Genomic DNA, 62,976 nt, shown 5'->3' with positions numbered 1-62,976 from the left:
CATGTAGTATATTTTGTGTTAATAGATTGAGGGGGAATCCATCTGTCACATTTGAAAGAGAATTTCTAAGCAGAATCTCCTAAATGCTGACAGTAGAAACAACTTCTGTTGTACAAAGGTGATGCAACTACCACAACATGTTCAATTTTGGCATGTAATACTTCACAATTCAGAAAAAATCTAGAAACCAAAGACTTCCTCATCCATGCCCACTCTTCATTCTTTTACCTAAAAAACTTCTGGTATGGTACATTAAAAATGTTATAATGAAAGTTTGTAACAAACTAAATAGTACAATTGGAGGGGCACAATGAGGTAATGAGTTAATTTTCCATATAAGGCTGTTTGGAAAGTTAAAATGTAACATCCCTTGGACATTTATGTGTTTTTCACCAAGGTACTGTGTCCTGGATGGGGTATCCTGAAACAGACTGATGCCAAACATGTAGTTTTGGTTTAGCTGGAGTTGCTATTGTTTGTGCACTAACATTATGCACTAACATTATAAACCTAGAAGTGCTAATGACTCTGCTAGTTACTTTAAATGAGGCAAATTTTGATTTGGAATTTGGAAGGCGTGAGATGGAGACAAATTATTTTTAGCTTAAAAAAAGGATGCTAAAACAAGCAGCTCAGCTGAGAGAAGGGCAAAGCCAAACACAGAAAATACTACTGAATCTTTATTCTGATTCTCACTTCACAATTTGCATCCTTTTTGCCTTCCAAGACGAGAATTTTGTTCAAAAATTAACAGATTCATGTTTGCACAACAGACCTACTATTGTGGTTGCCTGTACGTAAGCTTTTGCACAAATGCCTAACTAAAAAAAACACCCAACCAAGAAAACCAACCTGAACCATACAACCTGACCAAATAAACCAAACCCAAAAACCTCTAAACTGCAACAACCCCCAAAAAACCAAATAACCTCCCCTCCCCCACAAACCAAATCAACCAATCCCATTCAAACCCTAAGGAATTTTAACTGCCTTATCAGGATGATCAGTCTCTCTCTTTTAGAAGCTTTTTATCTACAAGAAAAGGGGGTGAAAAGGGAAGTTTAAGAAGAAAACAAAAAATATATTTTCAGTCTGAGCCTTCAATGATCCTTTATTTTGCATTAAACCTTTTCTTTTTAATTTGTATTCATATTTGCAGATTTTTGTCTAGCTAAGCACATGGATGTTACCTGTAAGCTTGCTTACATTTCATATCCTGTTTCCTCTACAGTTCATGATTCAAATGTCTTAAAACCACTCTGTGATGTTCATACTGGCACTCAAAAGTCATCAGCCTAATAGGAAGCTTAGTTTCTATTTAAAAGGATGTGGATTAAAACTAGCCACTGCACATCTACATTCATTGAAATAAATTTCCCTCTCTCACAGAGATAATATGCATCTTTAAAAACTTCAATTATTCCAATACTAACATTTCAGATTTCTCCATTTCTTCCACTTTCTATTGTAAGAGTAATTAAATCAACAGATAACTGATTTATATTTAAGGCTATGTGGTAACAGCCCTCATCTGAGGGATATGCAGCTATAACCATCAGCTGGTGGACAAGGGTACATCAGTTTTGAAATGTCATAATGTGAAAAGTAGTAGGAAAAAAAACCCCACTGTAGTCCTGTAGGGAATGAAAATTTCAGTCTCAAGCAGATTCCTCTAAAAATTCCACTGCTTTTTAACAGAGGTAAATTGTAGTTCTTAAAGCATTATCTGTCAAAATTTTTACCTGCCCCTGAATTCTAGTACCTCAGTTGTATGGCACTCTTATTTTCCCTTTTTTTGTGTGCTGCATTCTTTAAGTGTCACAGAGTAAAAAACCAGCACTGTCCAGGTTACCAGGTGTACCAATCAAATCGGGGGGGAATTCTTACCTTTCATATATAGTAATTTAAAGTTTCACCTAAAGGACTTGACAGGAAAAGAAACAGCAATGACATTTCAATATGGCAGCACTGCTTTAACTGGTAGTGTTTCTCCCCTCTTTAAAATCGTACCAGATTTAAAGCAGTTATAACTATTTCAAAGAGCAATTGGTTGTGAACAACTAAAAAGCTGTCACTATTACAAACAAGTTAATCACTCACAATTATTTTTTCCTAAATAAACCACACAACCTTTGACAATAAAGCACTCTTTGGTGGACAATAGTTACATTGTGTACTCAATACTGCAGCTTCATAAAAAACTTCATACAAAGTAAGAAAGAACAGCCAATCAACACAGGAGAGTACCAATACTGTTAGAAAAAACATCTTTTGTGGTTGATTCTCAGACTCAAGTGAAGACTTAAGCCCAGTCTGAATGCAGAACACAGATTTATATACTTAAAAGCTCCCACCATCTGGTGGTCAGCAGCTAAGTGATTGCCATCACAATTCATACACATGCATCATACATACTGGCAAGCCCTCTTTATAATAGAGAGCTTAAAATATTTACACCTGAGTCTGAATGTATGTAGATTTTGTTGGTTTTGAGAAAGTGTTAGGACGGTAGAAAAAGGTCTACCAAACATGTTGACAGTTCATTTTATTCTACAGGCAAGAAAGAGGTTGTTCTATTTCATTTTTTGCTGAAAAATACAGCCAAAGTGATCTTCCTTGAATTGCATCAAGTCCCTTCTATATCCCCTTCACTCCTGAATATCCTCTTCAAGACTGGTGGCTTATTCAAAATTCAACGCAATACTGTTCTAGTCTTTGTGACGGATTGGCTGTTGAAATAAAACATATTTGAGGGAAAAAGTTAAAGATTACTCAGTATGTATTTCAAGCAAGCATTTCTGGCAAGGTAAAATGAGCAAACAGTACTTCAAAGAAAGAAACAAAAAGTAAAATCATTTAATAACACAGTAATACTGATTGTCAAGAATGCATAGACTAGTCTGATCACAGATAATACGAAGAAAATTTTGTTCCATATAGAAATGCAAAAGGGAATTCAAAATCCCATAATTTCATTAAGTGCATTTGTGTAAAGCATTCCTTTTCTTCTTCTCCCTCTGAGGTATCAGACCATAGGAAAAGTAGGAAGAATAGGACAGAAACACATTTTTTTAAAGCTAGGTTTAGATTATATATAGAAAAGTTCTGAAATGATGCAGGTAGTTTATAAGTATTTGAACAAGAAGGCTGCTTTGTAATATCTGGCAAAGAAAAGACATATGAGATTTTTAAAGTGTATTCCTCTTTGTTAGCTTTTGTGATATTCCTCTATACTCCCCATTATAATTTTTGTAATAACTTTACCTGCATTCCTTTAAGCACCTCTACCCATCAAAATGCCTTTACCACTCAAGATTTAATTTCTAAAATCTAAACTACTTACTATAAATTTAATTTTAATTCTGTTCTGTGTGGCAACATGGAAAAGACCATTTAACTTGTGTCTTACGACTACGCTGGTTTGGATGTGTTCACCTTGTTAAAATACAGACAAGAACTTCTTGCTAACTGGCAAATTTACAAGGAAGATGTCTTAACTGGAGAAGTAAGGGCATCCACAGAGAAAGTGTGTGTTACAGGCTAGCAATGTCATTTCCTGCAGTTCAAAAACAGTATTATTTCAATCACAAGTTATATGTTATGTCCATCAGTACTTTCTTTTGTAGAAGGCAGCTGATGTCTAAAGATGTTCCACAAAGGAAATGCAGTGAGTGTTATAGATGGAATTGAAATTCCCTGCGCTTTCTTTAAAAAGCCAGAATAGTGTTTTAGCTGTAAATAGCTGTTTTGGCCGAAAAATCATTCTGGAGACAATCCATGGTAATGTCTCTAACAGTCTGAAGATGAAGTGGCAAATGAATTCCCTAGCTCTGCAGATTATACTGCATTAGGATGGGTCACAAGCGTGTTTCACATACAGAAAGAATTGACTAAAGTGACATAAAGCAGAAAATGAGATTGATGTAAAAATGGTGCAAGATTTTTCCAATGGAATGTATCAGAAAGAAAATGAAAGAAAAAGGATACACAGTAATGTCAGAAGTTCAGTGAAGTAAATTAAGTCTTGACAAAGACAGATGTTGGTTAGGGCAGGATGTCAATATTGTAGAAATAATTATTCTTCACCCTGCAATCCACTTGATCTGGGTTAAGTTCAGTGAATCTGAGCACTATGAGGTAATGCAAACTGCTCGTACTTCAAGAAATTAAATGAAAAAGCATGCTTAAAAAATGCTATAGGAAAAATAAAAAGACACCTACAAGACTAACAACAAAGTACAGCATTCTAGATCCATTAAAATTATTTGATCATACCAAAACACCCTTCAGAGGGACCAGCACACAGTTAGCCCTCTCATATTATAAGACAATTAAGAACTACATAACTGTGACAGAAAAAGGACAAATTTGATTATTGAATGGAAAGGTAAATGTAACTGAACTTGTCAGACCTCCAAAGTCAGAAGAAAGAAATGGTATATGGTGAAGTATTTGGGGTAGAAGTTTTAGAAAATCCATTAAAATATGAAGGAAGTAATTTGTGAAGTTTGAGATCCACCTGGTCCTTGGCCTTCAGAATCGTAAATCTGGCAACACATCTAAAGGACTTCTTAAGAAATTAATGAAATCTTCTGTGAACTCTATTTTAGGGATGCTGTTTTCTCCTAAGGAAAGGTATTCACATCTCACACAAAACAAAGGTCAGCTTGGAGAAATGATTTCCAGGAAGTGAAAATCTCTCTTCAGATTACACACATGCATGAATGCAGCTACAAAATGCTGCCAGCAGGTTAGGTTAAAACAAGGAGAAGCATGAAGAATTAAAACAGCAGGCAGAATCCCAGCAATTCTATTTGACCAAAACTGATGTGGTGAAAATCAGGCAAAATGGAGGAAAATCCCAACCAACCAAAATAAAAACCTGGAATAATACTATTGATTTTTAGTAAAATACCTATTTCAGAAAAAAGATATTATTTTTTAATATGTTGTTCAATAAATCAAAACAAAGTCACAACTAACAATTCTCTGAATAGAATTTACTGCAGTCTACTGACTATTTCCACTGATTAACAGAGCAAATTTTTCATAACTTCATTACCTTCAAGGAAACAGAATGAAGAAAGAGAAAGATGAACTCTGTGAGGAAAAAGCTGCAAAACAACTTAAATTTTCAGTGATATTTATAAATCTAGCCACATAACATAGGAAGTAGTTATGTGCCATTTTTTACTCTTTCTAGTCAAAATCACCAGCACCTCACAGACCCATTTGAAAATTTTTCACTAAGAGTTTAAGACAAATTCCAGTAAATTGCAAACAATGGAAATTGTCTGGATATTGTTTTAAACTATGCTCTCAGGCTCATCTTTAAATGACCTGGAGAGTTGCCACAGAGGGGTGTGATCACATGCGTAGACAAAGATACATAGCAGTAGTCTGGCCATATGCTTCTGGGCCAAAAGGCACTTTCAGTCTTGCATAAACCCATTAGAATTGAGAATTTCATTAAGCTTTATCAAACAGGTTTAGTTCAGATTATCAGCCATGCTCTCAGTAAAAAAAAAAAAAAAATCTCATATCAGTATACACTTCACCTTTTTATACACTTTACCTTTCCACAACCACTGCATTTCAGTTGTCTATTGAATTTTTCATAGTTTTGACTTCATGCATTTACTAGTATTTGACTTAATGCAGTGAGGAATGTTTCCATCTCTTACTCCAGGCAGAAGGGTTTCATCATGTTACCAGAATCCCTCATCTTCAGTAATTCTCACTCACATTAGGAATTCCTACATAAAATTCTCAGACTTGGAAGACTGAGCAACATAAATAAACTACCTAAGATGTAAGGTTCCAGATATTTTCAGTACATGACACAAACCATGTAATTGTTTCTCACTTTCCACTGCCAGGAGAAGGAGCCGAACTATGGCAAAGCTCCTGCCAGCAGTGGATACAACAGCTCAATGTATTTGCCTAGAAAACGGTAACAGGATCTGTAATGAGGGTAACTCTCACCTTTTTAAACTGTTTTTTCTTGCAGCAGACCTGGTAGTTCTTTTAGTAATGACTGTATTGTCAGAAATGCTAGGTTCAGAGGTTTTATTTTTCTGAACACTGGACTTCAGAGTTACTCTGTAAAGAGTAGGAAAAAAGAAAGATTATATAATTGGAAAGTTTCTAAAACCACTGAAAGTAGGGTGTTACAGTTGCAATAGGGCTAACAAGTATCAGCTGGCTTCTCACAAATCCTTCCACAAAGCAAGCTCATCTGCCTGAAACATCCTTCTCTTTCCTAATATCCCTATTATAATTAGGGTAATGTGAGTTATTTTTATTAGGAGCATACCAATTTGATTTGCTAGTTGGTTTTCTTGGGCTTTTTTTGCTTGGAAAGAATCGATCAAATTAATAGTTTTGAATTTTGCATTAGGTATTTGGAAGACAAAAATACCCAAACCAGCATTTTAAATTACGCCACAAATTACAAAAAAAACCAAAAACCAAAAAATCAGCGTTAAAATCTGAAGTATGCAATAAAAACAAACATTATTTTCCAGACTGACATAGAATATACAGAATAAATTCAGAATAAACCCCAAGTAATTCAGTTTGTGAAGATCTAAGCCTAATCTCCTTCAATTAACCATGTGATATCTCCTTCAAAAAAGAAAATCATTGCAAATATTAGCATTTTGCTCTTAGAGGGAATTCATGCATTTGAAATATTCAAAACTCAGCTTTATATGCTGGTTGTGCTCAAATTCTTCTTTAAAATCATCTAATGCAATATATTTACTACTTCTTAATCAGGCAGATAAATCCTAGTGCTGTTTACATAAAAAAAAAAAACAACCACCAAACCAGATTGTGAAATGCAAACAACTATTTTTATCCACCAGACAACTGGTTCACAAGAAAATGAAGTCTTTTCCTATCTGCTTGTAGTGAAATGATGATACTATGCAGACAGAATGTGACAACTGGTCAATGAAGTCCATGGATATCTATCTATATGCTTCATTTTATACATCTCTTTTCTATTCTATCTGTGCAAGGTTCCAGCTATGAAAGTATGCACCATTTTAGAGATTCTGACCTAAGAGTAACTTAGCTACTACTCTTTATTCTCCTGCTATTATCAGACCCTTAATTTTCAGTGGCTTCATTCAGTCCAGTCCTATGAGCAGATTACATTAGACTGGAAATCAAAACCTTCATTAAAGGTAAGTTACAAATTCTAAATTCTGGTCGCTTAGTACTCTGAAGAAACTGCTTTCACAGAATCCTATATATGAATACTGAATGCTAACTTTTGGATCAAAAGTGAAGAGGAATGAATATATGGGGAGAAAATAGACATTTATATATTCATGTAACATACTCACCAGAAACAAAAATGGAAAAAACCTCCAATGTTTTCATTGTTTTATATTGGCTTGATTTCAGAATTAGAACATGCATTTGAGATAACACAATTTCATCTAAAATATATTCTTTATGAAGTAAAACTGATCAGCAACATTATTTTTACTATACACTTCTTGATTAGCAAACAAATGACTGAATTTCAAGTCAAGTATTCAAGTATTTCAAGTATTTTTTGTACTAGAAAAAAAATCTCTCTTAATAGTTCAGCTTTGCAAATTATTGTCACTCAATTTGCAAATGTTCAAAAAAAACTGCCAGTTGCCCTGAGGTAAGATTCAAGTTTTCTATGACAAGTACTACCAAAATGCAATGCAAATTCTATTGTAAACACAGGACATTCAAAGCTGAAGGAATTGCTTTCACAGGAGGCAGAAAAAGCCACCCCCAGATACCTTCAACATCATATCATACTTCTTTAAATAGAACAAATTCTTTTAATGAAAATGTCTCCCTTGCATGCCCAAGGTGAAAACATTTAAAACCTGAAATCTTATGCTATAGTTTCTATTATGATTGTAAAATAATTTTAACAAGTTCTAATATTAAAATTCTTTCTTCAGTGCCGCAGTAATCATACAGAATGAATAAATTCAGTCTACCACACTTTCAACCAAGCACAAAAATTACAGCAGTGGTGAAATAAGACTTGCATTATACCTTTCATCTGGTCTGATAGAAACTCCTAGAAATGAATGGAAAAGCACAAAGTCTGCTTAACCTCATACCATTTAGTCACTGAAACAGAAACAAATCACAGCACATACTGGTTAAGTAGTGCTCATGCAGCCAGAAATATGGAAAAATCATGTTTTCTCCTTAAATACATACATTTGGTCTTTTTCTGCATAAAATGCATGCAATATACATATAAAAGAAAGCAGAAGCTATTGGAATGTGATCTTTGTAATCTTTCTCTCATAAACACACATTTTTTATAGATACCAGAAGTTAAGAAAATTGGTCAGTGTGCATGGCTTAAACCCATGTACTTATCTAACATGAACTGAAACATGAGCCAACAGTGTGCCCTTGTGGCCAAGAAGGCCACTACTGTTCTGGGGACCATCAGGAAGAGCATTGCCAGCAGGTAAGGGGAGGTGATCCTTCCCCTTTATTCAGCCCAGGTGAGGCACACCCGGAGTGCTGTGTCCAGCTCTGAGCTCCTCAGCATGTGAGAGACACAGATCTGCAGGAGAGAGTCCAGTGGAAGGATATGAAGATGATGAGGGGACTGGACATCCCCGTTATGAGGAAAGTCTGAGGGAGCTGGGTCTATTCAGGCTCCAGAAGAAATGACAGAGGGGACCTCTTCAATGTCTGTCAGTTCTGAAGGGGGTGTCAAGAGCCAGGCTCTGCTCAGTGGTGCCAAACAATAGAACAAGAGGCACTGGGCACAAACTGATGCACAGGAAGTATGTATGTACCTGAATGTAAGGAACTTCTGAACTTAACACCTGTACTTCTTTACCGTGCAGGTGACCAGGTGCTGGAACAGATTGTCCTGAGAGGTTGTGGAGTCTCCCTCACTGGAGATTCAAGAACTGTCTGGACACAGTCCTGTGCCATGTGCTCTGGGATGACTCTGCATGAGCAGGGAGCTTGGACTGGATGACCCACTGTGGCCTATTTCAACATTATCCATTCTGTGATTCTGTGAAGCACTGTGAATTATCAAGATAGCGCTTTGCAAAAACACTTAAATATTCATCTTTTCAACATATCATAAGGTAGCCTTTACTTCCAAGAGCATTTCATCTTATCCATTCAAAACAAAGAAAGAAAATAAATGAAGCTATAAAAAGAAATGTGACTTAAAATAAAAATAACTACCATGAAGCCAAAATGACCATTAAAACATCCTTGTAAGTTTGCTGCATTTACCACAGGGCATTACCATATTTACCTCAGAGCCAGCTGTGAGCAGGTAGAATCTTTAACTTCATCTGCTCTTCAGTTGATACGTCATTTTTACACTTCAGATACATGCAACTTTACTGGCCTACTCTACAGGAAAGAATAACTGAAATCACTGTGAACAAAACACTTGCTAAATTATCACACAGACATTTTCAAATCAGAGTAGAATTCTTGACTTTCAAGGCTGATAGCACCTCAAGGAAAACAGACAAGATACCATTTACACCGCTGGCTGACATGTTGTTACAAATAAACACCCAGAACTGCCTTTGAGCCTGACAACTGTCAGCTGAGAAACAGCAACAGTGCTATCACAGCTTTTATTAGAATGTTACTGCATGGATGTTAAGGGTGAGAGAAGAAACTAAAGTATGGAATTTTGGTTTAACACAATTTGACTAACAGCCTTCACTTGACAGCAGGTTCAATAGATAGGTTTTATAACAGATGTGAGATGAAGCCATGGTAGAGGAAATCCTGCCAAAATGTCAGCATGAAAAAAATATCCAAAACTATATTAGAGAAGTGTAAGATCTCAGCACACCTACCTTACTGCTTTGTAGCTGTTGACATAAAATATTATGTCATACAACCTTCAGAAACACCAGCAAACACATCTGATGTACACATAGGTTTTCTAACTCAATGGAATATGATAAAAATGAAAAAAAACACAACCAAACACAGTAACAAAAAGCCCTACAAAAACCAGAAAAGCAAAAAACCACAACCCACCCCCCCCAACCAAACCAAACCAAACCCCAACACCAGCAACAAAACCACCAAAAAACAACAAACCAAAACCAAACCAAACCAACAAACAAACAAACCAACCAAAAACCCAAAAAACAAACCACCTAAAACCTCAGGCTACAGGATGTTGTAACAGTCACACTATTAAACATACATACTAAGAATTGTTCATCTCCAGTTCATTTGCAATGGAAACATCACTTGGTAGCTCTGATCCTAAATACATACCACAAATAGCAGACTAGTTTATTCATTCACTTTCTTATTCAAGCTATTACCTTGACCTTTAAACAAATAAAAAGTTGTTTAAATGAAACACTGTTTGTGTCAGTAGCAGCAACTTTTAAATAACTCATAACTTTTTTTCAGTATTTAACCCAGTGCAGGGTGGAACACAGGCACACCACCAGAACACAAAAACCCAAACTCCACAACCTAAGACAAAATCAACAAAACTTGAATTGCAAACAGCACAATACAAATTGGACAGAAATCAAGCCACGCAACAAGCTTTTTTTAAAATATGTGATTGCAATATCCTAAGCACAGATAAAGAAAAGAGAGGTTACAGAGATGCATGTCTTTGTCTGCAAAAGGCATTTTAGTCTTGCCAACAAATCTGGGCAACCTGTCTTACAAGGTCTGTCAAGTGCAGTATTGCTTTCTCCTTCATCACCTCATGATTTTTAAGAAAATAGACCTGAGACCTCTACCACTCTTCCAAGTCATTGACAGGCAACAAGTGACTCATAACTCCTCAGCATATAAGGCTCCAGCCAACACAACTTCCAGGCCAGCCCAGATTGATCCATGATCCTTGCTGATAATTTGATCTCTTAAAACACAAGAGATTTTAGCCACAGAATGGAAAGTTAGGCAAGCTTTTAAGAAAAGCCTGAATGTTTTCCCTCCCTATACTTAAACCAACATTGTATGATTGTAATCTTGAAAATCAAGCAGCAGCACCAGTAATTGGAAATTCACAGCAAATGGGAATAACCAAATTACTTGCATCATACCACAGTCTTTTTTTCTCTAGCAAGGAAAAAGTGATTCTAGTTTTCTGACAGAACACACACACAGTAAGAGAAAGAAAGGATGACAGTTGACTGAAATTGACCTTACAGCACAGTACAGCAAAACAAAGCACAGATTATTTCACCTCTTTAACCTGTGCTGTAAGTTTAGCTTTTTAGTATGTGCTCAGAAACCTGAGGTCTAACTCAGAGACCACTGAGAAAAGAAATAGTGCTTCATACAGTGTAAAACTTAGAAAACATACATCTCATGTTATTTAGAATAATGCTTCTCAAGTATCTTATTTTACAAAGTTAGGGAAAAAAATTAAGCCAAAGTGATCTTCTTTATCATTTTTTTCTCAAAAAGAACAGATTAAATTGACCTCAGTGAAGGTTAACTGAATAACTAACCTGTCCAAAGTCTCCCAGTTCTCATTCTATAGTTATTCAGTAGGTTAGCAGAAAGAGTTTCATGCTTTTTAAAAAGTGCAGACAAAACGTTGCAAGGCCAAAGGTAAGGATGACAGAAAATCTCAACCTTCATGCCTGTCAGGAGAGAACCCCTATTCTTACTTAGTAAAAGACTTTCTGACCATTTTATTACTCTGAGAGCACCAAGGCTTCAAGCATTCACCCAAAGTAACCATTCTACTTTGAGAGTGGTGATGACAGAGGAGCTCCAGGGAGACTCAAAAACAAGGAAAAAAGTTCATTTGCATTTCCTGGAAGTTCTGCATGCTGTTGGAATTTTTGTTTGACCAAAAGATGTAAGTTGTCATTTGATGAAAACACCGCACCTTTTAAGTAGAAGCCAGTCACAGAAATCACTATAGCTACTCTGATGAAAGTGAAGAAAGAGTGGAAATTGAACTCAAGGAACTGATGTTATTAATGTTTTCTCAGCTGCTGAATCCAAGTAACAGAATAAAGGAACGTAAGTAGTCTCCTAAAGCTCTAGAAAACATAATTATGAGCAAAGGATGATGAAACCAGACTGGCTGGGTAAACAAGTGAGCATTGTCCTAACACTGCAACCTGACCCATCTTCTCTTCTGTCGAAAAGGTAAAGGAAGTCATGTTTTATGCCATGGCATATAATATTTGATCTCTTTGTAGAAACAAAGACCTACTGACATTTCTAATGAATTCTAATCCTTTACATTTTATGGGAATAAAAGAATGTGTTGGGAAACACAAGCTCATGAACTTCAAAGTAAAATTGAAGCTAACATCTGCATCTGCAATATGCAAAGGATAGGATCGTATTTTAAAGCAGTACTTTTTCTTTCTTACAGATAATTTTGCTTACGTACTTTTGCTTATCTGCAGAGAAGAAAAGCTTCAAAACTAAAAATTATTTTAACTATAAGAGCTCTTTGCCTTTGTATATTGCAAGCCAGCCATAAAAATCACTCAATTATTCTACAAAAATATACACAAGAATGTAACAAAGCCAGAGCAGTGAAATTCACTCTTGCAATAAAGCAAGTAAGAAATATGACATGAAAACATGCAATTGTGAGACATAGTAGTGTGAGACATAGTAGTGTGAGACACAGAAAGTGTGAGCTATTGTAGAGAAATGGAATGGGACACTTACACAGTGGCTCTCTTTCAGGGGATCCTGATGGTTACTATGTTCTTAAACCATCTAGACAGAATAGCAGGCTGGGCAGAAGGGAGCCACAAACAATCCACCAGATGACAATGCTACACAGTGTAGACACCAGCATAGCTAGGAGCCATCTAAAAAGGGATTGGAGGGGGAGGTAGAGGTGAAAAATAATCAAAAGCAAAAGCTATTGGTGCATTTTAGCTTGTTTAAAGTTCTTCAATAGGAAGAGGCTCTAAAAGCTTTATAAACTTTGCCAAGCATTTCTTACTTTCTATCACTTAGAATCCATGCAGCCATAAACTGCCAGTGTAGTACCCATGAGCTGCTGGAATCAAAGCAAATCTTCTGAAATCCTCACCAAAGTCACCTATTTCGAAGAAAGTCTGTATCACTCTTGGAAATAAGTGCACACATCTCTGACCACTTGCAGCCATCTCTAAAGCAGTTGGATCAGCCCGTATTCACACATCCTACCTCACAATCATACATTCTGACAGTAAAACATTACATCAGAGACAGGTAAGTTTGGAGAAACAAACAACTTATGTAAAAAAGTAGATGATGGGGTGTATTACCTTTCCATATAAGAAGCAAAAGCCATTTCATAATCCTTTGCCACAGGATTAATTAATTAATATTGCTTCTTAGAACACATAAAACATCCAGTCATCAGTGCATAAAGAATTTATACAGCCAACTTCAATACACAGTCTATAGAAATCCCTTGTGACTTGAAATTAATAATGCCTCCACATTTTAAAGACTGTAACTGTCCAAGCTTCTGGTGCTCTTACTTTGCCCTCCCACCCCCCCTTCTTTTTTCCTTGGAAATAAAACTACTTGGAAGATTTAGAATTTTCTTTTTGTTTGCTTAGATACAATTTCAAAATTAATTTGAAATTAATGCAACTTCACTGCAAGAATAATTATTTTAACAGACTAAACTAAAAAGAAAGGAGATAGACACCTCTTGTAGTAGAAAAAACTTCTGACTCATATAAGGCAGCCAAATATTCCTTGCAATAAAACAACAGTAACACAAATAAATTTATAAATTTACACATACGTTTTTCACCAATTTTTTTTCAGTACAAGTTGCAAACCATAAAAATAAGTCAGGGGAACAGAAAGAGGTAAATTGAAATTCCTTGAGCAACAACGCACAATGTAAAAACCAGATATAAGCTCCAGGTCAATTATTGGTATAACAAGTACCAGCTAATTAGAGCAGACATGTTGCATAATGTTTCATGAGCCAAATAATATTTTAATAATAGATAGGTCTTGTATTAAGAAGGTATTAAGACAATGGCTCTGAATAGATTACCACACAGTCCACATTCATCATATGGAACATACAGGAAACGTGGGGCAATTAAGTACTTGACAACTAAGGCAGTTCTCTGCCTTGGAAATGAATCTGCAATGTAGTTGTTTTTTACTGTGCTATTTGAGGTAACTGAGGTGATGTGTTTTGGCATGTTTTAAATGTCAGCTGGGCACAGTCTTTGTTCTGAGTATGTTGTTTCTTATATGGCTGTCTGTATAAATGATAAGCACAAAGAGAAGACAGTAATTTAAAAGAAAAGCAGAAATCAGACATAGCAATGTGTGAAGGTTTCCAAATATATATTCCTTTACCTTCAGCACATTTTTACTACATGCTTCTCACTTTTTCTAAAAGTCTGATGATGATCTTAAAAAAGAATTAAAAAGGAAATAAAAATGCCAAAAAGGTAGCAGCATCATATCCTACAGAAGGACAACACAACAAAAGTCAAGTTGACTGTAGCCTGTGACTTTGGCAATGTGTCATCTGCAGAAGTCTGACAGCCAGGGGTCACCACTCCTTTCCTAGCAATCAAATGAGATACAACAAAGTTTTGCAAGTGTTGCATTCTCTTGCAGTTTAAGGGCAGATAGAAAGATTTCCTACCTACAGTTCCTACAAGCTACAACAGATGCAAACTGTCTTTTACAGGTGGTGTTTCAGGACTTGCCTAAAATGAAGAGACTACCAGTTTCACTGACAGAAATGCACTTCTTTGTTTACTGAAACAGTGACTACTCGACCTTCCAGTTCTACCAGACATCACAAAGCCACAGGATTGAGGGAAAGTTTTTTTCCAAGGGGAAGAAAATGAAAGGAAACTAAAAATCCTTCTTTCAACTCTTTTTAAGTAGCTGACTACTTCAAACACCAGCATGTATCTTATTTGAGCTAATCAAACAAAACCACTAAGTGTCATATTGTCTCATTTTTAATACTACCACAGAAAAGGGAATGTTTGTGATTAAATTAAAAGTAAAGCATCCAGAAGTGCTATAGGAGCTTGTAAAGTGCTGAATACCAGCATCAAAAACTATGCAGAAAACTAGAAATTCAGTCATGTAGTTCTTCAACCAAATTGTTCTGACTCCTCAGCATTCGCCAAGCCTTCAAAGAGATACTGAATCTCATGTTTGTTTTAACGGAGTAAAAGTAGCATTGACAACAAACATTTAGGGGCAATGGGAAGTATGCATGAAGAAGAGGATAAAAGTGTTTCTGGCATTTTATATATTCAGAAACTGACTTACCCTAGTGGAGATGCAGCTGGAGGTCTTGCTTGCCTTCTGCTTTTCAGAGCACGAAGCTTATCCCCTTGTGTTAAACAGTTTGTTTCATCATCATCACTGTACTGGATAAGTGGAGGAGGGAAAGGGATAAATCAAGATTAAATATAGACACTTTGATATTTAAGAATTAACCTTATTTTAAAGTTTAAAACTGGAATTATCTCAACAGGATAAAGTCAAAGGAAATTCACTTGCATAAATATAGTTCTGCTCCTTCCAGTTTCCTGTTTGCTGCTTTTGAAGCTGTAAACCATTAAGTGGTGTCATGAATTACATGCATCAGAATATTGTCTGAATATGTTTAAAGCATTAGAGGCAATATATTATAAAATCTTTTCTTAGGTACAGTATGCTCTTCACTAAATACAGCATTTCCCTCCTTCACTTGCCTTTTCAAAACAGCAGTACTGTCTTTTCCAAAAAGCACCATTAAAAGGTATTACGGAAGTTGCAATTACTTAGAAATTAAAATGAGAAAAAGAACTCACCCTCTCATCCCCTCCCTTCAAATACACACAATGAGGCAACAGACATTGTGAAAAATGAAATCCATATTTTTGATTGCAGAATGTGGGTAATTTTTTTCTATTATTGACCTAACTACAAAAGACTAAAGCATGTTGATGCTCCTACTTCACCTGTGTTCTAAACTCCATTTTTCATAATTGCTGTCCCTAGTTTTTCCCCCCCATATTCTTTTATACAAAAAGGGTGAACAGAAAAAAAAATTGATTAACAAAGTTTTAGTGTACCCACAGGTTTTTTCAAAACCTGAGAGATTCTCAACAGTTCCAACTTTTACAAGAGCACAATATTTGGATGGTTACCAGTTCAATGTCCTTTTGGATGGTTCTCCTGTTTCTTGTGTTATTAATTGAAATATCATCTACTCCTGACAGAATTCTTGTTACAGCAATTTTATGGTTTCCTTTCAACTTTGCACGGAAAATATCCCCTTCTGTCCAAAGTTCTGCCTGTTTGCTATCATAACATGGAAAAAAAGGCCCAAAATACAACAAATTAACACTGAAGATTGTTAAGTGCACAATAGAAGAAGAAGAAGAAGAAAAGACATCTAGATTTATTTTTGGCAATAATTTACACTCAATCTACTTACTCCATCAGGAAGTGCTGTTGTGGTCCAATCACAGAACCAGGTCTATTTATCCTGATCCAGGCAATAGTTTCAGCAGCTGTCATCCGATAATGCTTCATGATGTAACAAGCAATAAGCGTGCCAGTTCGTCCAAGACCAGCTGTGTAAGATAAAAGAATGGCTTCTTTTAAATATCCATCTTCATCTGGAATCTGCTGTAACTACAGACACTACTACTTGGACCAGCCTGATTTATCAGAACAAACCTCTACTTATCAAATAAGGTAAGGGAAACTTACTCTTCAATCTTTTCCTTCATATACAAGGCTACTAACACGCTGTTCATACTTTCTTGAGTGAGGTAACTTTCCAAAACCAGCAAATTCACAAATGTCCGTAAGTTTAGCTAACTTTATTTACCTATTTATCTATGACTATATATGAAGGTATGGGAATGTTTTTAAGCACGGGATAAAACAGTTGGCTTCTTTTTTTTCCAGAATTTTCCCAGCACCTTCTTGCAAACTAATCATACATTGCACTGAAATCAGATGTTCTTCCAGCCCCTCCTCTAATGAGTCTCTTTAACTCCGAAGAAAAAGACAAATTTTGCAATAAGCAAGTCTCACCACTAGCTAGGATAGGCAAGAAGTACTCCAGAGTGAGAAACCTTATTTAAAATGGCCCTCAAAACAGTTCTATTTACCTTGGGAAAGATGAGAAGCAAAAGAGGACAGCTCCAGCTAACTGGCGTCTCTTGTCAATCACTTGCTGTACATGCAAATCACACACCACCTTCTCTCATTTAACAAGTGACTGATCAACACCAGTGGTAAAATCGTCTGGATAACACAACACAATCAAACCACAACCACACAGCACTTTCCATGACTTGCTCAGCTTTAGAAACAGCCTACAAGCATTCTACACCTCCTCAAGAGTAAGTGCAGGCTAGACACCATTAGTATGACATCTACCAAAGAACACCTTAATTTGAGTTGAAAACAAAGCACTTGTATCATTCATAGTCAGCATTCTGGCATAACCAATTAAGTGATATGCCTGAATTTATCACCTTGGTGAAGAATAAGAGTATGCACTTGTTTCCCCAGAGTCAAGATGCTGGTTTCAACAATTCTCTCACTTTCCAGTATAATTCTGTTAAATGCAGCAAATGGATGGCAGAAACAGGAAGAAAAATGCAGTCTTTGCAGGTCCAAAGCAAACAGGTTAAGAAAAGGCCCTTCTACTTCAACCACAGCATTATTCAGTACACTAGTGATGTGAAGTTGTGGAGAAGAAATGTGTGATAGACCATTAAAGATAGTGTTTGAAGGGAAACATACTGCCCCTAGAACCACATAAAACTGAATAACTACACTAGCTGCATTGGCCAGGCTCTTAAAATCTTCATGGTCAAACTCTGTAGGAATGGATATTCAATGCCTGCCCAAACTAGTATAACAAGCTTCTGAGGGATAATGATTTTGCTGGTTGTAGAAGAATACTCATATATTTTGAGGAATCTCCGCAAAATGCTGCACTATTTCCAAAAGTTTATGCCAAAAGTTTATGACTTGGTACATTTAAACATGTATTTTCAGAGAGAACTTGACAGGACTTCAAATGCCCATCCAAAGCATCCTCTGAAAGTACTAATACTTTCTAGCAGAAAGAGCAATTAATATTGGAAATCTTACTTTCCCTAATCTTATTTTGGGAATAGCTGGGAAGATTTTTCTGGAACTTAACAAAACTAGAAGATGAAGTGCTGAACAGAACCATAAAAATAATTTTAATAGAAAAGTAGCAGTTTGGCAGAGATATCAATAACTAGATGTAGTAGAATTATATTGCAAAATACCTCAGGAATTGTAATTGTAAGCATCACTTGTCATACAAACTGTTTTTTACATCATACCTTTGCAATGAACAGCTATTACACCTTCAGCATTTTCACAAATATTTAGAAATGTTTTAACTATAGTATCACTAGGTGTGCTTCCATCAGCAAAGAAGAGATCAAAATGCTCAAATCCAGCATCTGTAAATCGTTTGGCATCGTACAATTTTTTGTTGAGGCGTATAATAGTGGTGACCTTATGTTGCTTGAAGTATGGGAAATAAGCCTCTGGAGCATGGTGGGGATAGCCTATTTGAGAACAGAAGATAAAAAAAAGAGAGTAAGACTTAAACTGAAGAAATAGGAAAAGACTGAAAAACAAGATATGAAAACACTTTGAAAATAGAGACAACATAAAGAAATAGACTTCCATAAAAATGGAATTTTAATACAATCACCTAATCAGATACAATTAAACCAAGCATTAAAATTTTACTGCCAGAGTTCTTATAAAAGGAAAAGAGCCAAGGAAAAAACACACTGTTTGAAGAACAATTTTTAAAGCTTGTTCTTACTGATAACAACCAACTAAGAAAGCAGTGGGCTTGTGCTCCCCACCTCCTTTTTTAAGCATACCATTTTCAATTTTACTTCTTGAATGAGGTCCACTGAAGGCAATGAATTTGTTTGGTATTATCCAGTTAAAATCTCCATTTTCTGCTCTCTGTCAAGAGAAAATGCTTGGTTTATCATTATCCCTGTATTTTCAGGCTTTTCCTTATTGTTTCAAAATACATGCTAGATAGAATTGATGTATAATTTTTGTCAAAGGAAGTTGTGTTAGTTGCCTGCTTTATTTTTCATCATGAGGATGACAGATGCTCTCAACCTCACGTTTCTCCCATGCTTCTGTCTTTCTAAATCAGAGTATCAGAACAACGCAGCTGATGCCCTTCAGATGAAGAGCAACTTCCAATTTTTTATAGGATTCTAAATTTGTCTTACCAATTGGTATTAGCTCTGATCACAAATTAAGTAATGATTTTTTAAGCTCCAGGAGCATTTAATTTTCTCTTTACAGATATCTGGCAGCGTTGCATTTCTGAGACCACATGCAGTCGAGAGCTGCAGTCCTTCATTGTCACAATCATTTCCCATGTCCTAAAGCAAATTTTATGCACTTGGACTTTCCCAGCACTGTTTCCTTCTTTACCTCAAACAGTGTTATGACATTTTTGCCATGTGTTCTCAAATACACACTTTGATTATTCTCTAGCATTCAGTTAGACCTGAGCTTGTAAGGCCTTTAGTTTTCCATCAAGACTGCTCAAGAATATCCAGGGTTTCAATAACAGAGACTCACATTTATTTCCATTTTGGTTTCTGCTTTCCCCCATGTTTGAGCATAGTTATGCTTAAATCTGAATTTAGTATTCTCTCTCTGACCATGAACCTTTATTTACCTATCACAACTTAAAGAGAAAAAACAGAAATGGAACTTAATACTACAAAATAACAGCACAAATTATAAGCAATCATTTTAGTGTTAGTAACAGCAAACAAATCAAAAGATTGATACTGAACACTTACTTCATAATGCTCATATTCATTTACATCAAACGTACTAAAATCCAGGAAACCATACTGCAAAGCCTAAAATTTAGAACACAGCTCTTAACAAAGATGCCTCTTCAGTAAGGACAGTTTATCACTCTTTTTGGTTACATAAAGTCCTATAATACACACTCTCCTCTTTTTCCACATTATTTAAGAAATACAGATAAACCCAATCTTGCTTCAAAACAGGTTTGTAAATTTCAGTATAAGTGAAGTTAGATGAATAAATCAACTCTTTTTGTTTTCACCTAATCACTACAAAAATCTCAGGTAACTGAAGAATTTGGTCTTTTCATTATTGCTAGGTGCACAAAATAAAAAGAAAAATAACCAGCAAAAAATATCTATTCAAGCTATGAGTAGATTCTAAAGACTGCATTCAAGGACTGGAAATATCTTTCATGAATAAATGCTATTTGGTAGTATCTTCACTGATTTCAAATTGTTTGCAGTCACAAAGTCCTAAGTAGATATTACTGTGAGTCCACGATGTCCCATATTAGCCAGAACCATAATACTTTATAATACATAATAGTATAAAAAATGCAACCATTTGGGTAACTAAATGGTTTATCCACTTGTTAAAACAAGAAGCGCAAACACAGATAAATCCCATATCTCCAGATATTAAAAATACTACATTCTAATTTTATCTTTGACTACCTAATCTCTTATAGCTTTCCTTGTTGCTCACCAGCAAGAATAGCAATGCACCAGTCTTGACATACAAGTGGCCAATTTCAAAATACCCAAAAAAGCTAAAAAATCACTGACCTTCAAGAAGCTGACTTAACCAGTAAAAACATCAATATTTGGTAGAGATACCCATAATGTGAAAGACAATAGTACAGTGGAGGGCTGCAGAGTTCACCATTTCACTACATACAGACTAAAAACAATGCGTTTTGATTATCCTATCCTTCAATGCTGCATTACTTCATTGCAATATTGCTATAAAACCTAGATTTTATAATTTTATAGTTAAAAAAAGAAGCATCTACCTCCTAACATTTGTTCTATTTCTATTACTAAAGCAAAACTTGAAATCATTAGCATGTGCTGCAAATGCTAATTTTTTTAAGCTATGTTCAGCCTAATATGTAACACCAGGGGGCATATAATAAACCTAACACACAGCTTTTAGGATTAGAGGTGAATTACTGTCCTGACAGATGACACAAGTAAAACTTAAAATTCCCTCTTTAATATCTTCACTTGTTGATTATATAAGGTCTTGGCTGACTTCTATGAATGCTGTATCTACTTTTGTGACAATGCATAATGCATACTAAACTAGGCAACAATCAGCAGATTTACTACTTCACAGCTCTAACTGGATCCTAGTTTCCTAAGCATTCTTCTGATGGGCAACATTTAGCTAATTTTTTGCAATGTGAAAAATATTAGTTTACTGACCTTGTTTATTGCATGAAAACAGTCCAGTAATGTCAGATGAAAACTGCAAGTACCAAAGGAAGCATCCCTGTAAGATACGATGACCAAAAGATAATTATTGCATTTTAATCCAAGTGAAAGCAATTGAAGATACTTCTCTAAAACACCTTCTAAAAACACTTCAAGACAGTGATTATCAAACTGAAATAATTATGTCAAATTATTATTTCATTTCCCATACCTTGAATCTTACAGGAATAACAAAACAAAATAAGTTATGTTAATTGATATAACAGTAAGATTACTCCAGCTACAATTTTTGTAAAGCTGAAATGTTCACTTTCTGACATGGGCTGTTAGGATAAATGTTTTAGTAAATATAATAAAACATCTTCCTTAAGATGCATAAATAGTTAATGCTTAAACAAGAGGAAAAACTGGTTTCTTCAATTACAAGTTTTTTAATTCTGTTGATCCAGGAATTGCATGTTCTCAGTATGTAACCATTATTAAATTTCATAAGCACCACAGAGTAAGATTTCTACAGGAATACTATAGTGAAGTAAATAAATAAATTTAACCAAATCTACACCAGAGAACATTATGCCTTGGTAGAACACCTTGAGACCATGCAGCCCTTATCAACTACTGTTTCTAATAATTAAAAAGCATAAAATGTTTGAATTCCAGCTGAGAGGAAGAACCTGGATTGCTGCCTCTAGTAATTTTTTCTATCCTTTCTTTCCTTATGAATCAGTGTGAAAAGAAATTAGCAGGAGACAGAAAAAATAGAACCATATTCAAATAAAAGGAAAGACACATAAAGGTGATGGTGTAGTAGCATGTGTCTCTTAGACCATCTAATGAGAAAGAACAAATGGGTAAAGCCTTCTACAGACAGATAGAAGCAGCCTCATATTCTCAGCCCATGATCCTCACAGGGAACTGCAACCTGCAAGTCTGATATGTGTTGGAGGGATAACACAGTAGGGCACACTCAATGCAGAAGGTTCCTGGAACACACTGATGACAACTTCCAACTTGTCAAATATGTGCAGCAATCTGCAAATACTATCTTGCACATAAAGAATGCTATTAAGTATTGCAAGCCCTCTGTGGTGGATGACAGATATTTTGATATGTTTAACTATCAACTACTGGCACAAAATCAGACTGTCAAGTGAGAAGCACTGTAGATCATAAAGCTCAATGAGTGGATACAAACCGTGAGGCTCCTTCACCTACTGCTGGTACACTTCAGTACCAGCTGGTAACACCTCTGATTCACTAAGCCCCTAAAATTCAGACAGTGAGTGTGTCCCGAGTAAAAACTTCAACACTTCAACAATTTTAAAAAAAAATGCAAACCAGAAAAAAACCCCAAACAAACAAAAAACCACCCCAAACCAAAACCCCAGAAAATCAATACAGCAAAAATTAGTACTGAAAAATGTTACATTCTTCAAAATATCAAGGTATAGAAAGTTCTATCAACTTGTTATTTACCTGAAAGGAAGGTATGAAACACTTCCTGACAATATAAGCCGGTACACATCTTCTGGGGATTCTCTCAGGTATATTATCTATTTTTGGAAAAAGACAGAAAAGGAAAAAGATTATTTTAAGATAGGCTTCAATAATTTCAAGTCACTTGTTTACTACAGAAGGCATAATTAATTATCACGGAGCGTAAGAGTGCTGGAAAAGAGTGGCATCAAGAAAAAAATGTTTGCATGTGCGCAACAATACGATGAATATAAACAATAAAAATCTGGTCAATCTAAAGAAATATAGATTTTAAAACAAACTTTATAGATTGGTGCAGTTGTTCAACTATAGGCTACAGTGAAAAGGCTCCTGTTCATCTGGATTCTTGCATTTCTACTGCAACTCCACTTGACCAGTCTGTAGATTTTTTTTTAATTAAACTATTAAGATGCAAATCAAAACATAAAAGCCTGCAGAGATATCAGCAAAACTATGAATCATCTGCTACACAAACTGTCAGTACACTTAGTAGACAAGACTAAAACAGTTATTTATGTATGTTTTGATCTTCCTACATCAGAACATTTGCATAAATCCAAATTCTGTACTTCCTCCTTTGCACTGCTGAGGCAATATCCAGTAACTAAATCCAGATGCCATAAAATAAGAGAAAACAAAACAAAACTAAACAAAACAAAAAGGAAATCTATAGCTTCAGAAGCAAAATACTAAGAACAGAATGAACTTTCTACTGTCAAAAACAGTCAGAAAAGAATTCACAAAGGACCAACTTACGAGAAATATCCGTATGGTCTTCCATCACAACATGTCTGATCCCTCTTGGATAGCCTTTAACACTAAGGTCTCCTTAAAGAATACCTAAAACTCCTCTTTTTTTGCATATATCTTCTTCACATACCATTAAACACTATCCCCAGCATGGCCAGGAGGTAACAACTGTTAGTAACAAGTTGTCATTAACAGGTCAATATTCAGTAATTTCAAGTTAATACTTTTTCTTTGAAATTGCTTTAACAGTCTACAAAAAGTTGTGGTATTTTCACTAATGCTCAGTAAAATTATTTTTTTCTTTTATACTAATGGCATTTTCCCTCAGAATAACTTGAAAGTAAAAATCCTCATGAGTATTAATTAAATATCTTCCAAAAATCAAGGCATTGTGTATTTACTTTCTGTTGCTTTGGACATTTTTTCTTTAATAAGTTGGCATTGCTTTTCAAGTTTCTTTGATGCTGCCGCGAAGTCAGTTTGAACAAATGGCTTAACATACCTTAAACATCCTCTCTCCACACACACAGAGAGAAAATGAGAGTTAGAACAGATGTTGCTAAAAAAACCCAACAAACAAACCCAGCTTGAAACACAACCTAAACAGACAGCTAAAACAGACATGGCCAACAGGTGACCCCTTTGATTTTCCTGATTCAATTAGTGTGTTAAGTATTTTCTGAGCATTCTTCCCTCGAAACTGGCAGAAGAAAACAGAAAAATAAATATTTCTTGAGACATAGCTAAGTAATGAAAACCGCATGTTCTGTGTGTGTGTTCTTTCACTTGGGAGAGATAAACAACTTCTGCATTTATATTTGCAATTATATGCCCAAAACTAAAAAACACACTTAAAAAGCCTCCCCAAGTATCATTGAATAGCTAATACTCCAACAGCAAAATTAATTTTCTGTTCTGCAGGTCTGATTTTTTTCTGTATTGCTTGATTGGGATGCAAAAGTTATCTTCCAAGAAATTTCAAATTGTGTGCTTTGATACAGTCCTAATTTGAATCTTGCAGCACAGTGAACACATATTGCTAGAAACTATACTAATCAAGCCCTTCTTTTTTATCAGGAAAAGAACCCTGTCCCTGAAAAACTTACAAACCTGAGACACGAAATGGAATTAGAAAACAGATAATAATTAGACAGAGTTTGTAGCCAGAAATGAGTCACCTGAAAAAAAACAGGACAACAGAATCACAATCAATTAGGCTGGAAAAGATCTCTGAGATAATCCTAGTCTAACCTTTGCCCAAACACAACCATGTCAACTAGACCATGGCACTGTGTGCCACGTCCAGTCTTTCCTTAAATATCTCGTTCACCATCTGCCTGGACAGTCCATTACAATTTTTAATCAATCCTTCACCCTTCCTGTGAAGAAATTCCACCTAATGTCCATCTGGACTTAAGGGCTATCACACTGGGTAGTATACAGAGTACTAATTGTACCACAGGCAAACAGAAATGCAACTAATACTGGCTCATTTTGTAAGCACATATAAAAGCTCAGCTGAGGTATGAGAGAAATCCTTGGCCCTTCTGAGCTACCAGCTTCCTAAGGGAAACAAGACTGAATGCAGAAGCCTTTCTTTACAAGTGTAAAAGCTGCAAGAGACATTTTTTTTCCATTTCACTGTGTTGTATTAAAATACGTTAGTTAGTTCTAATATCTTACTTTTCAAGCACAGATCCTCCTTCTGAAATTACATTACAAGTGAAACTGCTAGACACATCTTTTTAACATACATGCATATAGACTTCTCCTAACACAGCTACATAAGAACACTTTCCTCCATACAAGGACATTTAAAAAACCCAATCTGATTTTGCAAAGCAAAAATACAACTTGTATTGTACAACTGAACCAAAATACAGCATATTTACTTAACAAGAAAACTTATTGTGAAACAAAGAGATCCTGCTACAGTCAGCTGTGACACTACTACACACAAAAGACACAACAAGTGAACAGCTGCAGAAACAGCAGTTGATGAAATGGTCAGATGGTGTGCTCAGTGAAAAGTGTTTGCAAAAAAATTAGGTTAGTATGAGAATAGCTGGATGAGTGCAATGGTGTAGAGTGCTTCAAAGGGGAAGAATAGCCTTCATACTGAATGGGAAAGACCATAAACAGATAATTACTTCACAAGTATCCTGTGAGTAACACGAAGCTGTGATAGCCAAAGTACAGACAGGATCGGCTTCTGTCACAGTTTAAGGGAATACCCAGCTAGAAATTCTGGGTGTAACCAAGGGTGGAGGAAGGCTAAACATGGGTGGGGCCCGTTTTTAGGTTGGGGTGAACCAAACTCCATGTAGGTAACATGTAAGACTGAAGCAACAAAGTAAGAAGTAGCAAATATCAAGGCAGCACAGGCCACACATTTGCATTTGGAAATGGTCTGCACCAAAAGAATTCCATCACTAGACAGAGAGCCACCACTGAAGATCTGACATCTTTACCATATAATTCCAGCAGCTTTAGGCTTAACAGCTGGGTTTAGTCTGTTCCTATGGAGAATAAACACCCATTATTTGTTGGGATTGCTCCTACACTACTCCATGAAGCGAACCAAAATGCAGTTGTCAGTGTTTAAGGAAAGATTCTGTTCAAAAAATATTTTCAAGACATCTGTATCTATATAAAACTAAATATAATACTGCTTCTGACCTGGAGGAGGCCATTGAAGCCTTAAAGATGAACAATTCAATTGGAAAGATGTGAGTGAACAAAGGACTAAAGAAAGCAAATAAACGGAAAAGAGAAAGTAGTACTGATCAAATGTCTGTAGCAGACAGAAGTGTTGAAAGAGAGGACTTTCTAAGGTAGTAAGCAGAACTGAAGTTTTAGAAAAGAAGAGAATGGAAATGTTGATCTGATTAATAAAGAAACAAAGATATATTTGTAAATTAATGAGGTATGTGCTGGGGGAAGGAGAGGAAATGAGAGAAGACAAACTCCAGAAATCAAAATATACAACAGCTGAAACTAATTTGTCCAGATGCTGATTACAACTTATGTTTCTGCTGTGCTTTCTAAGATGGTGAAACTTTCACAAATAAAGTTGTTTTCTTAGGTTAATACCAGTAAAGCAACCAACAAAAATGACTACTAAAAAGATAAAAATATTAAAATAAATTTTAAGCAATGTTATTAGCTGTTATTTAGCAAAAAAGGCATTCTCTGGGATAATTTTTATCCTTCTGTGTATATATAAATGAAGAAAAGACTATAAGAATTTTAAAATTATTTCCCAAGAGGCTCCTTTCCTGCAGTTAGGGAAATATTTTTTTTAAAAAAGGCCTTCTTTCAAAAAAATTTAGTCAATGCAGCATACATCAACAAGTTCAGTTTTTTAGAATTTTCCTAGTCATTTGCAAGCACAGATAGGAGTATACATATCTATACACACACAAACAGAAAAATTCTTAAACTCTTTTAGAAACTTTCTGCTTGTACAAGTACCTTTCAGAAAAATTGTTACTATAAGGAACTGGTATCTTTCAAGTCAAACATATAATTTTATCACAATCTGCAATCATTTGTGTACACAGACCATTTAGAAATTTCCTTTTATTATGCATACAAAAAAATATCCTACTGACCTTCAACATATAACCAGGAATTTGCTATTAGCACTTGAACCACTAACAATGCTCTATCGTCCTTTTTATTTAGGACATCTCTTTCTAATTAAGGAACTACAGGCACCTCTGTGAATGGTCAAGAACCATCCAAACACTGAACACTGGGAAAGGTGCACTCAGGAACTCCTCCTGCCACCATTGCTATGCAGTCAGATAGCCACTTTCAAGTTCACTCAATGAAATACAAGGGTTTGCAGGATTAGATGACCCACTCTTTATTTATGAGCATTTAAAATCAACTACAGAATGAGAGCTTTTAGTAAGCCATGTTTTCGTCTGATTCATTAGTGTTTTCAATCCATCCTTATTTTTTAAGCAACCATTTCCTAGACTGGAGTTACAACCACTGGAATGGTATTCATAATAGGATGCAAAGTATTCCTGGTGGAAAGGGAAATGAGCCTCTGGTTAAAAATGGCATCTTAACTTTCAATACATTGCACCGCCAAGTGAAATAGTAATGCCGCATAAGACAAAACATATTTAGTAATAATAATCTATGACACAACTTGTTGCTGTTTCAGGAAAATTAAACAGGCTATTGAAATAAGTTTTAGTGTTAGAAACCATATAAACTCAAGTCTGTAAACAGCACTTTACATTCGTATCCATGAAGTTCTCAATACAATCATATTTATCCACCCTCAACTGAAAAATCTGCTTAAGGCTGCTATTAAATAATACATTTTATCAACCATGCTGACTTAGAAGCCAGAAAATAATGAGACAATTAATTTTAAACTGCTAACAAGCAACTTTTGTGTGATACAACTATGTTCTAAAAATGCCACTCACCCATGACAGCCTGAAGTGCTGCAAACAGCAAATAATTGAACCCACCCATTCTGAACAAATGCAAGTAACTGCTGTGTGTTACCAGACTCAAACACAAGCTCATACAGTTGTTAAAACTTTAAAGAATTAAGTATTTTATTTCATTAAAACCTCAATTGGATATACTACTCAGTTAGTAGATTAAATTTTGAGCAATATTCTATAGGACAAAATGTTAGATGTTGCAAAATTAAAATGCAAGGTTATTAGAACAAAAAGCTTCCTGTATGGATTTGTGTTGTAGTGAAGAAATGTATGTGATCAACAGCTTTGTCATTGGCAGAAACACAGTCATTAAGTGGATAAAAGTGACAGAGAGTGAAAAACTGCCTGTCTCTGGCAACTCTCTTTGTTCATCATAAACAAAAGCAAGAAATCTCCAATTACCTTTTACATAGCAGAGGGAAAGTATATAAAGTATAAAAACCCTGAACTGACTGGACTAGGGACATCACTACTTCATGCCAGGTAAGAAAGCAACCTGTGACTATGAAATGAGGGACCTCCAAAAGAACAACCCTTCTTCTCCTATGGAGACAAGCAGTTTTGTAGGAACATCCTGGAGTAAAATCTAGTACAAACAGCAGGAAAAGATGCTGTCGTGAAGATTAATCATGATTTTCCAAATACAACTCAGAGAAGGTAGCATTTTAGAGGACACAAACTCAGAGACAGCTAAGACTCCAGGCAACTTCTGCTTAAATGAAAGGTCAGTACTTTGTGCATCTTGTGTCTCTGCCACTTGCTCATGAAGCACCTCTCACCAGAACATAGCTGAGGGTAAACATGGTTTACCCACTCTAAATTTAAGCACTGACACAGCTACCCATTCATCACCACCCAGTCTGGATCACTAGACAGGTTTATCTGAGGCTTAGCCAGAGATAATTCTGCAAGTGTCACAGTAAGAACAGAGCTGGTTCACATCACAACAGTGGGTTCCAATTGATCCTCCAACCTCCAGCTTCTACCCAGCATTAGGCCCACAACTAGGAAGGACACTAACAAATTGAAAAGGCAAAAAACCAGTACTATGGATTAGAACGGATGAAGGAAACGCTGCTTACCCTGAAGAAAGAAGATGAGAAAATAGACAAAGTACAGAGATGAGTCCTGGAGAAGGTGACCTGAATTACAGCAGTTCATGGGGCGGTACCCTGGGAGGGTCACCCTCCAAGTACATAATTAGTGCCAGGCCTGAGAAAAAAAACACTGTTACTAAGTTAATGTAGCCAAGGGGAGAGGGGGGAGCTTGGGAATTGGGTGGAAAAGAGCACAGAGGGTACATTTTCTTTCGTAATATAGGAGGAGCAATGATGGAAGAAGCAGACTTTCCTCACCCACAGCAAAGTCCTGGTGAAAATCAAGAGAAGCCACTGTAGAGATCAACTCAGAAGATCACTGCTGCTTTGGTAGTGTGGTAAGGCCTGAACAGTGCAGACAGCTTTCAAGGAAAATATTTTTCTTTAAAAGGTGAAGAACAAAAACTTGCCACCCCCCTCCCTTCTTTCCCTTTTCCCCCTCCACCCAAATAAAGTGTAAACATTCAACCCCAACACTGAATTCTGGCTACCTTTATGTGGCTGAATGTGCCAAATTTTTGCTAATCTACATATCAGAATATTATTCTCATTATGTCTGTAAAAATATAGAAACAAAATTCAGAATTAAAATAGATGAAAGATGAGCAATAAAGGGATTAAGATCTAAATTGTTAAGATTTACTCTAAAAAAATATTATTTTATTCTAAAACTACATGTACAACAAGGTATTTGTAAACTTAGTTCTTCACTCTTAAGGCTAATGTTATACTGAAGAGCTTGAGTTAGGCTGTGTTGTCACATCAAAGTACACCTGGAAGGAAGCAGCAGATGCAGGATGGGGGGAGAAATAAGTATGTAGTCTGGAGAGTTGATAAACTATCTCCACTGAAGAGGAAAGAAAGACAAGTTAGATGAAGGGGAATGAGGGAAACATTAAAACACATCAACTGTGAAGAAAAGACTGAGAACAGACTTTGCTTGAAAACAAGAACACTAACAGCTGCCCTTACCACATCACAATTAATGAAGACTTTCATAATTGCATTAGTAGTCCAAATGAGTATATCCCCACACAATATATATACACACATATACACTTGAACAAAATATGACAAATTATAAATCATGCTAATATATCCAAATTCCTTTAAGCAGAAGTTATAATATTTGGATTAAGAATACAAATTTGAGGTCAACAAGCCTTTGAAAAGACATGCTCAGTAAAGTTGAATGTTTATGAGGACATAGAAGTCCCAGAGGAGAACTAGTCATATACAGTTTATTACAGTTTTATAGTTCAAATGTAACTATGTTTTAAAAAAAAAAAACAACAGAAATCACAGACTCACTGTGCCTTGCTATTCTTGAAAATTTTGCAGCCTGTTTTTCCTAACAAGTAACTTGTAGCACCTGCACCTACAGAGCAACTTGCACCCAAAACTGTGCTTAAATTATCAAACACCTTTCAACACAAGTAGACAAGCATTATTTTTTGTCTAAATCTGCAAAGGCCACAATCCTTTTCTACTTCCTTGCTCTTCCTTGAATGAAGCAGAACTCCCCCAAAGTAATGCACTGCTTATCTACAGAGTTCCTCAACCTAAGGTTAACTGTTGAAATGGGAACCTACCATGAAGCTAAAAAAACCAGAATCAAGTAAGAAAACACATTCAATCCACGGAAAACAAAACACAATATCAACCTACAACTTATCCTTTAAGATCAAATAATTATGACAATCAGCACAAGCAACAAAGAGTATTACCAACATGACACAGTCTGGTTAACTAAAATTACAGAAAAACTCACTAAAAGATTTGACCAGTATCTTCCTTCAACAAAAAGCAAGGCATTCCAAACTAAAGAAGGGAGACACTTAAGCCTACATAAGAAGAAACAACCAATATTTCCTTTCAATCACGAAATATGCTTATAGACATGTTTATCAAGCATTCTGAACAGATCCTGTATCATTGCTTGCTCCACAGAGAACAATCCAATTATCCCTTGCAGAAAGCAGAAATATGGGACAAGTATGTGTGAACACTTGAGCAAAGAGCTCTGTAATTAAGCTTGCCTCTTCATGAAAGATCACCAAAGCATACCAGGGTGGGGGAAAAAAAGACTCAGGGGCATAGTTTTTCTTCTGTGATCTTTCTTCAGTGGAATCCCTCCTACATGAAACTGGGAAAAAACTACCCTACTGAAAAGAAAAAGCAGTACCAAAGCCAAAATGAATTGCACTGGGAAGAAAATCAGCATCTAGCTAGAGCTAGCTCAGTATCTTAGACTTGCAAATTTGCGAGACAGACATGCTTACATGCAAGGGGGTGACTGATACTTCTACTATGCTTCACTCTCCCCTGGGCCTTTCAGGGAAACTGCCAAAATACTCAATGTGTACAATACAGTAACTTAAGCACTCCTCCAAACTCTGAGAACTATTGGTGGTTTCGACTAGCCTCTTTCATGCCTATGCCATGTCTCTGCAACTAGCCCTACCACATTCCTTGGCTAGGCAGTCATCTCGTATTGTGGATCCCTGTGAGCACCCTTTCTTTACTCTGCAACTCCCACTTCCTTCACTGCAGCTCTCTAAAGCAAAAACAGCCTACTCATCTGTACAACAGCCTCCATTTTTAATTACTGTGCTTTGGATTGTCATAAGCTGTACGTATTAATCCTAGCGCTTTATTCAAGACTGTTGAAGCATTCACCGTCACCTGCATGTTATTATTGCAACATGGCAGGCCTACCAGGTGATCAAAAATAATATTTATTTTAGGTTTTCTGTTTACTTTGCATAGTCAACCACAGTATTTTCTTATTAGATTGTTTTGCATTAGTTAGTCTTCTGTACCAAAATTCTGCTCAGGATGTCAACTTCTGTGCCAAACAATGCTACTACTACAAATAGTTAGAAGAGCATAGGAAAACTAAGACCCACTTTTTTCAAACAACGGCTGATAACTGAAGCCAGTCCCCACTCGCTCTCTGGGCCTCAATTATGATCAAGTAATTAGGAAGAAGCAGTTCTCCTAAAAGCTGTAACTGTTTTGTCAACATAATCCCTTAATGGCTAACAAGCTTAGTAACTTATATTTCCAGTCTCCATGTGGCTTCAGAATGCACAGGACTGCAGCAACATTCCTAAGTACCTGTGTTTCAAATACCAAGAGTGACACATTTTGAAATTTAGTTCTCAATTTGTAAAAAGTGCTATAGAATATAGACAACAGAGAAACCCCAGGGAACAGAAAATTAACATCCTGCATGATGCAGAAAGGCAGCAAGGAGACTGCCTGCATCACAGAAAGTGCTGTGTATGTAGCCTTTGCAGCCAATAAATAAGAATAACCTAAGGCTACATGAACTTCAGTCCCTCAAATCTCCAACATCAAAAAGTGCATAGCTTCTCATTTCATTTTATTACTCCATAAACAAGAGAAATGTTTACAACCAAGGTGTGTTACAAGTCAGAACATGAATATGGTTTCACAGCTTTCATCCTGAAGTATTCCAAATTTTATTCCTTGACTACATTTTTGTGTACCAAATACATGTAATTGTGATGTAAAGCCAGTCCTTTTCCCCTCTGCAGTCACAGGCTTGGCTTAGTACCTTTCCAGCCACATTGTACCTTCCCAGACTTTATACAAGCTCTAAGCCCATCACATGTTCTCACTACTTCTCCCAGGTTAACTGAAGAGATTACTTTCTATTGGAGAAGAAGCAGTGGGGAAGGAAAGGCTTATTTAAATATGCACTGGCAAATGATACATGATACATTGTGCAAGATACTGTTTTTCTATTTTAAAAAAGAAAAAGAGGTTGTGTGGTCGGGGAAAGGCAAAATTTGAACAAGCAATTATTTTTTCTAAATGAAAATATTAATACTGATTTTTTTTCAGGGATGCTCTTACTTCTTAAGAACAAAAATGGCAGTAGGAAGGTAAAAACCGTAAAATCATACAACTTCACTCACATACCTGCTAGACTTTAGAAACTCTTTTATTATGTGATACATTACTCTAATTACATTAGTAGGTTGATTATTCAAGAGAAAATAATTGTTTTTATCTTGAAGTTCTAAAAATTGAGTATGAAAAGCTGAACAGAGCCAGCAGTTGATGTAAAAATTTAAATACTTACTGCGTAGGAGCCTATGAGGAATGCAGCGTTCGCTTGCTTTTTCTGATCAAAGCCAGTATAATGAATTATTTTCTTCCTTATCAATGAAAATGACTGTATCAAGAAATGAACAAGATTATGATTTTGCATTTTAGACTTTTTACACTCTCTTTTATGAAATCAGAGGAACTGAAGAGTTTACCTCCTTTCATCCAGCTGCAAAGTACCAAAAATGCTGTAGAGAAGTCCTTCAGAAACTTTGGAAAACTGTATTGCATCCCTACCTAGATTTTTCCAGTATTTTCCCCAGTATCCAGCCTAAGTAATTTTTGAAAAAAATTTCAGAAATATTTTCTTTTTCTTCTTAAATGCATGTGTATTTCTAGTTAGCATTTTTGACTTCAAGCCTTTTATAACAGACAACCATTTATGAGAATATAAAGTGGCATTCTCAAAAGCATCACAGGTATATTAAAGTTGCAAAAATTCTACAGAGTTTACACCTTTTCATCCATTTTTCAAACTCAAATGTAGATAAACCAACTAGTATTTGTTTCTAAGGATTAGAATCATGCTTAGATTAAAATATTTTGAAAGTATTTCTAAACTTTATTATAAATAATTTTTAAACTGTCACATTGGCTTGGCATACAGTTTCTCCATTTATCTTAGAATGTGGGTGGAATGACATTTTCCATAGAAAGGACATATACATGTGTGGTGGCAGTTATCCCCCAACTGGCCCTTGAAATAAATTCTGATGTGCTTGAAACTACACACTTTGATCAACTGCTAAGCTATCATAAAATGTCATTTTCTGCATTTAAATAGCAATGTTACTTGTTCAAGATACCAGATCCAATGCATTCAAGACCAAAAAAAACCCCAGATGAGTAGCAGAAATACGTTCCCAGAAATCCTAACGTGTCAAACACAACACATGCAAAGGGACTGCAACATAGCCTTGTGCTGCTTCAGAGCATCCTGTATACAAAAATCAGAGAATCTCATCTCTGGCAAACCACAGTTACCCATGTGGAAGTTTTCCACCTACCAGCCTGGACTACTAAACAGGTTTATCTCAGGCTTAGCCAGAGACACTTCTGCTTGTGCCCCAGTAAGGACAGAGCAGCAACATCACACCTGTGGGTGCCAATTGCTTCCACAATCTAAAGAATAATAAAGCAAGTCTGAATTATGCAAACTATTATCTGTGACAGACATCAAGGAACGAAAAAAGATTACATTCTTATTCTATAATGTGCTATATATTTCCCACTTTTCACAGTTCAGTGGCAGTTTAAAGATCTAAGTATTTTTGAAGAGGCAAACTGTGATTGACATTAACAAAAATAAGCTTTTTTATCTGCCAAACAGATTTTATACTCCAACATCTACTGAAGGTCAACTAACTTGTAGTCAGTTGTGTTGATTAATTTAAGAAATCCACTTTAAAGACACTATGCTCTATCAAGAGCCTAATCCCAAACATTACTGAGCTTAAGAGAAAATACTCTGCAGTGTGAGCAGAGCAGCCTCTGTCAGGCCAATGCTATCAATGCTACTAAAGATCAAATGTTGTTCATTACTGAAGAATGCCAGCATAAGAAGAGAAGACTTAGTCAAACAAAGAACATTTCAAATAAAAACATAGCACTACACCCTCGAGCTCACTCAATATTGGCAGATTGCCAAGAAGATAGAATTCCAAGAAATAAGCTTTTCCTATAAAAGAGACTGTATTCATTTAGCAACTAATTTTCTAGAAGCTTAATGATAGTTACTGCCACAGTTGTGTATCTTCTGATTCTTAAAAGTAAGTGGATTTTCCACCTTGATCATCCTCCTCCCTAAATTCAGCTCACTAAAATATATCATTCATATTCAGAATTCAGCTGGATTAGGAAAACAGGAAAGCACCTAAACAATATAAACAACAGTGAAACAAATTTTGACCCATTTGTTTTTCTTTTTTAAAAAGCCGGTAATATTGGCTTTTGAATAAAAAACCCCAAGCATTACCTTTAATTTCTTATTTAGCTTGCAGCAGTACCTGTAGACCATGGCCAGATTGAGCGGTCCAAAGTCTGCATAGAAGCTGTTAGAAGAAAGGGGGAAAATTGTACATGACCCCTGTAAATGCCTTTTTTTTTTAACAAGATGCATAAAGCAAGGAATAATGATACACATGTGATATATATGTACACCATTCTAAAAACAAGCATGCTTTCTTACATAAATACATACTGTTTTGTTGGAGGAATGTTTTGTTATCTTTAAACATGGACTAAATTTTTTTTGCTTCCACACAGTACTATTCAAAACCAATACCCAGATTTTAAGAACTATTTCTCACTACTGTATCACTCTGTGACAAAAAAACTTTTAAACTCAATTTTAAAAGGAGCTCATAAGCTTTACTTTAAAAGGAGGCAATTCATAGTACTAGAGGAAAGAAAACACAGAGAATAAAGATTGATTAGTGTGTTAAAAAACAGCAAGCATGCCCTTGATCAAAACCATCTGAAGAACTAGCAACATTCCACATAATGTAAAAGACAAACAATGGTCACTACAGGGGAAATAATATATCCATTGTCAGCTCATAAAGGCTTGAATCGACTCTGCCATTTTCTTCTATGATTCTAGGAAGTTCAGGCATTCCACTTAATATATGAGAAACAAGGACACCCCTTTTAGTAAGGCAGTACAACGTGCACTTCTGAATTTATATGTCTGCATCATGTTTCTATGTCTTCTAACAGCAATAGGTACAATGAAAGCTTCTGCTTTGAAAATGTTTTTAAGAAATCCTGATGGGAAAGCAAGAAACCCTTCAGAGGCCTATAAATCATCATGGCATGTAAATCTTAGAAGACAAAACTCATGTAACTAAATCTCCAATGAGACTGATTCCTCACTGCTGTTGTAATGACTAATTTATTTCTGTAAAAAAAACAGTGAAAAAACCTAAGTTGGTACTTACTTCTCATACACAAGTTCATCATCTATGCAGAAATAATGGGTGTTTGCAGCTCCACTCTTTGGCTTTTGGTACAGAATTGCAAAATAAAGGCGATCTGAAATGCAATAAAATTAGAAGCTTTTACAAACATCATCTTTTTTTGCTCAAATTTTGAAGTGCTACTTGTCAATGGGATAACTTTAAATGGTTTAAAATTAAGAAAATCTTTTAAGTTTTAAATTAGGTTTTATTATTTCTCCAGTGTTAAACAAACAAGGCACACAAAGATCGAGGCTTTTTGCTCAGCGGCATTCCCATAATCTGCAGCTCTTTGGTGTTCTTTCCCAAAGTGTTCCTTGTTTAATGACTTCACAAAATAGCAGGAGCCTGACTTGCACCCACACACACAGCAGACACCTCCTTTGGCAGGTTTCATTGCACTCCAAATACCAATGCACACACACCACCCCCCAAACTAAACCACAAATCCCTCTGCACTTCTGAGCACCTACGTTAAAATAAATGATGAAGCACACTCACACCAAACACAGGCACTTCTTTCTGTTAAGTCATGATTTTGACAGTAGCACCATGCAATTAAAGCCTGCTGGTAACAGACTTGGGAGAGATGCAGCCAAGCAGCCCATGCTGTCCATGGGAGCACCAGCCAAGCCTCCACCTGGACATCTCCAACTGACTTCCCATTCCCACTCCAGCTGCCCTGTCAAAGCCTGTGTGTCTGCAGGCAGGAGGTGTCTTGTATTTGCCCTGCCTTCCTTTGTTAAGCTTTGTTAAGCTGAGGGGAAAAAATCTATGTGGTATTCACATAGATATAAATTACTTTTATGGCCAGGGAAGCTGAAGCCCCAGTGAACTTTAAACACTGACTGTGCTCCTGCTATAAATTGCAGTGTTTGCGGTAATTGGTCAATAAAAATTGAGGCTAGCAGCACCACTGCAATACTTGTCTTCCTCCTGCTGAGAAAATATCATCATAAAATATTTGGATTAAAATTCAGACCTAAAAGGAAAGCTTTTTTTTTTGTTGTTTTTGTTTTTGCAAATTAGTTCCCTAGAATAGATATTATTTAAGTATCAAAAGACATCACATGCATGTATTATTTCAAAACATGATCTGTGATGAGGAAAAACTGTATGTCAGTTTTCAGACAGTGGGAGGGAAAAAAAACCACTTTAAGTTTCAAAACAACATCATCCATGACCAACACTTAGAAATCATTACTTTTATCCTGAAAATAGATGTCCAAGTATGCCATGAAAGGAGTTACCATATCTATATTTTAACAGCCACATGCTCATTGCTCACCTACATACACTAGTATCTCAAGGGTGAAGGCAGACAAGTACACCAAAAAGTGCACATTTTTTTAATGCTTTTTTCAGTAGAACAGTAGCCTGATCTGAGTGGTTTGGCTTAAACATCTACAGGACAGGAGCAACAGTGGGATTTATAGTACCTCCTAAGCAAGTCAGGCACCTACTTCCTTACTCTCTAGCAGAAGCAAGGCACCCAACTTGCTCATTTAATTTCTAATAGTCCCATCCTGTAAGCAGAACAGCTGCAAGTACTAGATGTGAAGTGCATTACCTGCTTCTGCACTTCCCAGCATTTACCAAATCATTCCCAAATCATAGAAGTCAAAGGATAAAATTTAGAGTAATGTGTGCATTTTTAAGAAGTGACTAAACTGGCCTACAGAGTGAATTATGTGTGGAGAAGCAAGTGTACCAATACTCCAGCTGAGTGCTAAATACGCTATGGGGAAAGCTGCTTCAGAGAGAGGCAGTCCTGGGGGTGGACTTATGAGGGTGGTTCCCCACCTCTGTGTTAATCACTGAGCTGTGTCAAGGTGGATTTGCATGAATTATAAACTGTAACAGGTATCCCTGGGCAATATTAAAAAAAAAGAAAAGAAAAAAAAAAGGAAAAAGAAGGAAAGAAGAAAAAAAAGGAAAATAAAAGAGAAAAAAAGAAAAAGAGAAAAAAAGAAGATACAGAAAAAAAACAGGAAAAAAGAAAAAAAAGGAAAGAAAAAAAATAAAAGTGGAAAAGAAGGGAAAAAGCTGCTTTGCTTACTTCCCTCTGCTCTGAGAATGAGAGCTAACGTGTGCAGAAGAACTGAGGGAAAGGGAGGAAAGAGAAAGGAGAAGTGAGAGGATGTGATATCTAGGGATTGTGTTTAAACTGGCATTGCTAGATTAAACACATGTCACTGCAGCCCCAAGCTATAATTTCACACCACTTCTAAACTGATTTAATGGCTAGCTGCCACCAGGTTCCTTAGAGGAAAAATCCTCTGAGTTAGCTCACTAAACCAGCCTGCTGGGGGTTAACAGCAGGAATATGCAGCCAAAATATGCCCTTCATGGCATCCAGTCTAATTATTGACTAGGCAGACTGAGCTCTCCCTCTTTATTGTACGAAAACAACCACATCAAAGTCTGAGAAGAATGGCAGTAGTACTCAAACTGAGCACCTTGAGTACTCAAATGCTACCATTTTGCACTTCAGCTTCTTCACAGAAACTTTGCTTCACTTTTGAAAATATAAAAGTACTTTGCAAAGAGCAATCCAAAATCTTCAGATACAAAAGGAGAACAAAAATGAAAAGAAATATAATTTGCATAGGTCAAAGATCTAAAATAATTTAGCATTTTGCTCCAAAACAGGATTTGAAATTTTTGCATCTTCAGCATGCTACTGAAATGCTTCTGCAGCTTGCAAAAATGTCCAGCAAAAGTAAGAACTCCTATCTTGAGCGAGCAGTGTGTATGTGGCCTTCTGAATTGCTGTTGGCAATGGTTCTGCTCTGGTATCTCTAAACTGTGTTCATTGTTGCTATTCTTAAAACACCTGAAAGAAACTTGAGTTTAATGAGTTTACAGAAGTACCTCACAATAAGAGCAGTGTGTGTCAAATGCCAATAACCTGACAAGCTGTCCATTCCTGTGCACTGCTAACAATTACTCCCTATTATGTAAACAGCAGGCTCCATCATCCTATGGGAGATTTTAGAATGAAGACATTTCCTGTAAGTGTATTTACCCTTTTACTGATTTACCAGTCCGGCATCTGACAAATGCTGTATTACTCACCATGTCTGTTTTTACCTGTTTTTTTCAAACACATTCCAAGTTCCATTTAATCAAGAATTAGTGTGCTGGTTTTTTTAATAAAAATTAAGAGAGAGTTCCTTCCTTAAGGATCTGGTTGTAGGATTGAGATTTTTTACATAAAATACACTTGAGCATTGATAATTTGATTTCACTAGTATTCCCTAAATGCTTAAGGTTTGGACTGCCAGGAGCAAGGCTTCTCTTTCATTATCTTCATGTTTCCTTTGCTAATTTTAGCTTTTTAGTATTTAGTTTACATATAGTGCACTTGAGCACTTCCTAATTCCTGCAAATTTCTGATAAAAAATCATCCTAAAACTATCAACGAAGAGCAGACCTTTCTAATCATCTCTCAGAGGAATGACAGTGTAGAGCTCACTGCCTTACAGGCTGCATCTGCTCTGCAATTAGGAGATATGGCTGCAACATGTTAGATATTCTTCAAATACACTTAATTTTGTCAGCCTTATATAACGAAACAGTTAAAATACATAAGCATGGATGTCACTGCAGGCAATTAATTTGAGTAAGCAGCCAATGTACAACAAAATGAGCCTACATACTCCTAACTGAGGCATAGGTTACCAGAGCTGTGTTACTGCTCGTACCTCAGCTAGTGAGACTAAAGCTAGCACGAGCATGACTGTCCAAGCTGATTGCAGAGTGTTACAGAAGGGAAAGCACTCTGCTTATTTATAAGAGCCACAGTGTTCTGTGGAAATAGATGTGTGGAAAATTGAGAGGTACCATTTCAAAATCACATTAACGTGAATTTAGAGACAAAAAAATAATCTTCCTTTACTCTCAACAAGCCTGATGCTTCTCAGGTTCTGCTGCACAGGCCTTCAATAAAGAAATTCCATTAATTCAAGAATTACAGTTGGACTTGTTGATCTTAGAGGCTTCTTCCAACCTAAGTGATTCTATGACTTTAAGTGACAACTAAATATTAAACAGGCATTAGTGGCAGGACAAGTTTGCATACTATCAGCAAACATTATTTAATACAAACATAAATTCCACAGTTCTGTTGTTAAATAGATGCTTTAGATGAGAAACTCAGCAACTGACAGTATAACAAAACCCAGTGTTAGTCTACTTTGAATCATCAAGAATGTAACCAAAGTTTTTACTATTTTAAGAGGAGTGTATTTCTAAATTCAGAGTTGGTATATGGAATTTTGTTGTGTTTGACTTAAAAAACTTCAAAATATTTGAAAGACATAAGAGAAAATGTAAAAGGCAAATCCTGTTGCAATGTCAAGGGAAAACGCAAAATTGTTTAAGATTTTCTTTTTAGTCTCTCTATCTTTGAAAAAATTCATTCAGTCATCATCCCTATGATATTTTAAATTTAGCTAATGATAGAGCTGGCATTTGGAACAACAGCCTGGACTCTGAAAAAGAAAATGAAAGAACATTAAAGAGATAAAGGAACTTATTTTAAAACAAAAATCTATGAAAGCATAATTTTCAGTGCTATGTCACAACGGATCCAACACGGTTATCTCACACACAGTACTTCCACTCTGCTGCTCTTGATCGATATAAGAGACTACACATGTTCACGTACTTTCAGTGCTGGATAAGACACTAAAAGCCTTAAACATGTATTTAAAATCTTAACTTTGGAAAAGGCTCACATGTGAGTGGTGTCATATTGATAAAAGGATAAACAGTTTTTGTACTGAGATAGATGCATAATAAAAATGAATTGAAAGTGTTGACAGTAAAAATATTGTAAGCTTAATGATACTTAGAAGTGTCCTTAGTGTTCTAGAAAAATACATTTTCTATTGGGTACATAAAGTTTATAATGACAAGCCAACACTCCTGGAAAAAGACAACTTAATGGTTTGGAAAAAACAACAAACCGCAATGTAAAACAAAACAAAAACAACCCACATATCAAGGAATACATTAAAATTAATATTTAATTACCAACTCCAACTGACAGTGTAAGCAAAATTATTCTCAATGAAGGAAAAAAAATAGATATATACACTGTAGCTTAAAGCATCATTTAAGATGTTACATTCTATAAACAAATTAGATATACATTCAGCAGGAAGAACAATCAAATGTTAAGAAATTACCCATGACACTATATCACTTAAATTTAATTCCATGTGTAGTTACTGTAGTTATTTCATTTTAGAATTAACTACTCAAAATAGGTGAGAGAGAAATCCACACCTTTTGCCTGAGGTTAATGCATTATAATTCCACCTCTCCTTTAAAATGTTTTTTAAAAAATCAGAGCAATGAGAAAGAAAAGCAGCTGAGGAAAGGAAATGAACAGCTTTCAAGCGTCTCACAGAGCATTGCTACATTTTATTTAGATCATATAAATTACTTCTCTCAGAGATCAGAAGGATATGGGAATATGCTTCTAATAAACAGAAGAAATGTATTCAGTTCCAGCAAATTGAATTCATACCAGCAAGCCTCACGCACTAGTTGACAAAGAGGAAATGATGAAGCTTACCATGCACCTTAACAGACCAAAATAAACAACTTTTTAAAAGGACAGCTTTCCTGAACTAGTCTTAGTAGTTAACAAGAATATTTAGACAGTTCTAATTAACAGTTATTCTGACATATGGCTTATGCATACAATTAATTACAAAATAAAGATTACTATAAGTAATGATTACTGTTAGTATTTTAAGTATAAAATTCCTAGAGTGGATTTGAAACTTCGGTGTTTATGAATGTAACACCACACAACAAAAGATCCATAAACCATTAAAGCAATCTGGGTTTATATTCTGCTTCTGTCTTTTGCAAAGATGAAAACAAGGGTAGCCCGCAATGCTCTTAATAAGTTTGGCACTGTTTCTGTAAGTAAATAAGCGAACAGATCTCTCAGCCTTTACAGTGGTTCAGATATTTACCAGTATGTGCATTTTTAAGAATAAAACCTTATACTTTGTCTCCAGTCCACAACTATTAATTAACTTCTTGGAACTACATTATGAGAAGGCCGAATTGACATTTCAAACCTTGGCATAACTTTAAAACTGCTGAACAAAAAGGTAAGCCTGTTAGCTTAGTCCTTTAAGATTTCTCTTTAAGAAAACAAGTATGACATAGCAGCAAACTAAACATTAGACTATAATTCGAATCAGAACTAAAAATTGGACAACAAACAGCAGCCACTGTGCACAGCAAGATAAAGACAAAATGAAGTGTTGTTAAATATAATAATTTAGTGCACTTTAATACAATTTACTATGGTAGGTACTGCTGCACATGATTAAATCCCACTGAAAAAAGACCACAGGTCAAAGCCTAGGTGTGCTACTGAATTTAAATGGGCGAACACTTCCTTGAAGGAGAAAATACAGTAATTTAATGGGCTTGTTGATGCCAGACACACATTACCAGATCCAAGCAACTGCTTCATGAGAATGGTTAGACAGATCTGTTTGCTGGAGATGTGAGCTGGACCAGGCTGCAAGGTAATCCAGGTAGTGACATTACTTTGATAGCAAAAAGTCATAATCTGTCACATTAGGGGTTTCCACAACTGACCTTGAAATCATACTACCATCATGTCCTATATAAATGATTGCTGCTACAGAAACAATACACATGTGGAGTTACTGGAGACTTAGGGTTCTATAGATAAGTACACCATTATGTTCCTTTGTGTAGATCAGGCCTAAAATGCTGAATTTTTGGCTGGAGTATTTAGGATTTTACTTCCTGACAGTACTAAAGCTTTTTAAAAAGAAGAATCTGGTAAGTTCTGGCAGTTTACATTCTTTCTACGTTGCTATGCCAAAATTTCAAAATAAAATCTTACATACCGTTATCTAGGAGACACACTAGTTAATATAAGGAACCATGCTTCTTGACACGGGAATAAAAGGGTGCCTTTTCTGGTGCACTTTCTGCATGTTTGCTCTTTATATTTTTGCTTGCTCTGTCCACAGATATTTCCCGTGCCCTCCACAGAGATGTGCCGGGAGATTTATTTCTTGCTTTTTATGAGAAGTTAATACACTAAAACTCTGAGATTATGACATATGACTTAAAAAGTAATTTCTGTTGTTGTTGTTGCCTTTAGGCAAACTAAACTTAAGGCCATCTTTTAGCTGGGGAACTCAAACCTCAACACAGAATTTTCTGGCTGTGATCCAACAAGCTTCTTAAAAGAGGCAGACTCGTGCCAAAACAAAGCACAGCTCAGAGCCTGGAGTCACGAAAAGGAGGGACGATACTGAGCAATCCTGCCTGCACAAGCTGTTGGCACTTGCGTGTCAAGAGGAGGTGCGATGCGTGCCCATTATTTTACCCTTTAGCCAGCAAGCAGAGTATTACGGCACCAGGAGAAACAAGCACCTACATCAATCTATACACATATATGCGTGTGCGTGCATGTGGCGTGTACATACATATTCCCCAGACACATGGAGAAGAAGTACGCTACTTTTTTCCCACCCCACTACGTGTTGAACGGACAGAAACGTGTTTAACGTTGTTTTTCCGTTTCCTCTCCCTGGCAGGCAGAAGACGCCAGCACGAGGCAATCGGTGCTGGCTACGGCTCGGGCTACCGGGACATCGGCAGGATGAGTTATCCCGCTCGACGAGCGGTGCACTTCTCAACACACTTCGCTGAGTGACGCGCCAGAGCTCCGGGCTCGGGGACTGACCGGCCCCCGGCCCGGACAGCAGCGGCTGCCGAGCGCGCCCGGGTCCCGCCGGGAATCGCGCCGACGGGAAGTTTTCCTGCCCACCCGGAGCCGGCGCGGCGCCCACCGCCGGCGGGACGGGACGCGACGGGACACCGGGACACCCCCGCCCCCCGCACACCCCCCTCACCCGCGATCCTCAGGCAGGTCTCCAGCCCGACGTGGGGCAGCTGCCGCCGCCGCTCCGCCTCGCCCCCCGCCGCCCGCGACGCCGCTCCCCGCGTCCTCTTCAGCGCGGGCGGCGGAGGGGCTGCGCGGCGCCGCGCCTCGGCCCAGGTCTTTCGCTTCATGGCGCAGGCGGCCGCGGCGCTACGATCCCTTCATCCCGCGGGGACCGGGCGGCCGGAGGGAGGGGAGGGACCCCGCGGCGGCGAGGGCGGTGGCGGCGGCGGCTGACGCGTCCCCGCGGACACCGCCCCCTCCCGCCGCACCTTCGCCCCGCCGCCCGGCGGAGCGCCCGCCGCGCCCCCAACGGCCGCCCCTGATTGGGGCGCGCGGTGTGGCGTCACCGGTGCGGAGCGGCGGGGGGGTGACGTCACGGCGGCCGCGGTAACAGGTGGGCTGGGGCTCGCCCCCCACCCCCCCCCCCCACGCGGCCGGGGCGCCGCCTGTCTGGGCTCGCGGCCGGCCCGCGCTGCTGACGTGGCGCCGGCTCCCCCCGGGATGGGCGAGCGGGGCCCGGGCCGCGGGGGCTCCGCTGCCCGCCGGGCTACCCGCGCCCGCCCTGCCTGCTCCTGGAGCCTCGCAGCCCCCCGGGGGACCCCCCCGACGTGTTCCAAGTGAGGGACCCAAGGACTTGGTATTTGGTAAGGCAAACTGAAAACAGTCCAGTGCGTACAGGCTGCTGGTCTGAGCGTTGAATGGACTTACCTGAAAAGTTTAAGTAACTGGATTTGAATCTGCCTTTTAGATACGGCGGTATTTTAAAATACACGGTTATTTTAAATAGCCGTAGCACTAAACCAGGCTAGTAGGTAAAACAACTTCTGAAAACCACTCCCTTCCCACCTCCGTCTAATTGGCCATGATGAAAGCCCTTGAGGAAGTATTCTACCAAATGCTGAGTGTGCGTTTCTGCGGAGGGAAAAGTACTAGTTGCCATTTTTTTACACTGCGTGACTTTTTTAAAAAAAATATCCTTTCTAAATCGCTCTAGAGACCTAAAATTCTTCTGACACTTCAGGAACAAATTTTCCCAAGGATGAATGTGGCCAGCGTTGCTCCAATTCCTTATGAATGTGGGAGTCATTATGTTGCAGGGATTCAGCAAACTCGCCATCTGTGGCCAGATGCAAAAGGCAAGGCCGATGCCCGGATTAGGACACTTCAGCTCTTCTGCTGAATCCTCCTGTTCCTCCCTCGTTTTGTTTGTTTGCAGATTGTGAGTCTTTCTGAAGAAGTGATTTTGCTGGGATGACACAGAGGTTGTGGTATGGTTCCTGTCAGAATTGAAATAGCGAGAGTGGATAACTTTAACCTAAAGAGCTATAAAACTGCAATTTAATTCCAGTCTCTTGTAATAGTCTATAATTCTTCTAGCCATAGTTAATTTTGTAAAATGTGCTTATTAGGGCCAGCTTGAACATTTCCTTTAAAATCAAAAGCACCAAGAACGACTGCAAAATCAAAGAGGAACGAGAATCGGTGTCCTCACTGTGACTCTCAGGTGAATGAAGCAGAGGAAGCACTGCTGTTTCAGTAACATAAGGCAGAGGGGCAGATACATTCCAGAGTTCCTGGCATGCTGAAAAATATCGTTGAGCTGGGGGAGTGCTGGAGGGAGGAGACAGCGCTTTATTTGAAACTGCAGGGGCAGTATTTCATGAAAAGCAGACTTCCCTCCCCTGTGAATCTGAGCTGCCTGTCCCAGTCTGTTACGCCAAGTTTGAGGAAGCCTCTGGCCAGCCCTGAAATCACAGGGGTTCAGAGTCTGCATGTGACTACCTTTAGCCCTGTGCCGAGTGCTGTTCAGTCAAAGCAGCAACTGACAACAGTATTTTTCCATTAATAACATCCTTCTTCTAAACATGTAATATCAAAATAGGGGAGTGATGAATAAGTTGCTAAGGCATAGTATCTTCAACCGAATTACACTGTTCAGTGTTACTATGTTTCTTAAGTAAGCCTTTTATTTTTCATCAAGGAACAATGCACTTAATTTCACATGTTAATGGTGTAAAGCTTTCCAGGCCTTGCTCTGGGCTGCCAGTGGCCTTAATGGATGCAGCAACAAACATCTTCACAAAATGCCATTTCACAATTGAATTAAAGCTTAAAAAGAGAGAAAATCTGCAGTTGAGACATGTATATATGGTAGCATTTTACAGTGAAGGGCAAAGATCAGAGACTGCAGAGAAGGATACACTCCTCCATAAATCTTGGACAACCTTCATTTTTTTTCAAATTGCAAAATTGAAGCATCTCCTGGATGAAAGAGGGCATGTCTACTTTAATGAAAGCAATAGATGTTGAACATAAACATGTGCAGATAAATGGATGATATGAAATATGCCAGAACTGCAAACCAGAACACTGTTATGCTTACTTCAGTAGTCGAAGGCAGAATTAACTAAGAACAATTTATTCAGAGACCTCTTGCTCTGAGAGAAAAAACATGCATACAGAAGAAGAACATTCTGCTGTAAATCTTTATTGGAATACAAATAATTTGGCCAACTCCAAAAAATTATAATCTGATCAGATACAAATTTAAGACACACCTCTCTCTGGGCTTACATACCCATGCTTTTGTATCACACAAAAGAATTGCAGGAAATACAGGATGATGTATTCAAAATATTTATTTGAAATTGCGAAGTGTATTTCATAACTTCTGCCAGTTCCAGATGCAAAAGTAGGTGTAAACTGAAGTCCACATGTTCAAAATTGTGACTTTTCAAGGTGTATTTCAATACAAAACTGTCATACAGTGCTGGAAGCTTTAAAACAGTGCTGAGAAGTCTTGGATTGAAAGCCAGTGTTCTGTGGTCTGCTGAAGGCTAGAATCCCAAGTTCTTCCTGAGCATAATCTGATTTCTTACTTTAGTGCACCTCAAACAATGATTTTTAAAATGTATTAGCAAGATTGTTTGATTTTCCAGGATTTTTTTGCAATCAGTCTCAGTTGTGTTTTAGTTTTTATTGTCTTGTACTCGATGGATATAGCACTTTTGTATCCATCTCTAATGCCAGGTAGTTTATTCTATGCCCCAATTTTCTATGTAAGGTTTCAGATGTCCCACAAAGACACAACAGAACCAATGCTTGTTGGAGTGCAGAACAGTGGAGAACTGTTCTTGTAGAGCACAAATTTAAAAAAAAGTATATATTACATGAGTGTCATATGTCAATAATCTGGGGTTTGTTTGAGAAATTCACTGTTTTAACTCCTGCCAGATGCAAAATTGTATTAATGGGAACATGATCCAGCCTGTTTCTATCGAGGTGCAAAAAATGAACTTCATTGCCTGGAATGAGAATAACATGTAAATTACTGAATAACATATTTATTTATTCAAAGATGTAAGTGAATCGAAGCAGCATTCTGACTACCCACCAGTTATTGTACAAATCTGTACTAGTTCTGTAGACTGCACAATATTCTGTATTTTAAACAATGACAAACGATTTTTTAATTATGTTGAAGAAGCAAGGAACATTGAGACAACCAGTTTAAATCTGCTGTAGCATGATATTTCCTAATAATGTGATGACTATCATGTTGCAATTCCCCTTTCATGCTTTCTACCTCTCTGCTAAAACCACATTAAATGCCTCAAATCGAATGCAAAAGCAGAATGTAGGTAAATATCATAATGTCAAGAAAAGCCTCCAGACTTTGAGGCAGTTGTTCCATCACCACTCCAAGCAATTTCTGCAGGGCTGTGATCAGCTTTATGCCACCTCTGTGGGAGACGGGACTACACAATGACACTCTGCAGATTTCTTCACTTGACAGAAATCATCACACAGTTCAACACAAGACTGTCTCCTTGGGACTCACAGGGACAGCAGGCGAAATGGCAACAAACAGCTGAAGGAGACAGTTGTAACTTTCGCACAAAACAAAGCAGCTCACCTGGGCCTATAATAAGAGCTCCTCCCTGCTGAGCAGGGTCTCCTTGAAAATCAAAAGCTGGGCCAGTCATTGCTCTCCATACACTCCTAATGCTTCCCAGAAGTATGTTTGATTTGACATGAGGGCTCCGAACTAAACAAAACCACAAAACACTTGTTATCTAGAAATATGAAAGTATGTAAGAACAACAATGAACAGCTGCTATAAATAGTTTAGAGATTCCTGATTACCAGTGTTTTCACAAAATATAGCCTACAAGAGACAGTCTGGTGGGTAACTCACTTTCTCTTTACATTGCGATGATACGATTTTAACCAGAGCGTATTTGTTTTGTTTGTGAAAGTCTAAATAAGGTGAGAAAATGATTCTTACCTGATACTTTATTGCCTTCACCTCTTTTCATGCCAAGTATTTTATAAATTTCCCTTTGTGGATCTACATACATTTCATGTGTATACCCAGTTAAACTGCAAAAGGGCTTCAAAATACAGCGGAGACAGAAAAAGAAAGTAATATTTGTAAGGTTAAGGCAGTAGCTAGTTAGGGTCTACTGACAACAGAAAAATACTGACACCCTGCCAGTTCCACACTCCCCCTCTTATTTGAAAACTGTGTATTTGTTAGTTACCTTAAAGTGGAAAATTTTTTAGTCTCAAAGCTTCTATTAAAACAAAGTTTCCAGTAAATTCAAGAAAAAATGTTTCCTTAGCAACCCCTGGTGTTTTTAAGCTGCAAGTTTTAATTACTTGCTTTAGTCATGTATTACAATTAGAATTGCCTCATGAATACGATCCTTTTTCACTGTTGTGGCAGAGGACCACCTTTTCACACAAACCAAACCCTCAATACAGACCATTAAAACATAATAGAAGATACACTGTATTTAATGACTAATTTATTTACCTTGATGTGATGATATGATGACTGTCCAATAACTATAAGCCTCACATTCGATTCCTAGAACAGAACATGGGTATTGAAGCTGTAAAGAGGAACTGGGTGTTCCTATATGACTTCAAAGCATTAACAGAATCTGGTGTCGCAAGTTAGCGATTGCAGTGCACTGACTTAAAATTATTTGAAGTTAACATAACTTACATGTTTGGAGACTGCACTTTTGTATATCACCTGCAGTTAGCTGCTACATTAATTTATTAAGTAAAAAATTATTTTTAAAGATAAGTTGTGTAAACTTTGAGTTTTCTGTAGCATTGGTAGGATTGTCTTTTCAATTGATTGCAACATGCTACTATTTTGGAAACTCAAAATTTCCACTCAGTTACACCTATGTCTAAAGAAGCAGCACACAAGTGATGGTGCCCAAACGTCTGTGGTTTACATATATGGAGTCATTGATAGATATAATAGTGTGATTACACACACTGCTGTCTTTTGTATGTGCAGCCTTAGACCTGAGTCTAAAACAGAGCCCAAAACTTAAGTTCATTTAGGTATCAGTAAAAGCAGTTAATAAATATAAGGTTGCTTTATTATATATTTGTCTTTCCTATATGAAATCATTTCCCATATAAAACAGTTTTGCTTGTTATGAAAAGAAGCTCTCCTAAAACCAGAATATTTAAACTAAGAGAAGCATGGACATTTTTGACTTTCTACATACATTTATTTGAGGAGACAAATTAGAAAAATGTCCTTTTGAGTAACACTTATCAAACAGTTTAGAAATATCTCCTGAGAAGGGAAGCTGACAAAGAAATTGTCCCTTTTTGTACTCTCAAATTCCTAGTCCATCTCAGATGGACTTAGGTGGAATTGCTGTCAGCAATGACCTGAGTCTATGTCACTGGCTGTGCTGCTGTTGGGAGTAAAGTATGACAGAATTTCAATTAGAAGTCTAGAAGAGACAGATTGACCTTCCACATTTAGCAGGAGATCATTGTCTTTTCTGGTGTCTCCTACTATCCAAAAAATACGTGTCGATAGCAACTCCCTGCCCACTCTACTTCTCTTTTCTGTCACTGTCATTCCTATTTGTGCAGCTGTCCTGGAGAGCAGGACACACTACTAATGCAGCTTACAAATCACCATAGAAAAAGGTACTATTTTTAATCCAGATCAATTTTCTGATCTTGTTCCATGTACAACCATCAGTCAGCCCTAGTAGCATAATGGAAAGGGCAGTAGTTAGTCAGAAGACAGCTGTCCAGGCCACTACTAATACTGAAAGAAATGCCTGTCAGATGTTGTCTAACTGTTCTGAACACAGCAGTAAAAGGAGCACCAAGCTAATAGGGCAGGGAGAAATAATGCTGTTGCAACAGAGCGTGTAGTGCCATAAATCCTTTCCTGTGTCTCCTAGGCAGATTCATTATTGCTATTGTAGCAAACAATGAAAGCGCTTCTTCTGAGCACTTTTTTTTATTATTTTTTTATTCCTAGAAGCCTTATGTAAGCCTGTAGCTGGACATAACAGATCTGCTTGATTGCAGCCACAAACACATTTAGGGCAGAGTACTTACTTGTAAAAATGCCTTGGGGACTTTTGCCAGATCTTCTACGTACTCCTTACAGGTGTAACACAAAAAATTCTGCAACACACCCAACTGAATGTGTCAGAAACAGATATAATTGCAGACCTATGAAGCAGCAGACTTCAGGCATTCACCGCTTTGGAGGTGATCAGAATCAAGGAATAGGAAAGATTCCAGCCCCCAAATTTGGATTAGGATACTGGTTTAATACAAGCCTGAACAAGGACGCTGGGCCTGCAGCCTTGCAAATATTTTTATCTCTAGATATTTTAGGAATGTGATAGCTGGCTCGGCAGCAGGGAAATCAAGGAACACGATACTTGTTTCCCTAAACACGCGCCTGAAGTATTTCGTTTCTGGTAAATAGTGTTTCACTTTACCAAGGAACAGGGGGTCTCAGGAGCAGCATTTCTCCCCTTTGTGCTTTCTTCCCCTCCGCCCCAGGCCAGCCCCCGCACCCCCGCCCTCCCACAGCCCCGCCGGGAGCCGGGCTGGGCCCCGCGACGGCCCCTCCTCACCCGCACGAACAGCACGATGGCTTTCCGCTCCGCGTACAGGGCCTGGAAGGGGACACCCCTCCCGTCCGCGTCCAGCACCAAGCAGCGGGCGGCCTCCCGCAGCCGCTCCCGCTCCGGCCGCCGCTCGCAGCCCCGCGCCCGCCCGACCTGCTGCGTGACCGGGGCCGCCGGCGCCCCGGCCATGGGAGCGCGGAAAGGAAAGGCGGAGCTGGAGCGGAAAGGAGCGGGGCGTTGTGCGACGGCGAGGAAGCGACGGGGCCGGGATGGAGCGGAGCGGCTGGTTCCCGTCCGTGGGAGCCACCTCGGGCAGCCGCGCCGTGGCCCGGGAGGAGCCAGGGGGCTCGGGTGGAGAGAGCGAGCAGCCGAAAGCGCTGCGCCTCCGTCCGCCAGAGCCGGGGTGCAGCTGGTGCCCGGGAAACATAGGAGAGTCACCCGGAGCTTCCCAGGAATGGTGTGCAAGCAGGAGCAGTGACATGGTCATACGGCCTCGAGGTCGGCGTTCTTTCTGTGGGAGGCCGTAGCCTTGCAGAGGGCCCTAAGGAGATAGAAAACTCCTCGAGGAGCTATCGAGCTGCTGTATCAGACAAAAACCACACCAAACCCGGTGTCCCTACTCTTGCAAAAGCAGAGCTTCACAGTGTCTTGAAAATCAATAGCAGAAGACGCTCTAGTGCCCGCAGAAATGAGTGTACATTTCTTAAAATAAGAAGAACATTAGGTCGTTGAAGAGTGTTGTAGCCCTGTAGATTGTTGTGTCAGCTGAAAGCTTACGAGGATGACGGTACTTTTATTTTCTTAGTGGGCAGAGGAAAAAGAATTATCAGAGAGAATAGGACTTGGGGGGGTGTCTCCAGAAGATACTCTGTTTTGTGAAAATCTCTGATTGAATTAATTCCAAAGTTTCTCTTGACAGACTGTCCCAGGCTCTTTATGTTAATGCGAATCAAACTTACATCCCCAGCACTTTGAGTTAAGCCACTGCTTTTATATTACCAGGAGCAAGCACATAGAACAGGTTAAGTATTGCAGTTAGGTATGTCCTCATAAGGAGTTTGATTTAAAAGTTGATGAATTCTAATTAGTAAAGGTTAGTAAAGAACTTTCGAAAATTGTGAAACTTGTAATTCTCCTGGATGCAGTTGGAGCCAATGATTTTAATGATCCTTGTTCAGTGACCAGTATGCTGTTCAAGACATTGCTCCCACTGGCAGTTCCGAAACCAAACTCTGCTGTGCAGCAGCGCCCTGCAGCTCCCTCAGCAGGACTGATGGCAATGTGCTGCCTACCCTTGACTACTGCAAAGCAGAGAACTGACAGCTTTTGACAGGCTTTGGTCTTCATCTTGAAGCTGAAGGCCATAACCTCGTTGTGTTATGCCTGGAGTAAAACCGGGAAGCATTGGGCACTGGAATCAGGGGCACGGCTCAGGATTCCATCATCAGTAGAGCTTAAACCAGGGCCTTTGCCACTGAAGCTGGAAATCAGAAGAGGCAGTCATATCACTGTAGGGGATCTGCTGCCGCAGCCTCTGACTGGGAGCACACATCGGGATGAGACTGCTGATGAAAAGAATTGGGCATTGTGGTGTCACAAACTCAGAGGACACTGCTCCAGGTCAGTCTGCACATAGCTGACCTTGTGCGTCTAGAGAGCTTGTTCTTTCTTGATTTGAAATGAAATCTGAGGAGCCCAAGAGAAGCACTCTGCCTGTCTGGGAGAGGTGGTAAGCATTCCTACTTAGCCGATGAAGATTGTCTGCAGACTTTGCTTTATTTATATAATTTGGCCTCCTTAAACTAGCTGCAGATGCACATCCTTAACAACTGGTTTCAGAAGTATACAAGTGAGCAACTTTCTTCTGGGAGTATTTGCCAAAGCATTCTATAAAGCCCCTCAAGCAGCATGTTTCTGACTTTTGCAAGAGAATCTTTAATCTTTTGAGAATACAAATACAAATTGCTGTCACCCCCACTTTTATAGAGAAAGAATAGAAGTGAAGGCACTTGTACTCTGACATGATTTCTGAAAGGGGAAACACTCAAAGTTAGCAGTCACGTTTTGAAAGCTGAAGCTTAAAGTATTTCATTAATACATGCTTAATAAAAGTGCAGACATAAGTTTCACTTGGGAAGAAAGAATCCATATCTGCTGATACTCTGGACGGTACTAACTGTCAAAATGTGCAGTCTACTAAAACCACATAATTCTTCAATGTGTGCTGTGAATAGGGAAATTTCCTTTTCTTTCCCTTCCCCTCTTTTCTATATAGCTCACAAATATAGAAATGTGGATAACTTAAAAAACCACATTTGTCAGAGTGATGTATTTTTCATTGTCCTAAGGAGAGACAATCAGTGCATTTACATTATTAATTTTGATTCAGGATGCAAGACACTCTCGTCACTGAAGTGCAATTTACAGTTGTAGAGAGAAAATTAGCTAATATTTAATTAATCAAGGGTTGGGTTACTTTGTACTGTGGATAAGAAATTCAAATTCCTACCATTTCAAGAGGGAAAACAATAATTACACAAAGATGGTGGGTAATTTATTTGTTCTGTATTGACTAGTGAAACAAAATACCAGCTGTAATTATGCAACCTTAATTCCTTTATATACCGCAGCTGAATAAAATATTTGACCAGAGGTGTGGCCTGTATCAATACCATAAATGCACTGCCTAAAGTATATGGTGTTTATTTGTAAAGCAGTATGTTATTATCAATTTACCACATGATGTACTGTTTATTTAACACAAGGCTATTTGTTCTTGTTAATCTAATGTTGTTTAGCTAGAGATAACAAGGTTATTACTTTTCAGCGAAAATAAATTAGTGTTTACAGTTTTAGGGAAAGACATCATGCTAAATAGCAGCTAAGAATTGGTTGTTTTCAAACTGCTGTTGTAATTACAAAGGAGTGAAAATGTGTACTGTCCTATAGATAAGACAGATTCTTCTCTGTGTGGTGAGAGAAGTATCTCAGAGAAGTTGTGGACTCCCTGTTGCTGACAGTGCTCAAGACCGGGCTGAATGGAGCTTGGACCAGCCTGGTGTAGGGGAAGGTTCCCTACCCATTGCAGGGGGGAGAACTGGATGATCTTTGAAGTGCCTTCCAACTCAAACTGTTTTATGATTCTATGATAACAGTCTTTCTTCTTTATGTCTGCCTTTCATTGTTCCCTTAGTATCATGATATTCTGGGGGTATGCTTGAATAGCATCATGGAGTGATTCTTCTGGCCAGCAAGGACAGTAATTTGCACCTTAAAAGTAATTCTGCAAATGGTGGGTTCATCTCCACTTTTGCTTCCTGCTGTGTGTTCTCATCCCGATGTTATTTCTCATTAGTTTTGCTTCCTGTGTTGTGTTTTGTGGTTGTTTTTTCTGTTTGTTTGTTGGTTTTATGTGTGTGGTTTTTTGTTTGGTTTGGTTTGTGTTTCTGTTTTTGTTGGTTGAGGGGAAGTTGTTTGTTTGTTTGTTTCCCTGAAGGGGGAGTTATTAATGTTTCAAAGCTTGCCTAAGTTTTGCTTTTTGGCTCCCTTTAAAAGTTCAAGATTATTTACCAGACTAAAGGGTATGTCTGGCTGCAGTATCAGAATATCAGTGTGTGTTTTGTATCGACTAACTGTTGTTTCACAACACAGATAATAGAAATGTAATTTAAAATTTACTCAAATATTTCAGGGATTATAATGACATATGGAGAGAAAATATTTAACGGACAAACTTTACTACACAACAAAATAGCATTAAGTGAAATGTGCACATTTTATTTAATATAGCCTCAAGGCAAAAAGAGAACTTTAGATGCATTTCGTAACAACTCACTGAATTTGCTCTATTTCTGTTTTGCAGCTACCTATTATCTGTGCTGCAAATGAGAAACAGGGATGACCATCTATGTGTCAAGAACAGTAAATTACGTGTGAAGATACTGTTTATTTACTCTAAGTGCCATTGGTTTGAATCCTTTTTAAAAGAACTAAGAGGTAGCACAATACTACATAAATGGTTGAGACATGGTCAAAAAGCGAATAAAAGATATGCTACAATCCAGACATGCCAAACAGAATTGTCTTGTATCTTGTTAGCAATAAGGCTCTTAGAAAGTAAGCTAATTATCATTAGTGTAAACCAGGTGAGAGGATTAAAAATAAAGAATGTGAAAAAAAGCAGACATGATATCATGAAGAGTTCAGGGAAAATTAAGCCTTACATAAGACTGGTATCCTGAAGGGAAAATGAAAACTTTTTTGAAAATTTTATATGTTGTTCCTTTTTTAACTTCTCCCCTTCTCCCTGCCTTCCTTGCCCACCCTCTCCCCACTCCCAGTTTTGCTTATATGGGAAAGTGTGTACTATTTCCATTTTCTATGTTCATGGAGAGTTGGATGTATAGTTAGCAGTAGATTCAGTTCAAATGGCTCTTTTATTTATGACAACATTGGTTTTTAGCTACAGTTAGGAATTCCCTTCCTGAGACCAGTGGATGGTATAATATTTTCGCTGGAGGCTAATAGCTTGTGCTAATTATAGCACACGCTTGAAACAGATCTCATTTATTTCTTGGTATATAATTAAGAGTAGCATCACTTTAGCATCAGACATATCTCTTGAGCCTCTTTACTAGAGGGATCAATTAGAAACCCAGGCCAGTTCTCATAAAGAGAAAATAAAAAATAAAATTAAATAAATTATTAAAATTATAAAATTAAATAAAAAATAAATTTGATTTTTTCACAAGCTTGTCTGACTGCTTGTATCCTAAGAACTACAAATCCATGACCCATGTCCACTCTCCTGCCTGTCAAAATGGCTGAAAAGTGTTGACTCTCTTAATATTGGCTGACTGAGGTGATAAATATGCCAAATTCTGATGAAGTAAGCCACAGTTTTCATTTGGTGGGTACTTCCTTAAGAAATTATTTAAATAAGAAAAGGAGTTTGAAGATAAAGTGTCTAATGGACATGTGAACCCTTCATCAGAAGCTTTAGACATTACAGCTTTCCAGCTGGCTCTCCTAGGAGTGCCTTTAAAATCCTCTCCAGTGGAAATAATGTGTTTGGTTGTTTAACAATAAAAGCTTCTACTACAGCCAGTAAAATTCTTGCCAGATCTGAGGTGGAGGGTCTAGCCCTGAAAACCTTTTAGAACTGGAGTTCATATGGATCCTGGTGTGAATCCTGCATTTGGTGTTTTAAGACATGATTGTTGGCTTAAGGCTCAAAAATACAGCCCCTTTAGTGTTTAAAAAAGAAAGCTGTTTTTCCTTCAGCAAAGATGTCAGTCTGCTCCAGATTTTTCTTTCTTAATGAAGCTATTTATTCTTTTTCAATTGCTATTTTCAATTATCTTTTTAATATATTTCTAGTACAGTCATTTGTTTATGCACAAAACTAGCAGTTAAAGTGAAGATCAGAATAAAAAGGTGAATATAGATACATTAAATATACTTTAGTTAGAGACAACCATAAATTAACATATATTAATATATCAGCTAAACCACAAAATCTTTAACTGGAATGTCTGTAAATGTAGAACAAATGTTATCTTTCTTTGCATATCGGTGAAAGGCCATTCAAATGAATTCAAATTTATATAGTGTTGTTTCATTACACCCTCATCTTTCATATTGTAAGTTGCAATGTGCAATGTCCTTCTGTCTGCAACATTTCACATGTAAAAGTTGAAGAATAAAGTGCACAAAACCAAAATCTGTTAAAAAAAAAAAAAAAAGAAGAAAATAATGGAAAAGGAATGAAAATTCTCTCTAAGCTCTATTTTTTATTTTCCTCATTGTTCCTCTGTAAAATGTTTGCAACTTTGTTTTCTTGGTGCTGATGTTTATGCATCAATAATTTGTTAAATGCAGCTACTGACATTTCTGCATAGTATGATATGAGTCATACTATGAATGACATGAGTCAGGTTTTATTTCAAACTGAATTGACTTGTGCTGTCTCCAGAGCATGACCAGCATCCCCTATTTAAAAACTCTTAAAGCACTTCAGCATTCAAGCCGTGGCCCTGCCATGGTTTCCAACGTATTGACATAGAACCCTAGTGCTTTCAGTATCAGTTTGACCATACAAATAAATTAGCTAAGTATCATATCAATCAATCTGCAAAACATATGTGTTTCTATGTTGCTCCTATCATTAACTCTGTGAAGGGAAATCCTTTAAAGAAGTAATAGTTGTTGTTTGAAAATAGCAGAAGGGAGAAAATAACTGGCTTACAGTCTGAACTGGATCAACACAACTGTGTCTGGAATTGCTGTACCAGCAGGAATCTCTTCTTGCTAATGTAATTTGTGTGTCCCTTTCTGAGTAGTAATTGCTCTGTTGCTTTTCTTAAATTAAAAGCCCGTATGACAGACAAGAATTAATTGAAGAATTGAAGAATTCCTATTCCTTCCTACGGCTTAGTGGACTGCTAATTGCTAAAGCAGGTGAGTTGAGGCAGGGATTGTTTATATGTATTTAGTTAAACAAATTTGTAAAATAAATTTTGATTGTCTTGGTCTATGGACATACTTATCTTACTCTAAAAATGACTTCAGGAGGTATGGTCCACTTGAAAACACATGTATAATTCTTCTTTTCTCCATGGTACATTTTGCATGTGTGTGTGTATCTGCTTTGGAATGCTGCTTCTGTGGCCTCTCCTCTGTGTCTTTTGGCAGTGACTTTTGCATAAAAGCTTTGATAAAGTACTGTTTAAAATCATACCTTTTAGTTATTTTTCCTTCTATATCTGTGTAGCTGTATTCTAAACAGGTCATTGTAATTCAGCCTCTGTTTCTGACAATGTTACAAGGAGATTATTCACACTTGAAAGTTAATTCTGACTAAAGTAGATGTAAATTTAATTTCTGTAGCTATTGCTGAGTAACTCCACTAGTGGTTGTGCTTATTTTAACTCTGCTTATCTGAAATAACTTTCAAATAATGAGACTAAATCAGAATAAAGAATGATTCTCTAGGAAAAGACATGTAAAAACATGAAGGTGTTCAGAATGTCTGTAACTTATATTGTGGACAAGCTGTGAGAAGTCTTCAGTGGTACATGCTTGTAGCTTTTTTTTGGGAATTTCATGTCAAAAAAGTACCTTGAAGTATCTTTGTTGTTATCTCTGATGTCACTTAGATAAAATTTTTATCTAGTTTGAAACTTGCCTAAGAATTCTGCTTCCTTTGAAGGAAACTGGTGACAATTCTCTAAAACAAGTTATTTACTGGATTCCTGTTCCAGAGAAAAAGATCATTAGGAGCAGGGAGTCAACAGCTGGCGTGCTGAATGGTGGATGCACCAGTCTTTACACAAAGAGGGTGATCCAGTATGTCTGTAGTTTTACACACAAATTTAAATAATTTATGTAATCCAAGAAATATTTTATGCCTTCCTCAAGTTCTTAGAAAGAGGTGTCACACATAAAGATGAAGAGCTATCTGCTGTGGGTATGAAAATTCCATTTTCCTGGATGCACTGTCTGCTTCTGTAAATTTTTGAGGCACTTGTGGGGTCGGAACAGTGGTTTTATTTTAAGCATAGCATGCCACAATACTTTCACTGGAAGACTTGTGAAAAATGGAGGGCATGGGAAAATAGTGTGCATGAAAGCAGAAGTCTCTGTTACAAGATCTCTTGACTACTTCAGCAACATGTCAACCTGGAATAACAAGCTTTCACTAGAAAGTTGCTGGTTCTACTTCTGTAAAAAGTAGAAGCTTGAAAATAATGACCATGAATGTAAAAATCCAAATTCTGCTCAGAATGAATCATCAGTGTGACCTTTGCAAAATCACCTTTGAAAAGATTCTGCATCAAAAGCAACATTTACTTAAAATTGGCAATACTGAAGTTACCACTGGCTACCACTTCTTAATGCTTTCTGTAAATGCTGCAATGTCTAGCCTGTCCCACTTCAAATTAACAATGCATGACTTGTACTTCTAGGGGGAAATGTAGTTGTACCACTCTTCTCAAGACTGTGTGAAATAAAAGCTCTTTTCTCATTGAAGCTGTGGCATGACCTTGTCGAGCACTTCTTGACATGTAGAGTTCTAAAAGAGTGCACAACTATTGCACAGCAGTTGAAGACAAGAGCCAAAGGAGTGTGGAGTATTTAAACAAAAATGCTGTGGAAAATTTAGTTTGACAGAATGCAATTGCAAGAATGTGATTTAGTCAGAACTCCAGGGAAAACCTTGTTCACAGTGCAGTGGAGTTCTCTGAGGACCATAAATACTTCAGATATAAGTTTAATACTGCATCTAAAAGACAGTGAAGCCAATAATTCAGCCTGACATCATGCTGGCATATTATTTAATACTACATCTTAGAGGTAAGAATACTACCTGTGAAGTCATTAGTGTTAATGCCTGCTATCTAACTTAAAAACAAGCGCTATTTGACAGTTGCTTGTTACCTTAAAAAGAAAAAATCATACAACATATATTTTATGCATAATAAACTTTCAGATTTAATAGTTTGTGAGAAGATTGGAGTATATAGTAGCACTTGGAGGAAACAAGTATTTGTGAAACTCTTAATTCTAGACCTGAAACAAACCCATTATCTCTGAGTGTGCAGAAGGAGCTGGGTGGGGGGGATTTTCATGTACCTTTCATGTACCTCTCACATGATTTCTTGTAAGATTATCTTGAGCTGGGGGATTCCATTCAGAGACCATTCATCAGCAAAACAGTCACAATATGGGGAGCTGGAGTTGGGGTTTTGTACCTAATGTTTTCTTTCTGCCAATCTTTTCTCCTTGTTTTCCTCTGCCCCAATGTGGTTTATACCCATGTAACCATATCTTTGGGAAGCTTCTGCCCTGGCATATGTTCTCTGTGAGTCAGTCCCTTTGGAAATGTCTCACTGCTGGTAGTGATCATCTTTGGCCTGTAGCTTTTCAGGCGTGTCCCTACTCTAGTGTGTATCACTAGTGGACCACAGTCCCTTCACCCTCACTGTGGGCTGCAGTCCTTTCAGAGCACCTCCCCTGCATATGGAAACCTCCTGAAGAGCACATCTCCATCCTTGCCATCAACAAGATCCCCATCATATGTCTTATCTGTTCATCCTGTCCTGGCAGCTGTCACATTTTCTAAACATGTCTGAACAGAGGCATCATGTGGTTGGTTGAAATTTTTGTGTGGGACATGGGGTGCACAGCGGTTGCAGAGCCAGCTGGAAACAGCTGTGACTATATAGCACAACTGGTGAATTCCTCCCTGCAGGGCACCCTTGTGGCCCCTGGGTACAGAAACCCCCGTATTTGTGCCCAAAACCATCTGGGAACTGTATCTTGGCATAGCATGCTGTGCCCTTGCAAGACTTTTTTACTGAGTGGATTCCAAAGACATCCCAGGGTGTTTCAGGTCCTACCTAAATAGTAAAATCTGATTTGTTTTATTTATTCTGTAGTTGTGTCTTGTTACTTGATATCTATGAAATACTTAAAACTGTAATGGAAATTAGTTGCACTTTTTTTTTGTTAGTAGAAATGTCTCTTTGAAAATGGCTCCTCCTTGGAGATGCTAGTGTCCACTGCACATAGCAGTTGAAAACAGAGGAGAAAAATTAAAATAATCAAATTGAAAGTGAGTCTATTCAGAAATTATATATGATAATGATGTGTTCATGACACTGAATTTCTTTGAAGAAATGAAATGCCTTCAGTTTCTAAAGATGAAGTCTTGCAAAGCAACACATTAATATGAAGAATGAGGAAATGCTGATCATCACTGGAGCAAAGCTGCTCTAATGATTTATATTTGAAGCTGATGTCAGACACCAGCTTTATCTGGTGTAAATGCTACAGGTAATTTCCTTTTCATAAACAAATACACTACCAGAAGGTGCTATATTTTCCATGATTCTACACATGATTCTACATAATCTCTTTTTTGACTTCTAGTATCCATTCAAGAGCCTGTAATCAAAATTATGATTTTTTTATTTGTTTTTTTACATCTTGATGTGAAAGATCAAAATGTAAATACTGTAGTTAAAAAGCTCTGGGTAGATGAGAAAGGGTTTTCGATGAAGTCATCTGACTGGAATAAGCTAATGGATGAAATAAAAATTAATTTAAATGTAATTTGCAATGCTTGTGTGTCTTTTTTGTGTGTGTGTTACCGCTGATAGAATGATATTAATATAAAGGTTAAAAATTAAAGAAATATGCAAGAAAATGGGAATTTGAACGTGGCTGGTTTAAATGTCCACTGAAAACACAAGGAGTTCAGGGTCCATTGTGAAGCATTCATTGAATGACCTATGAAAATGCATAGGAAGAGTGGTGATGGCTGCATTACATGAAGCAGAAATAAACATAATTGTACTCATTTTAATTGTTAATTAGACATAAACATTTAAAAGGAAAGTGGATTTTTTTTTTTCCCTGAATGGTGATCACAGTTAATATGAGCAGTTTTTTTACAGCTGAGAGAGTCTGCAGACATCTGGGTCTCAATAATCATTACATTTGGGACACAAATTGTCTCAACAAAATGACAATCATGCTGGCATTTGTTTTGCATTTCTTCTTGGCTGGTATGTTTTGTTTTCTGGCTAGCTTCTCTAATAGCAGTATGGGAGGGATCAAGTCTTTAACGTCAGGCTTGGGTATAACTTGTGTGGGGCTCTTTGGTGTTGCTGTGAATTAGCTTTTAAAATTGTAGGTGTTTTATTTCACAGAATGTGCGTATGGGATAGGATCTTTTAAAATACTTAATCTGATTTATGAATTGAACACTATTTTGAGTATGAATGAAAGAAAATTAATTTGAAATAAAAAGGGCTGGGGTGAAGTGAAAATAAAGTTTAGGTGCTGTAATGTGGCTTTCTTCTGAAAGACCATCATAGGACGTTTAATCCAGCCGACTGTTGTCTGAGGACCATTGGGTTTAAAAACACCTTTAAATACAACTTCCTTTGAACAGCCCTTTGAGGGCTTCTCAGGGGACCGACAGAATGCACCTCTACAGACGAACCACATGGTGTCAGGAAAGCGTAGCCCAGCACAGCGCAGGTGTTGAGATTGCAGTCATATGGCTAACATTGTGCAATCTTGTTTTTGTTATGTGGCTTCAGTAAAAGGCTGGCCCTTCTGCTTCTTTATTCTTACTTTTCTTTCTTTCTTGTTTTTCATTCTTTAGGTTTTCTTGACCCGTCCCCCTGCTCCCCTCCTACAGTCCTTATCTTGCCATTTAGCTGCATAATTTTTTTTTGCTAAAGTGCTTGTATAATGAAGCCCTGCTGGTAAAATAGAATCCTGCTGGAATACATTTGGCAAGAGTTGTGTGCAGGCAGCTCAAGCCTTTCCTAGTTTTTTCCCTTTGCTCGGAATTTTTTCCCAGAATTGCAGCTTGAAAGAATGAGTCTTTAAAATAAGCTCTCTGGCTTTAAAATTATTTATACAGGGTAATAAAATGGTAGGTTATACATCTGCTCAAAAATCCCCATTATTTTGATTAGGGAAGAAAATGTTTTAAATTGAGTAAACATCAAGGAGAGCTAGGTAACAACCTGATTTTAAAAAAGGGTTTAGATTGCTGGCTCTCCCTTCCCCTCCCTTCCCCGATAGATTGTTTCTAAGCTTTGCACACGCATTCAGCAAGGTACTGATCAGTCCACTCCGTCCCTCCGTCTTCATGAACATTTTGAAAAGCCATAGCAGCAACAGTTTCAGTATCTCCTTGCAGGAAAAAGCACAGTTCTTGTTGCAGACTATTTACCTGCCACTGTTCTGCTTTGAATATGGAAGGATGAAAAAGAAAGTAAGGAATGGGTCTGATGTGCCAAGATGAGAATTTAATATGGAAATGTGGACACATTTCTAGCCAATAACTTCCTCT

General features: G+C 37.5%; 2 protein-coding genes and 1 long non-coding RNA gene across 9 annotated transcripts; 1 reads left to right on the top strand and 2 right to left on the bottom strand.

Moving 5' to 3' along the window:
• Positions 1-2,530: 2,530 nt before the first annotated feature.
• On the bottom strand, positions 2,531-44,458 carry CDC14B (cell division cycle 14B). 7 transcript variants are annotated; one of them, XM_086869870.1, is made up of 14 exons: positions 44,150-44,458; positions 36,201-36,294; positions 35,237-35,312; positions 33,236-33,328; positions 22,779-22,855; positions 21,294-21,360; positions 19,851-19,913; positions 18,897-18,984; positions 18,339-18,569; positions 16,439-16,577; positions 16,149-16,302; positions 15,283-15,383; positions 5,986-6,102; positions 2,531-2,729 (listed from the first exon to the last, which is right to left on the bottom strand). In XM_086869870.1, exons 1-14 carry the CDS (start codon positions 44,307-44,309, stop codon positions 2,693-2,695), a joined length of 1,497 nt encoding a protein of 498 aa, XP_086725996.1. In that variant the 5' UTR covers positions 44,310-44,458; the 3' UTR covers positions 2,531-2,692. The 7 variants fall into 7 exon arrangements, with proteins under 7 accessions (XP_086725996.1, XP_086725997.1, XP_086726002.1 ...); XM_086869871.1 differs by lacking the exon at positions 5,986-6,102 and adding an exon at positions 12,688-12,833 and having other exon boundaries at positions 44,150-44,454; XM_086869876.1 differs by lacking the exon at positions 44,150-44,458 and adding an exon at positions 43,133-43,827.
• A 189-nt stretch (positions 44,459-44,647) lies between these two features.
• On the top strand, positions 44,648-57,560 carry LOC111941814 (uncharacterized). Its single transcript, XR_015281173.1, has 3 exons — positions 44,648-44,825; positions 54,295-54,393; positions 54,964-57,560. It is a non-coding gene; the product is annotated as an uncharacterized LOC111941814 (long non-coding RNA).
• On the bottom strand, positions 46,654-51,355 carry PRXL2C (peroxiredoxin like 2C). The gene is made up of 6 exons (XM_086869869.1): positions 51,108-51,355; positions 50,578-50,646; positions 49,001-49,054; positions 48,470-48,575; positions 48,098-48,229; positions 46,654-47,486 (listed from the first exon to the last, which is right to left on the bottom strand). Exons 1-6 carry the CDS (start codon positions 51,288-51,290, stop codon positions 47,359-47,361), a joined length of 672 nt encoding a protein of 223 aa, XP_086725995.1. The 5' UTR covers positions 51,291-51,355; the 3' UTR covers positions 46,654-47,358.
• Positions 57,561-62,976: the final 5,416 nt, after the last annotated feature.

This window comes from Cyanistes caeruleus, chromosome Z, assembly GCF_971803275.1.
Source record: "Cyanistes caeruleus chromosome Z, bCyaCae1.hap1.1, whole genome shotgun sequence".
In the NCBI taxonomy this organism is placed as follows: domain Eukaryota; kingdom Metazoa; phylum Chordata; class Aves; order Passeriformes; family Paridae; genus Cyanistes; species Cyanistes caeruleus.
The sequence above is the reverse complement of the archived record's forward strand: the minus strand, read 5'-3'. Positions and strand labels throughout refer to the sequence as shown.

What these genes read in the sequence shown, in the direction of transcription:
- CDC14B (XM_086869870.1), bottom strand. Translation starts at nt 44,309, where the DNA reads ATGAAGCGAAAGACCTGGGCCGAGGCGCGGCGCCGCGCAGCCCCTCCG. An exon ending in ATGAATATGAGCATTATGAA is followed by an intron (nt 18,985 to 19,850) that starts GTAAGTGTTCAG and finishes TTCTCTTGACAG; the next exon opens with AGAGCAGAAAATGGAGATTT. An exon ending in AGAAAAAACAGTTTAAAAAG is followed by an intron (nt 2,730 to 5,985) that starts GTGAGAGTTACC and finishes TTATTTCAACAG; the next exon opens with CCAATCCGTCACAAAGACTA.
- PRXL2C (XM_086869869.1), bottom strand. Translation starts at nt 51,290, where the DNA reads ATGGCCGGGGCGCCGGCGGCCCCGGTCACGCAGCAGGTCGGGCGGGCG. An exon ending in TCCCCAAGGCATTTTTACAA is followed by an intron (nt 49,055 to 50,577) that starts GTAAGTACTCTG and finishes GTTCTGTTCTAG; the next exon opens with GAATCGAATGTGAGGCTTAT. An exon ending in AGCTCTTATTATAGGCCCAG is followed by an intron (nt 47,487 to 48,097) that starts GTGAGCTGCTTT and finishes TTCTCATTCCAG; the next exon opens with GCAATGAAGTTCATTTTTTG.